The sequence below is a fragment of the Parasteatoda tepidariorum genome, chromosome 1 (genome assembly GCF_982258835.1).
Source record: "Parasteatoda tepidariorum strain Cologne lab strain chromosome 1, Ptep-v5.0, whole genome shotgun sequence".
Taxonomy (NCBI): domain Eukaryota; kingdom Metazoa; phylum Arthropoda; class Arachnida; order Araneae; family Theridiidae; genus Parasteatoda; species Parasteatoda tepidariorum.
The window spans coordinates 83,787,579-83,852,381 of NC_141755.1; the positions used below are offsets into that span (position 1 = coordinate 83,787,579).

Consider the following 64,803-nt stretch of genomic DNA (forward strand, 5'->3'; position numbering starts at 1 on the left):
AAAATAATCCAGTCTAGTAGTCACTAAAAAAAATATTAGATTGTCGGGATAATATTTGTTTTTAAATATGAAATCCAAAAAAACAGTTAAAATTAATTTTTTTCATTCGTATTCAACTATTTATAAATAACTATTTTTGTTAATTAAAGAAATTTCAATGATGAATAAATGTTTCTCTTAAATCCAAATAATTGTATATAAGAGCACATTTGAAAAGTTATTGTTTGTAAGAGAACCGTTTTCGGAACGTTTCACACGGAAAAAGACACCAGTGTTTCATGCTATATTTCATACCCTATACAGGCTATTAAAACCCTAAATATAATATTTTTCACTTATTTTGACCTAAATTTAAAGAAAACAATGTAAAAGTATAACAAATATGTTTGATAAAAATTCTGTGTCAGAGCGTTAACTCTTCTCTACTTTCTTCACGATCAAGCAGGTTTTCATGCTTTAAATCCCGTTTTCCTCAATAGTAACTTATTAGATTTCGATGTGTTTTGGCTCAGTAAATATATCATTTTACAAAACCTATAGTATACACTTTTTTTGTATTAAGAGAGGTCATAATAAAACACCCTATAGAACAGTATTATTATTAGAAAAAGTCATGTAATACACTTGAAAATTTTTTTTTATTTGTACACTGTTCGAAATTTTTCAGAAAAAATGGTTAAGTAACAATTTAGTTAATTGTTATTTTACCATACTCAAAGTAAGCAGTCAAATAACCATGAATAAGATTATTAACCGCTTTCACCTAATACGATTAAACAACCAGAATTTAATCGAAACAACTGGGACCATCTAATGAAGCCATCACTTAGTTCGTGCACATGGGTACATATTATAGCCGAAAGGGGTAATCTGTACATCTCATGACTGACAAAACAGAGGTTTGTGCTCTGATGTTGACACCATTCCGTTCAATCTTCCTTATTTCCTCCATTCCCTTCAACAAGAGTTTCCACAGTCCTGCTGTCCCCAATATGTGAATACGATACTCCCCTGGGATATTAGTATACGATACTCTCATTCAGGTATAGAAGGTAGCACCGTAAAGCTTCTGAACTATTGCCAATGCCCAGTTAAATTTCTTTTTCACAGTTTTTAAACCATGTTAGCAGTAAATAGTTAAGAAACCGTATAGTTTTGTATTCACGGTTTTTTAACCGTACTAGTTGTAAACGGTTTCAAATCCATAAACGTAAAAAATGTTCTTTATAGTAAATTTTACGGTAAAGTGGATCGACAGACGTCCACCGGTTATTTTTTATCAAAATTGAAGAATAAAAATTCTAACAGTATATGAAGAACAGGCAGTAAAACAGGCACTCAAGCTTTCAATTTTATTTATTCTTGTTAGTTTCACTCCCCAATCCTTATATTTGTTTCGCAGTTATCATTGTTTCACGTTGAAAACAAAAGTTCCATTTAAAAAAATTGACCTATTACTGAACCGTCAAAATGAGAGTTTTATTTCTGAGAGTGAGCAAGTACGTTAAATCAATATTACAGGGCATTTTAAGGATCGTTATGAAATGATTTTCGCTCTTTCTCGATTAAGCTACCTGGTTCTCTTGCATCCCATTGGTTCTCTGAAAAATGAAATTTTGCTTCATTAAATATAAAAAAAGATAACGACAAAAATCATAAAACAATAATCATGCATTAAAATCAAACTAGGAAAATTTCTGAAAAGAAACAATAGACACGAAAAAATGAAAATTTTTTATAAAATGAAAGAATAATAAAAATGTAATGAATCGCTCATTAAGTTCTTGGGGCTTAAACTATTTAACCAATTTTATTAAAATGGGTTTTGTCATTGAAAAACTGTGTACTCTGTGGAAGCGAAAAAATTATTATGTCCTACAACTTCAAATAGTTTCCATTTTTCATATGATAATATTAAAAATAATTATCAAAAAACATTTTGTATGAAACTATTTTAGGGTAAAACTATAAAAGGTTACAAAACAATTTGGATTCACGCTAATAGCAAAATACCATTAAGGAGCCGAATCTTCTTGAGTGTCTCCTTACTAAATTATTAGAACCATATTTTCTAACTTTGGTCAAAATTATGAACAATCGATTTTATGTTATTCAAGAGAAAGTATATTTTTTTACTTGTTTTGGTACTTGTTATTTGCTTTATAATTTAACGTTCGTTATTCGATGCTCTTCAAGAGTTAAAAAAAAAGACAAAAATAGTAGAGTTCATGAGTCTAGACCGGGGGTTTCCAACTTACATGAGGCCGGGGGCCGCCATTAAAACACCAGTCAAATGGCGGGTTGCAACTCGATAAAAATTTTATGTAGGACTCTTTTATGTTTGAAAGAACATTAAATATTACTGTCAGATTTTTATCAAGTTGTACAAAGCAAAAGTATTGCATTACAAATTAAAATAAGAAGTAGATTTTTAAAAATATTTAATTGCATATTAAAAAGTTCTGGCTACAATAACTTTAATGTGCACCGATGTATTAAACAATTAATGTGCAACAGATATCAAATTGTTTAGATATAAAACTGAAAAGTATTTAAAACCCATATAGATTTTTTACAAAAATTGTCCCCTAAAAAATGACAACTTGTATATTTTAGTTCATGAGCCACAGAAAAAGGCTTCACGGGCCGCCAGTTGGTAACCACTGGTCTAGACTTTTGTTGCTTTTGCTTTTGGCTATTACTTTTGTTAGTAATGTTAAGTAAAAATCTTACTAATTATTATTACAAAAATAATCATTAAATGTTTTTTTTAATTATTTAAAAGTGTAATACCAGTTAAATTTTAATCTGTTTAGCTCTATAAAATGAAACATGATGTGCAGTCAATGTTTTTCCACAAAGCCAAGTTTAACTCTATCTTACCTAAACAGTAAAGACTTTTGATGTTCCACATACCATCTCGTACGCATTCGACTCGACTTGCAGCACTAGGTGTGTGACCTGAGTCACAGAACAATGTAGCAGTCTTACGAGTCAGTTGGAGTCGTCCATATTCTATATACAGGTGAGGATCGACACAGATGGGAGCTGTTAATGAAAATATATCTGCTCTAAATAAGTGGAATTGGATTAAAGAAATTGTATTGTATTAAACAAACGTTGGTGGGAGCTGTCAATGAAAATGTATCTGTTCTAAATAAATGGAATAGGATTAAAGAAATTGTATTGTATTAAGCAAACGTTAGTGGGAACTGTCAATGAAAATGTATCTACTCTAAATAAGTGGAATTGGATTAAAGAAATTGTATTGTATTAAACAAACGTTGGTGGGAGCTGTCAATGAAAATGTATCTGTTCTAAATAAATGGAATAGGATTAAAGAAATTGTATTGTATTAAACAAACGTTGGTGGGAGCTGTCAATGAAAATGTATCTGTTCTAAATAAATGGAATAGGATTAAAGAAATTGTATTGTATTAAACAAACGTTAGTGGGAACTCTCAATGAAAATGTATCTGCTATAAATAAGTGGAATTGGATTAAAGAAATTGTATTGTATTAAACAAACGTTGGTGGGAGCTGTCAATGAAAATGTATCTGTTCTAAATAAATGGAATAGGATTAAAGAAATTGTATTGTATTAAACAAACGTTGGTGGGAGCCGTCAATGAAAATGTATCTGTTCTAAATAAATGGAATAGGATTAAAGAAATTGTATTGTATTAAGCAAACGTTAGTGGGAACTGTCAATGAAAATGTATCTGCTCTAAATAAGTGGAATTGGATTAAAGAAATTGTATTGTATTAAACAAACGTTGGTGGGAGCTGTCAATGAAAATGTATCTGTTCTAAATAAATGGAATAGGATTAAAGAAATTGTATTGTATTAAACAAACGTTGGTGGGAGCCGTCAATGAAAATGTATCTGTTCTAAATAAATGGAATAGGATTAAAGAAATTGTATTGTATTAAACAAACGTTAGTGGGAACTGTCAATGAAAATGTATCTGCTCTAAATAAGTGGAATTGGATTAAAGAAATTGTATTGTATTAAACAAACGTTGGTGGGAGCTGTCAATGAAAATGTATCTGTTCTAAATAAATGGAATAGGATTAAAGAAATTGTATATTGTATTAAACAAACGTTGGTGGGAGCCGTCAATGAAAATGTATCTGTTCTAAATAAATGGAATAGGATTAAAGAAATTGTATTGTATTAAGCAAACGTTAGTGGGAACTGTCAATGAAAATGTATCTGCTCTAAATAAGTGGAATTGGATTAAAGAAATTGTATTGTATTAAGCAAACGTTAGTGGGAACTGTCAATGAAAATGTATCTGCTCTAAATAAGTGGAATTGGATTAAAGAAATTGTATTGTATTAAACAAACGTTGGTGGGAGCTGTCAATGAAAATGTATCTGTTCTAAATAAATGGAATAGGATTAAAGAAATTGTATTGTATTAAACAAACGTTGGTGGGAGTTGTCAATGAAAATATATCTGCTCTAAATAAGTGGAACTGGATGAAAGAAATTGTATTGTATTAAGCAAACGTTAGTGGGAGCTGTCAATGAAAATGTATCTGCTCTAAATAAGAGGAATTGGATTAATGAAATCGTATTGTATTAAACAAGCGTCGGTGAGAGCTGTCAATGAAAATGTATCTGTTCTAAATAAATGGAATAGGATTAAAGAAATTGCATTGTATTAAACGAACGGTATTTTTTTAAATGGAACAGTGAAGGGGAGTCGGTGGGTCATATACAAATAATGCTGAAACTGACCTTTTTCGATGCATCTTTTCTCAGCATCTAAACAAGATATTGCTTCAGTTTTATTTTTTCAAAAAATATTTACATATACATATTTACGTTGTGATAACTCTTAATAAATATCTTCAGCAGATTTTTTTTTTTACAAATTATGAACTGAAAATTTTTAACTTTTAAGAAAGGTTCAACCAATTTTGAGAAAAAAAATCTTTCATAACTCAAAAAGTGTTCCTCTTGACGCTAGAAAAATTTCACAGCATACAACTGATACAATCTCAAATATCCTGGAAAGATTTCAAAGCGATATCTTGGGTAGTTTCATAAAAAAGGTACATTGAAAACGGTGAGATTCAGTGCTATTGATATATGCCTCGCCGACTCCCCTTAAACAAATAAGGCAGACCCTATTCTATTTACAGATGAAGATGGACACACGTGGGAGCTGTCAATGAAACTGCATCTACACTATATGAGTGGACTTGGATTAAACGAATGGTATTTACTCAATTGAAGAAGTTAATCGATTAAAGCCGATCATATTCGATGTAAGGGTGATGCTCGACGCACGTGGGAGCTGAATGTATCTGCACGATGTAAGGGGAATTGGATTGAACAAATGGCATTTACTCAATTGAAGAAGTTAATCGATTAAAGCCGATCATATTCGATGTAAGGGTGATGCTCGATGCACGTGGGAGCTGAATGTATCTGCACGATGTAAGGGGAATTGGATTGAACAAATGGCATTTACCCAATTGAAGTAGTTAATCGATTAAAGCCGATCATATTCTATGTAAGGGTGATGCTCGACGCACGTGGGAGCTGAATGTATCAGCACGATGTAAGGGGAATTGGATTGAACAAATGGCATTTACCCAATTGAAGTAGTTAATCGATTAAAGCCGATCATATTCTATGTAAGGGTGATGCTCGACGCACGTGGGAGCTGAATGTATCTGCACGATGTAAGGGGAATTGGATTGAACAAATGGCATTTACCCAATTGAAGTAGTTAATCGATTAAGGCCGATCATATTCTAAACCCACTTGAAGATACGATCAGCAAAAAAATGTATTTAACGCTCATCAATAGCATTTAGAACAAGTGAATGACATAGTATCGATTTGAGAAATTTCAGCTGTTAATCAGCTGTTTCCGACTTTATTCAATAGCAGTTGAGGATTAATACAATTTGGATCTGCAAATAAAATACATCAATATAATTTCAGAAGCATTAGAATGAGTCAACACTATTTGTTCAATTAAAGCTAAATCTATTAAAGTCTATCATTTAAAAAATAACGGTGAAAAATTTTAAATCAAAACTTCTGCAACTAATTTTAAATTGCTCTAATAGCAACAAAACTTGAGTCAAATTTTTTTTATTTTATTTTATAAAAATGTCCATATCTCCAAAAACATTTAAGCCAGGCTTGCGAAATTTTGTGCAATTATTACATATAATAACTGAAGTAATTGTTACAAGTTAAAAATTTATTGCCGCAATTTTTGGCATAGAGTGTTCAAAAACACTATTTTCCTTTTGTAACTTATTTTCGGTCCCTTAAGCCCTTTAAAAACCTTTAAAATTCATTGATAAGTATGAGAAATTTCATGACCTAAACACCTCTGAAATTTTAAATTAATTCTTTAAGTAATTCTTCAGAAATATTAAAAAGTGTAGTTGTATAGAATTGTTTCCATCATTTTGTTCAGCTCTTGTATATAACACAATAAAGACAAACAAAAAAAAAGAATAAAAGAAAAGAGAGATTAACGAAGAAAATTAAGAAGAGGAATGATAAGTTTTAGTTACTGTGCATAAGCTGCAAATACATAGAACCCATTAAAAATGTGAAATTACCGTGAATGCATGGAAAGAGATGAAGAAAAATTATTAATAAATAAAACAAATTTCCATGTCTTCATTTTATTTTTAATTCCTTTATTCGCTTTCCTAATATTTACTTTTTCTTGCAAAATAACATGTCTAGATGGTCTACTTTTCAAGAAAAAGGAAAAGAAAAAGAATATATTGGATTATTAGTTAAAGGAAGACGTAGTAATATTTTCCTAAGTTATTAGAGTTTGAAAATTTTCTTCTCAGAATGTTTTTTTAAAATTTTCTGAAGAGAGAGAGAGAGTAAACTTCAGCAATTTTTTTTCTAATTAATCTTATTTCTAATTTCTAATTTTTGAATTAAAATTATCTGCTGAAATAAATTCTTAGCCATTCCTTGCACCTTTCGCTATTAATATTAACAGCTAAATTTTTAAAGATTTACAAATTAGAGATTAATTAATTCAATATAAAATTCAGATTAATTAATTAGATTAATTAATTCAATATAAAATTCAACCCTTGTTAGCTAATATTAGCTAAATTTGAAATTAAGAATTTCCAATTCATAAGTTTTAAATTTTTTAGCAAACATCAGAAATAAATAAACTTCCATAACTTGATTTTATGGCTTTTTTACTGTAATTCGTACACCACTGAAATTTAAAAAGAGCTGCGTAAGCGATTCTGAAATTGGCGAGCATAATGCAGCGCCATTAAAATGTATAAATGTCGAAAGACTCATATGTTGATAAGAATATCTTTTTCTTGATGCATGCCAAAAACATAACATAAAATATATGCTTCGAAAACAGAATTATTTCCTAACACAAGCATTTAATACATAGTTACAAAAAATTTAAGCATCTTGATATACTTTGTCCCGTAATTATTACTTTTTAAACATATTTTTAGAATTATTAAATATTACTTTTGTATCTAGATAAACAGTTACAAACTAAGTATAAATGTAAATGAACATACTATTTATTCGTATATAATATTCTAGATATGCTGATTAAACCTCCGGGGTGGGGTGTATTTTTTGAAAAAAATGTCTCATATTAAAAATTTCAATTCTTGTGAACTATTCGACCGATTTCATTAAAATTTTATATTTTATAATTACTACTTTAAGATTATGTAAAAAAGGGAATGTTATACATTTCTAAATTTTTCGATTGTCATCGAATTAAATAATATAATGCAACAAGTAACTATTAAAAATTATTTTGTTTGTGGAGTTATCTTCGCATAAAGGAACTTAATACAAACATTTTTTTATCATTTCAAAACACGGGAAAATACCCAAGAAATAAAATTATTATTGAGAGACCCAAACTTTCGTCTGCTCTCCTAACTAAACTATATTTTCCATATTGCTGTTACCCCTTATATGATTTGATGAATCTGATTCCGTTTAATGCTTATTTGGAAAAAAGGTTAAAGTGGCAGTGTCAATTATATTTTGCTTTCTAAACGCTTATTTTGTTATTTTTCCATGCAATTAATTTTTTTCTTCTTCCAGGTGTATTTTTTTCCTATAAATATTTTTACGTTTTTATATAATAAGTATTTTTATATTATAACATTTTTTTATTTAAGAAAATCATATTTTATTTTTCATGAAAAATGAAACAGAAATATTTTTTCTCAAAATATTGGGTTCTGACTACCCAAATATTGAGGGATATGAACTTCTCAGACCCCCTCCCCCCCGATTGCGTCGTTCTTGCTTAAACCACAATACGGGGGAGTTTTGCTGCAACTTTACAAGGTTAAATAGAATCATGTTCCCGTTAACTCGAACCATAGAATTGTGTCATCAACTTTGTTGTTGTTTCTAATGACACTTGGGCGTACCAAGCTCTCCATCCATTGGTTTTTCACGAATTAAGTCAGAAAGGTGCGTCTTTCGTTTGACAAGAAAGCACCGTAAGGGTGAAGTGCGTCATATCTCAGAACTCCACAGATAGATGGAAGCACAACTCATACGTGATAACTGAAGGAGAAGGAAACTTTCCCCTGATCCATGTGCATCTGTACTCGACCACAATACTTTTGATTCCACAGATTTTACGAGCACGAATATTAGATGCAATGGGCTGCTCTTAGCGAAGTCAAAGATCGAACAACAGCCGGTTATTAAATTTAAGAAGTAAGATCATATGATGATTTGACTTAACTCCCTATTAAGTAAACGAACGATGTTACAATTGAACATGCCCCAAAATATCTTACAGCATAAGAAAAATTTGAGTTTAAATATACTTACAAGTCAAAACAAAGGCTTTAATTTCACATATTTGAAGAGGCTTTGAAGATAGCGATTTTATTTTTACACCTATGGCGTCTCTGTTGTTACGACAGGGACACACATGATATGCCCATCCTAAACGAGCTAAAAATTAAAGAAAAAAAGATTAATACTCCAATTTTGAAAATAAAATTGTGTATGAGATCATGAAAAAAAATCTCTTTACTAATACTATCCGTTTGAATTCCACAGCTAATTTCTGATCCATTTTTCCTTAAAAGTAGAACCTCATAAGCAACTTCTCCTAAAATTAATCAAACGTAAAAAGAGCACTTGAGAGGTATATAGAGAGAACTTAACCATAGACTTACTATATACTTAACTGTATACTTTATACAAATAGAGAGAATTTAATTTAAGAGTTTATTTAAAACTATTGACATTGCGTCCATTTTTGTTTTGCACTAAAGATTGCTTCAAATTAATTTTTAAACGGTTTAGAACTATATAGTTTTTTTTAACAAAATGTAGCACACGTTTAATGTTTAAAAACTTTGGACATTTTGAAAATAATATTGTTAAATATCGCTCTGAACTGTAAAGTTGTCAAAATAGCATACGCTACGAGAAACATGAGTTTATTTAAAAGTTTGAATAAAAATAATATCTGCTAAATAAGATTTAATAAAAAAAATCAACAATTAAGACTAAATAAAAAATTATGCTGCCCGATAAACAACTTTTTTTTAAATATTGTACTAAAAAACACAAAACGAAAAGAAAAATGGAATTGTTAAATATTTAATTGCATTAGTTGTAAATGATACAATACAAGTTGAGCTGGAAATTAATCAAAAAGTATGAACGTTGTTAAATTTTTTAGTGTTTATTCACTAGGTTTTCGCTTTATATATAAAAATAACCACTGCTCACTTCAAAAAGTTCGGAATTTTTTAAAAATGACAAAATAAAATAATTTTTAAAACATTAAAAACAGAGCAAATTTTCTACAGTTTCGCACGAAAAAAATATGAAGTTAAATTTTGAGTGTGATTTATAAGAGTCGAGTTCATATAACTTCGACTAATTTTTCAAATAATATATAGTTTGTTTTAAAATGCAAGACATTCTTGTAAAAAAATTTAAAATGATCAAAGGAAAAGTCGGTAGTTTATTTGGATTCATTATTATTTATTATTCATTAAACCACAGAATTTTACTTTGCTTTCTTTAAACATTTTACAGGAAAGTTTTGCAACAAATTTTAAGAGAGATTTTATACAAAATAAACATAAAACCTTTTAAAATTAGTCGAGGCTACATGAACTCGATTTTTATACGTTACATGAAATATGTCATTAATTGTTTTGTGTAGACCCATAGAAATAGTGATTATTTATAAAATTTTAAGTTTATTTAATTTCATACTTTTTCGTCTTAGGATTCATTAATTATTTGAAAAAAATTTCACCCTATTTTTTTCCAGCCTTCTAAAACCACTACTATAAGCAAAAAAATAAACACGTGGTTTCAGATAATTTAAGAAATACTAATTCGGTGATGTAGCACCGATCCATACGCCATTTACGTTGATGAATGAACTTGTAAAATGTAATTAAACATTTAAGAACGCGAGAAAAAATCATAAGCAGAATCGTCTATAATTTTATCCATAACAATGGCAAATGTTAAATTTTAATGCGAAAAAAAAATTCTTTTTTTCAAACATATCTCTCGAATGTTCGAATTTCTCGGATAGGAGGCTAAAGTGACTCGTCTTAGTCAATATCCGAATTTTGAGACCTTAACGACAACGGTTCTGGAGTTATAAGAGATTTAAAATAGCGTTCTGTGACAAGAACAGATAAAATACTCAGTAAACAAAGTAAAATTGGGAAATCAGCACAAGCTAAATTTGTTTTCTGTCAAAAGAAAGAAAAATTATAATAAAAGTAGCGCATCTACCTTGCGGCATAAATATCATGATTCTTATCAATTCTCCTGGATCCTTAAACATTCCTATCCAATAACTGTCATAACCATCAGTTGTAGATGAGCAAGTATTTCTATCATCATCCTTTGCAAAATGAGCCTCGTGTTCTTCTTTCGGTTCTGCAGTACTCGTCTGATTCACAAATGATATATCCGTAGGAAAATCTGAATTTTATGAAAAGATCATTTCATTTATTAAAATCTTTTTTTTTCCAAATGTGAGTAATATTTACTAAAAAATATGATATTCGGCCTGAAAAATTTGAGTAAGAAAATATAGTTTCTGTGGTTTTTTTTCTTGTTTAGCACTTAACTAGGCGTTTTTCTTCGTACCTCTTTTGGGACTGGGTTTGATTTATGAAAAGAAATCCCATTCTACTCATTACCTAAAATGAATTTGATTTTTAGAACCATTTTCTTATGGAAATGCGAGTTTTATGTTCAACCCGCTGGAAAGAATTGGCCGTATGCCTGAAATTCTGTGCTCAAAGGAATTATAAATAAACGGAATTATAAATTCTGTGTTTATAAAAATGTGTGTATAACTGTTTAATTTTATGTTAAAGAGCTAATAATGGTGTTAATTAATAAAGTAATGAATATTTCTTTTTAAATATCAAGAAAATATTCTGAATTAGGTCAATAATTTTGCAGGAAATGAATATTTGATTTTATAAAGTAGGTCTTTTTTTAAAAATCTATATTATATAAAACGCTAATACGTACGTATGTATGTATCAATAAAACCGATGATATTTCTTTTCTCGCGCTGGCAACAGTTTTCATTTTTAATTGATTGGATTCGGCGCGCAAGAGCACGTAGTGAGCATCATATGGCTAATCCATGTTATATAAAACGCTAATACGTTTTAATTGATAGGCTTTGGCGCTCAAGAGCACGTAGTGAGCATCATATGTCTATCTATCTCCAATTAACACCGAGAAAAAAACGGTTGGTTGGTTATGAGTACTGAAATAGTTCCTTTTCATTGGCAGAAATGAGAAGTGTTATGCTATTGCTATTTTATTTTGAATTGAGCGCTTTACTATTCCACGTTTTGTTATATTATCTTTACATCCGGCTTTCAGTGGCAGACTACTATTTCATATTGTTTTACAACACATGGCTTTAGCCCTTTTGTGGGAAAGACTTTAAAACAAAACTTACAACAGTTACTTTTCTCAACAACTGAAATTTAGAATAGTGTGATTAAGAAAAATATGTGAACTGTTTGCAATTTTAAATTAATATTGAATGCAAGGTTTAGAATTTTCTACAGTGAAAAGTTTTCGGAACTTCAGTGTTCAAAAAAGTATACAAAAGCTAGACGTTAAGAACGTATTCAATGAGCGAGTAAAGCGAGCATCGGATTGCGAAGCAATCCGAAATGAACTGCGAAAGCAGTTCCGGGGGTTGGAGAGCACCAGCGAGCAGGGGGCGAAGCCTCCTAGTAATTATTATTTTTCCTGTGTAATTAGGTCAAAAAGCATAGTTTTACCTGATCAATATTGTCTACTATTAGCGCCAGCGAGTAACTATTTACGGATAAAATCCGGCTGTTATGTTTTAAATTCGATCGTTATTTATGGTTTCCTGTTGGGTGACATTTGTCGTAAAGTAGGTGATTAGTTAATAATGGTTCAATAATGCAGGAAATAATGGCTCCTATGCTGCAAATTTGTTATTTCAACGCAAATACTGTCTTCCGAAAGTGTCTATAGAATTGAATACAAATTTTAAGCGAAAAGAAGAGAGAGAAAATTAATTAATTAATTTAATTTGGTTAAAAATCATACATCTGTAATCGATATTCTTGACAATTTTTGTTAGAATTTCAACGAAATTTGGCCGTTGTTTATCGCCATAACGAAATTTATTCCTACGCTTAGTAAATGCTGACATTTACTAAAATAAAAACACACGTTTAAATTATGTATGTCCAGAAATTCAACTTTAGCGAAGAAAACGTTTTTTAATTAAAATACCAAATCGTTTCTATAAACAAACAAAAAATTGTTCACTGGCATAGGAAAACTGGTGATGTTTATTTGAGGAATTCGTATCGAAAATAATAGTTTCTAAGGGCAAATCTTCTTAACCAGCTAAGCAAAAAATTCAATCTGTTCGAAATTTCTTTATTTTACTCTTTTAAAAGAAAACTGGAATGAAATTTCAATTCCCCAGTGTGTAGTGCTTTTTTTTAAAAATGGTATTTGCTTTTGATTAAAGTAAAGAAAGAAATCAAGTTTCTGTAGTGAAAGTATATATGTATATATATATATATATATATATATATATATATATATATATATATATATATATGTATATATATATACAGGGTGATTCTAAAAAGATGGGAAAAATTTTAGGAAGTGATAGTACACACCCAGACAAACAATTTTTATCAAAAAATGCATGGTCGAAAACAAAACCCAAAACCGCTAGAGGGCGTCAAAATTTTTGTTCTTACATGAGGCAAAAACACACAAAGAAGGATGAAGTTAAGTTATAAAAGCAAATTTAATGGCATATGATTACAATAAGTGTTCAAAACAGTGGCCGGCAGCGGCTATGCTGGTACAACGGTGAAGAAAAGATAGGCGAACTTTCCCTGCAGCAGCCGAAGGCCTGGCGACAAATAACGTAGCGCAGTAACTCGCAATAGAAATGGAGCTTTCTCGTTTGCATGAAAAAACTTTCCAAATGCGCCAGCACCTTTGCGTTTTCGACCGTGCATTCTTTGATAAAAATTGTTTGTCTGGGTGTGTACTATCACTTCCTAAAATTTTTCCCATCTTTTTAGAATCACCCTGTATATATATATATATATATATATATATATATATATATATATATATATATATATATATATATATATATATATATATATATATATATATATATATATATATATATATATATATATATATATATATATATATATATATATATATATATATATATATATATATATATATATATATATATATATATATATATAATAAATAAATAAATACAAGAAAACACTAAGAAAGTAAAGAAAAACAATAAGTAACATTTATTGCGCTGCTTAAGCTGCAAGTAAACAGCACTCATTAGATAAGTTCAAAATGAAGAATAAAACAAAGAAAAATTATAGACATATGAAAAAAAGGGGGTGGGAAATAATAAGTAAAAAAAAAAAAAAAACAACAAACAATATTTTATTTAAAAAAAAAAAAAAAAAAAAAAGAGTGAAATGTTAATTAAAAAACCGGAAAAAAAGATATAATCTTTTCTTCAGCCCACACGATTATATCCGCAAAACAGAGTGCTTTCTGATATTGTATCAATAAAGCCAAAGCAAAATATATTAATGATTATGATTATGATGAATTAATGGTTATGATGAATGATGGTTATGATGAATGATAATGATTATGATGAATTAATGATTATCTTAAATCGTTCAAATGTGATTTGGGACTATGCAAGAGAAGATAAAATTATTAATTTTTTTTAATGTTATATTTTTAAGTTTTCGACAATTTGCTGAAAGTCGGCATTATAAAAAGGATACTCTTAAATAAAATATATACCGCAAACTGGCGTGTCTCCAAACCAGTCTCCGTTTTCTTGGCATCTTCGGTAAAAATTCCCACTTATATGGGCATCACTATCACAATAATAGTAGATCATGTCTCCCACATTGTAAACTTCTTGTCTGGGACCATAACCACCCCATAGTGGATAGTCTGGCGGATAACATTCTGGTACTGAAATAAATATTATTTCATTCTTTCAATTCATTGATTCAAAATCCTTCTTTGTTAACTTAATTATCTCAGAATTATCTTGCTAATTTAATTTCACCGAAGAGCTATTACATTATGACCACCCTGCTAATAACATGTAGGACCACCTTTAGTTCTCAAAACTGCTATCACCCGCCGTGGCACAAGATGCTGATAGGTAGTCTGAAGTATCTGGTACCAAGCGCTCACCAACTGGTCCTGCAATTCCCTCACATTGCGAGGGGGTAGCGTGGCAGCACGAATTTGGTTTTCTAAGTAGGACCACAAATGCTCCATTGGATTAAGGTCAGGTGAATTTGGGGGCCAAGACATGACTTGAAAGTCACTGGAATGTTCCTCGACGATTCGACCCTTATGACATGGTGCATTATCCTGTTGGTAAACATCATCCCCCGCAGGAAAAACTGTTGCCATGAATGGGTGAACCCGGTCTGCAACTATGTTCAAGTAGCTTACAGACGTCAGGGATTGTTCTATGAGGATTATGGGTCCCAATGTGCCCCATGAAAACACTGTTCCTGGGAGAGAAACCATGAAAACCTGGGCGAGCCCATTGTTATAGATGGAGGGTGGTCATAATGTAATGGCTCTTCAGTGTATACCTCAAGTCTTGGTTAATTTAATAATTCAGAATTCAATTATCCTAGTTTTGTTACAAGAAAAAGTGAAAATGAAGTGAAGTACTTTTATTTGCATGTTGCGTAAAGTAAAAAATAAACCCCCCTGAATAACTTTTGATCTAATAATCGGATCTTCACGTTCCAGGGCTCAATCATAAAGTTTTGAGAAGGTGACCTCAAATATGCTAATTAATATCTGCAGATGATATAAATTACGAAATAAGACACGAAAACTTACTCTCCCTGAATAAAAATACCTTTTTTTGGTATGGTCTCAATTGTTTTAGCAAAAGAGTGGTCCAATATTTGGAGCTCTTAACGCTAATTTTACTTTATGCGTATTTCACCATATCTCGAGAACTTTTTAAGCGAATAGAAAAATTTGCTTATCCAAAGATAATTCCATGCAAAATATAACATTTAGAAAATATTTATTACATTTCATTATTTTATTTAATAATAGTCGGCCCCTACTGTCATATTTTAAAATATTTCAGTAAAAATGTCTACTTTTTATGTCGCATGAATAATTAACTGAGTTTTTTTTTACTTGAAATAACGGCGCTGAGACAGTGGATCATTGAAAGTACACTGAGAGGAAGCCTATTATTCCCATAGGATTAAATTTTTTTATTTATTAGATTCTGAATTACAAGACATAGAAAATTTTTACATTATTTTTAAAAAAAAGTAATTTAATACGGTAATGTATAAAATTATGTATAATGTATAAATCGAAAACGGTCAAATGGTTCCTTAGAAACCGAAATGTAAACATACGACTTTTTAAAAATTTGATTCCTCAGGAACTATTCGACCGATTACGTTCAAATTTTGTATTTTGCATTGCAAAATAGTGAAAAAATTTTACGCATTACAATTTAAAATTTTTTAGACTGTTACTAAACGAAGTAATAAATAATTATTAAAAATTACTTTTTTCGTGGAATTATCTTTAAATAAATGAATTTTATAATTGCGTACAAAAAACTTTAAATTTGATGAAAAAGTTCTCGAGATATGGCTAAATACGTAAAAAGTATAATTAACTTGCGACGGTCGAAATTTTCGACAACTCTTCTAGTGAAACAAATGAGACCATATTTTATTTTATAACCTTCGTTGAACAGCCGACCCAATTTTGGGTTTACGATTACTAATGTTCAACTCCGTAGCCTTGCAATTTTGAACCAATCCAGAAGACGAGGAGACTCCTGGATCAGTACCCCCAGAGATATGATTCGGGGATCGAACCCACGACCTGTTGGATATGAGCCCAGTGCATATATTTTTCAATGTTAATAAATGTTACACACAATCATGTTTATGTATTACAAATGCTGAATTGATATTTTGTTTGTATTATATTGATCTATTTTCATACAATATTTCAATTAAATCAGTCTAGTGGTCTTAGAGATAATACTGGGAAACATATATTTTTTTAAAATTTTCTGTTGCATTTGATTTTTTAACAGATCTTGGAAATTTTTGTATAGCTCATTTGAAATCTGCAATCAGTTTCTGTCTCTAAGCTACATTTTTTTTTACATGGCATTTTTAATTTATTTTTGATGAAATGTACAATTTCAAACCACAGTGTACAAAACACAATGAAATGTATAATTTTAAAAACGGTACATATAACAGAGAGTCGTATAAATGTTTTAACCAACGTCTAGGGGAATTAAGGTACAATATCAGGGTTAAAATTGAATAGGAATCCATGCCAGAAATGTTCTCATACACCGGTCGGGTAGATTAGCTATTTTTAATTGTTTCCTCGGGTGCTAAGCATTTACGTACATTTTTGGACATAGATTCCAATGCAATTTTAATTCTTATATTGTCCCCTAACTCCCATAGAAGTTTGTCGCAATATGTATGCGACCCCTTGTTATAGATAACGTTTTTAAGCTTGTACATTCAAGCAAAAAAAAAAAAATCTAAAAATGTCATTTAGAAAATCTTGTTGCCTTAAGATCAAAGTTAGTTTTAGATTTGAAATCCCACACTCGAATTAAGCAAGATAAAGTATTTTTATAAATGTAACAAAAAAATTGCTCCCTAGCGTAATCAACGAAATCCGAGAACTATTTACTTTTGAAATGCCGTATAATTATTTTGAACGATTGTTTTTAAATACATTTCTTCATTGTAAGGAACGAAATTTTAGTCATTGTTATTTTGAAAAGAAAATAAGAATTAACATAAAAACTTATTTTATGCAAAAAGTGCAATTTTGTTTCTTAATAAGCAACTAAGATTAGGACTAAAGAGCTATCTTGATTTAAATGTTACTGATAGTTTATTGATGATTTTTAAATAAATCATGAATCCATGAATTGATTCAATAAATAAATAATGCAATCGATAAATTCCTTCTGGAAAAGTTAGGATGACAATGGCTTTTCCGGGAGAAAAAAATATATTGTCAAAATAATGAATTTGTATTCGAAATAAATTAATACAAAAATACTCACCATCTATTGTCAAGGACATAGCAAATCCAACGAAATAAATGATTGAGCTACACAATAAATACTTTTGTTTCGTCATTTTTTCCCCAGTAAACAGATTTGTTGATCCTAGAAAACGAAGCTTGTTACTAACTTTAAAAAAACATGAAGTCAGATTACATGGTCTCCAGAATCTTCTTAAAGTGGATGTATTTTTCTCATCCCAAACGAAAAACATCAAGTTCTGAGATGATATAAATTTTTATCAGCGAATAAGATGTTTTTCCTGTTTCCTCTGTGACAATCATTATTTTTTACACAGAAACGTGGATTCCTATTTGTATTCTGAGGAAGAGAGGTATAAAAATAATCCAAACTATTTGATTGCTCTTTTAATATTAATATTCAAGTAGATGAACTGAAAACAGAATTCAATTTATTGTATTGTGTATTTTTTGTATAACACTTTGCTTTCATTGAGTATTTATTCATAGTAAAAAAGTAATTTTAAAAAGAGTATTTTTTTATTTACTATTTGTTATTTTATGTTGAATAATATTTGCATATAATTACAATTGCTTGTAAAATTATTTAAATATCAATATGGGCACTTTTTGTTTAAACGGTATTTTCAAGGAGAGTTTGTTTCTGTTAGCAGAATTTCTCATAGTAAAGTACAACTTTGCAATGTTTTTTATTTTAATTAATTCTTCGCTTTTATAGAGAATTTATTCAATGTACTCCAATTACAAAATAATAAATGATTAACCATAATTTTTAAATAAGTATTTTTTTGTATTGCGTACTACTTTTTTTTGTAAAATAGTTTTTGCATTTAGTTACTTGCGTCTGCAAAATAGAAAAAAAAAAGGAACCAAGACTTTTTTGTTTGTTTAAGGATACGTAATCGAAAATTTTAATTCTGATATCTGAATTTCTTGACTGAAAAACAAAACACCTTTAAAATGAAAAGACCTTTTATTCTAAATATTAAATATTCGACAGGCTGTTGGTTCATCTTTCAAACGTACCCACTCACCGGTGTCCCGATGTCTTTGGCAGTATCAGTTTGAGTTTTTGCAAATATATAGCTTTGACGTAAACGTAATTGACCTTTCAGGCTTTTTCTTGTATTCTCTTTGTAAATACACTCTATAACAAAAAAATCGACGCTCCAAGAAGGAGTTGTCCGATTGAAACGAAAATTGGTGGATAGGAAGACAATGCACAGAATAGTAAATGATTAAAATTTCAGAGCAATTGAATAATTTATTGCAGAGGTACAGTAACAAGTTCAATAAGGTATTAACTCGCCTCTAGCCTGGATAAAAGCTGCCACACGTCGTGGCATAGACCGATAAAAATTCCGGATGGTCTATTGCGGTATTTCCTGCCGAATTCGATCCAATTGTCGAACGAGGACATCAACATTCCGTGCCAGATGCAATCGCCTTCCCATCATATCCCAGACATGCTCGATGGGAGAGAGATCTGGTGATCTGGCAGGCCCAGGAAGAGTTTGACAAGCTTTCAGATAGTTCATAGCAACACGTGCCGTATGTGGTCTGGCAATGTCCTGCTGAAAAACCAGCCCAGGGTGCTGCAAAAGGAACGGTAGCAAAACAGGTCTTAGGATGTCGTCGACGTACCGCTGTGCAGTAAGTGTACCTCTAATGACGACCAAAGGGGTCCGGCTGTCAAAGGAAATGGCACCCCAGACCATAATGCCCAGTTGAGGGCTGGTGTGGCGTGCAATAGTAAAGGCAGGATCCCCCCCCCCACTGCCCCGTGAGTCTCCAAACACGTCTTCGATGATCGTCAGGACACAGCTGGAAGCGGGATTCGTCGCTAAAGACTATACGTCCCCAGTCGGCATCATTCCAGCCTGATCGAGCGTCGATTTTGCGTGTCTTAGTGCGTTCTTGGTGCGTCGATTTTTTTGTTATAGAGTGTAAAATTGGCGTCTTATGGTTGCGTGATTTTTCCACTGTCTACACTTTTCTATTCTCCGTTACTATGGTTTGGGTAAGTATTGCTTTTTCCCCATGCAAGTATATTTCATTTTCTTACATGAAAAAGGTGGGAATACCGAAACCGGGGTAAAGTGGGGAAAAGAGTGAAGGGTGGGAAAATCGCGTAACCTGGAAGCATATATTCTTTTTACAAATAATAATGAACATTCTTCAATTGGTTAGTACCCTTAGTATAGAGAATCAGTCAAAATATAATTCATTTAGTTCAAATGGAGTTGCAGTGTCACTGAGTTCTGTCGTGAGGGACTGAGGTTCATTTCTCGGAGACAGTTTGAAGTCCGCTTAGCTTCAGATCGTTGGGTAAAATCTTCTCTGGGTAGTTAAGTTGGCCGGTGAGCTATGTTAACGTATTGGTATCATCTTTATTTCAAACTCAAAGTGAAATTTTGAAATGCAATTTTGTGAGAAATTGCAGAGAGGGAGAATGGAAACGTATATTGACTATCACTTAAAAAGGATCTGTTTTTAATTTTTTTGGATTTGCCTTTTCATTCATACGTGGTAATTAGGAAACAGATATTCCCTGTCAACACGAAATGCATAAATTTAGCTGTAATACAACTGTACTTCCAATGCATCTATAGCTTAGTTCCATACTACAGTTAAATATAGTTAATAACTGTATTAATTTCATTAACTATATTTTTGAAACGAATTTGAAAATAAAATTTTACTCGTAAAAAGGAGATTCCCTAATTAAAAAAGTCAAAGTGCTGTTATGTAATCCGAAATGTTTTTTTTTTTAATTTTTTTGAAAAGAAAAAAAAAGATTTTGTGCGAATTCTACTTCAGTTCCTAATAATAAAATATAAATGAATAATAAAATAAAAATTTGCTTGATATCTGATTATTGCAAGAGAGAAAAGTATAATATCATTCCAAAAGCAACTGTCTCTTCATTTCCGAATGCAAAGACTACGGAAACATTTCTATTTTTTAATAAAAAAAGGTGGTTAAAAATTAACTTTTTTAAATACAAGTATCTATTTTCCAATCAAAAGCAGCCATTTCACACATAATGTGGAAGCCTATTATTACTGAGCATTATTTGATATATATATACTCTTGGCTTTTCGAATGTAACAAACAAAATACATTTCTTGAAGGAAATAAATATAGCAAAGCAATAAAGATTCTTTATTAATATTTGACTAGATAAGAGATCTGCTCTGAATTATATAGTAGTATCAGGAATCTGTATGCAATATATTTTTCTACGAGAAATCGTCTTATTTAGGGATTTGAAGTTGCTAAGTCTGAAGTTGAGTTGCTGTATGGTCTGTGAGGACAATAATGTACTTTTACTTTTTAATGTGTATTTATTTTGAACAATCCAAAATGTTCCAAAATGTTCAACAGTTTGAAAAATCAATTGAAACAATGTAACAAGTTAGAAATGTAGGTTTTCTACATTATGTTTAACAAAGTAGAAAATCTATTAATACAAAATTAAAAAATAAGTTATAAAGCTAGACAATAGATGGCGCTGCTGACTAGGGAAAACTATACAGCAATCTTCTGTTGAGTGTCAGACCAATAAAATTGATTTCCACCTGTGTATGTTAATTTTGCAGTCAGACTGCAATTGGTGCTATTTCGAATTCATTGTTTTATAACTTTTCCTAGTCCATAGCGTCATCTGTAATTGTACTTCGTAACTAATTTTGAACTTGGAGAAAATAAATTATCTAGTATCCTGAGCAGAACGCAGTAAGCCATATATTCATCTTCTGTTTTTTTAATCTATTTACTTTCTTAACCTTCGATTATTTTTGGAATAATAGATGCCCCGACTTGATTAAAAAAGTGCATTAAAACATAATGATGTTGCTTTAGTTTTTTTTAATTATAGCGAGATTATCTTTTTTTAAAAAGCAAAAATTTAAATTTAAATTTTAAGTTAAAATATCCAATTTGTTTTTTTTTCCATACTTATATAACCTAAACGAGAATGTTTGTCTTATTCAGATTTATATTTAAAAAAACGTTGCAAAAAAACTTTTAAAACATTAAAATGATCCCTAAAACACGGCACGTAAATTTTAAACTTTTAATTGTAGATCTTAGTAAAGATAATATGAGTCATGTTTAATGAGTTTACGCAATCATAAAGTAACCTCCCTTAATGCGTATTTTTATAATCTTTGCAAATTCTAAATAATTTTGTCAAAAATTAAGGTAAAAAAGTATGCACATTATTCGTCGCAAATTGATGTTAACGAGATGAAAATAAAGCTCCTATCAAAATATGACACCACGCGTGCAAAACACAGGAACACAAAATTCGTCGCCTATTGAAACTTGGATGTATTTTAAATCAGATTTTTTATTCCCAAAACATGTTTCCACAGTTCAAATTAAAGAAGCAATGGAGAGGACATTTTATGAGTTTTTTTTATGTTTTTTTTTTAATCAGTGAAACTGATTTCATGTTAAAACTTGTGTGTCAAATTTTCTCAAAAGGCCCATATTTGTACAAAAGTGCTCAAAGAATGTCTGTAAATGAGAATTGTTTTTCACAAAACATGATATTTCCACTGACGAAGCAATAAAGCCAACACTATGCGAATTTTGTTAAATTTTTGAAAAGAGCGAATCTTTTATTACTGGTTTCATGTTAAAATATGTGTGCCAATTTCTCTGAAAGTGAATATATTTATCCAAGAATGCTGAAAAAAATTCTTTAAGTGATATATTGTTTCACCAAAACATGTGATTTCTACAGTGCATATTAAAGAAGCAAAAGGGCGGACAATTAGCGAATTTTTTAAAATTTTTTGAAAAGGGCGAATCTTTTATAACTGGTTTCATGTTAAAATATGGCCGCTTTGTTTTCTGAAATAGGACATATCTGTCCAAATTAGCACAAAAAATGCATTTTATTCAATGAGATTTTTATTTCCAAAACGTATTTCCACAGCCCATATTAAGGAAGCAATAGAGCGGACACTTTGTGAATTTTTTAAAATTTTTCGAACAGAGTGAATATCTTAAAACTAGTTTCATCTTAAAATATGAGTGCCAAATTTTCAGAAAATGCCCATATTTGTTCAAAAGTGCTCAAAGAATGTCTGTAAATGAGATTTGTTTTTCATAAAACATGATATTTCCACTGAAGAAGCAAAAGAGTGGACACTTTGGGAATTTTTTTAAATTTCTTGAAAAGAGTTAATATCTTAAAGCTAGTTTCATCTTAAAATATGAGTGTCAAAGTTTCAGAAAAAAACCATATTTGTTCAAAAGTGCACAAAGAACGTCTGTAAATGAGATTTGTTTTTCATAAAACATGATATTTCCACTGAAGAAGAAACAGAGCGGTGAATTTTTTTTTAAATTTTTTGAAAAGAGTGAATATCTTAAAACTAGTTTCATCTTAAAATATGAGTGCCAAATTTTCAGAAAATGCCCATATTTGTTCAAAAGTGCTCAAAGAATGTCTGTTCTGTAAATGAGACTTGTTTTTCACAAAACATGATATTTCCACTGACGAAGCAATAAAGCCGACACTATGCGAATTTTTTTAAATTTTTGAAAAGAGAATCTTTTATAACTGGTTTCATGTTAAAATATGTGTGCCAATTTCTCTGAAAGTGAATATATTTATCCAAGAATGCTGAAAAAAATTCTTTAAGTGATATATTGTTTCACCAAAACATGTGATTTCTACAGAGCATGTTAAAGAAGCAAAAGAGCGGACAATTAGCGAATTTTTTAAAATTTTTCGAAAAGGGTGAATCTTTTATAACTGGTTTCATGTTAAAATATGGTCGTTTTATTTTCTGAAATAGGACATATCTGTCCAGATTTGCACAAAAATGCATTTTATTCAATGAGATTTTTATTTCCAAAACGTATTTCCACAGCCCATATTAAGGAAGCAATAGAGCGGACACTTTGTGAATTTTTTAAAATTTTTTGAACTGAGTGAATCTCTTAAACCATGTTTCATGTTAAAATATGAGTGTCAGATTTTCAGAAAATGCCCATATTTGTTCAAAAGTGCTCAAAGAATGTCTGTAAATGAGATTTGTTTTTCATAAAACATGATATTTCCACTGAAGAAGCAACAGAGCGAACACTTTGTGAATTTTTTTAAATTTCTTGAAAAGAGTTAATATCTTAAAGCTAGTTTCATCTTAAAATATGAGTGTCAAAGTTTCAGAAAATACCCATATTGTATTATAATTTTTTGAACAGAGTGAATCTCTTAAACCATGTTTCATGTTAAAATATGAGTGTCAGATTTTCAGAAAATGCCCATATTTGTTCAAAAGTGCTCAAAGAATGTCTGTAAATGAGATTTGTTTTTCATAAAACATGATATTTCCACTGAAGAAGAAACAGAGCGGTGAATTGTTTTTAATTTTTTGAAAAGAGTGAATATTTTAAAACTAGTTTCATCTTAAAATATGAGTGTCAAATCTTCAGAAAATGCCCATATTTGTTCAAAAGTGCTCAAAAAAATGTCTGTAAATGAGATTTGTTTTTCATAAAACATGATATTTTCATTGAAGAAGCAACAGAGCGGACACTTTGTGAATTTTTTTAAATTTTTTGAAAAGAGTGAATATCTTAAAACTAGCTTCATCTTAAAATATGAGTGTCAAATTTTCAAAAAGTGCCCATATTTGTTCAAAAGTGCTCAAAGAATGTCTGTAAATGAGATTTGTTTTTAATAAAACATGATATTTACGTTGAAGGAGCAACAGAGCGGAAACTTTGTGAATTTTTTTACATTTTTTGAACAGAGTGAATCTTTTAAACCATATTTCATGTTAAAATATGAGTGTCAAATTTTCAGAAAATGCCCATATTTGTTAAAAAGTGCTCAAAGAATGTCTGTAAATGAGATTTGTTTTTCATAAAACATGATGTTTCCACTGAAGGAGCAACAGAGCGGACACTTTGTGAATTTTTTTAAATTTTTTGAACAGAGTGAATATCTTAAAACTAGCTTCATCTTAAAATATGAGTGTCAAAGTCTCAGAAAATGTCCATATTTGCTCAAAAGTGCACAAGAAAGTCTTTAGATTAGATTCCCCCCCCCCGCAAAGCATGATATTTCCACAGTCCATAATAAATTGTCATCTTTCACCACCGCTGTATTTTGTTCGGCAATCAAACAAAATAGAAGCTTTTGGTCTAATATATTTGCTACGATCCATAGAAACTTTGATCCAATATATTAACTTCATACAGTTCGCTTCTTTATTTATTTAAAATATTATTGATATTCTTACATTTTGAAAGGTGATATTGATTTTTTTAGTACTTAGGTCCGTCTACCATGTCCTTAAATATTAACTTCATTTTTTTAAAAATAATTTTTTGTTTTAATTCTTTCTAAGCATATGCACTGTCTAGATATATGAAACCGCAATTTGGTATGAATTTGGTGAATTCGCACCATTTTTCCTGGTTGGTGATACTTTACTTTAACACCGAATTTTTTTTTAAATTTAATTTTCTTCACTTATTTTTGAAGCAAAGCGATTTGTTCACCCAATTTCCCTTCATATTTCAGCGAATACGTTTTTTTAAAAGTTTTATTAATACTTTATATTTTACTAGGTAAAATTAATATTAATTTAAAAACAATTCCTTATTACATAAAAGCTTTAGGTGACATTTTTATTTACAGGTACATTAGTTTCAAACTCTAGGATGAGTTTCTACGGCTTCCCATGGAGGAGCTGAAAAATAAGATATATAATCATTAAAAATAATTCATTCAAAAATTAATTTACGAAATTTAATCAGCAATTATAAATATATTATTGCATCAGAATGAAAATTTGACTGTTCGTTTGTCAAACCTTCAGTTCTTTACTGATTTGCGTCTAATAAGTTTCTAAGCATTGTGAAAAATATCACAAATAAATATAATTATAAATTATTTCAACAGAAAAAAATGACAAGAAAAAGATCGGAATTTTTACATTTCGAAAATTTTTTTATTTAATTTATTTTAATTATTTTGTTTAAACAACAAGTCAAAAGGTGTATAATATTTCACTAAGTGTTCACGGAATTAAAGAATAAAAGAGTGGTTAAAAGTTTATACCACTTTCACTCAAATAAAAGAAGAAGAAAATAAATTTGAGTATATGGGTAAATAGTTCTTTTAAAAAATCCTTAATTATTCAAATGCTTATCTTACAAGACATGTTAGTTTAACTACTATGATTAGTATATAAATATATCCACAATTTGTATTTATTAAATTTTCTATATTAAATCACTAACATTTTCAACAACTGAGATTTCGTTTTCTAGACGAATTCGGCGGAAATTACGTGATGTTGTGGTTCCGAGTAATTTACTTTTCATTTTTTAAAATCAATAATTACTATTGGTGAGTTTTATGGATTAAAACATAAGTAGGAACTGTTGTTAATTGATTTTTTTTGCTTATTTTAAAAATTTTTATAAGTTTTTAGGATAAAGATAAAAGTAATTTATAATTATAAATTATAAACTGCTGTTTGTAGAAAATGCAACACCATGAAAGAATCATCAGAATCAAATGAAATTTAATGCAGAAACGACTTGTACTGATACAAATAAATGATGAAATTTTCAAAACAAAAGAAACAAATTAAGCGTCCGAAATCAGTATTTGGTGCAGCCACCACGCACTGCAATAAGTGCTGCTATACGACGTGGCATGGAGTCAAACAGATGTTGAATATCTGCTTGAGGAAGAGAATTCCATATCGCTTGTATGCGCAACCAAAGTTCGTCTTTGGAAACTGCAGGACGCGGATCACGAGTGAGACGCCGACCAACCATATCCCACACGTGCTCAATAGGCGACATATCCGGCGAATAAGCAGGCCAAGGAAGAAGTTGCATGCGTTGTGCTGAACAGAAGTCTCTAACAGTCCGCGCAACATGTGGGCGTGCATTATCCTGCTGAAAGATAGCTCCAGGGATGCCTTGAAGGAAAGGAACGACTTCGGGCTGTAGCACTTCACGGACGTATCTGTTGCTATTGAGATTACCCTCAATTCGTATCAAATTGGATCGTCCATGATACGAAATCGCACCCCAGACCATAACTCCGGGTGTTCGACCACTATGTCGTTCAATAATACACTCAGGAAGGCAGCGTTGACCGGCATAACGTCTAACACGAACACGGCCATCATGGGTCCACAAATTGAAGCGTGATTCATCTGAAAAGACAACTTGGTGCCAATCAGCTCGCCAGTCTCTGTGCTCAAGAGCCCACTGCCGACGCAGCCGTCGATGATCCGCCGTGAGGGGAATCCTGTATAATGGCACCCTTGCACGCAATCCACGGCGCAGCAGACGACGACGAATTGACGAAGCCGACAATTGTACACCTGTAGCAGTAGACCAATGTGCTGCCAGCTGCCTGGAGGAAGCTGTGCGATCATTCACCGCCATGCGGAGCAGGTGTCGATCATCCCGCTCTGACGTCACCTTCTGTCGTCCAGTGCCTGTTTTTCGAGTTGTTCGGTGCTCGTCGGTCCACTGCTTCCAAACTCGCATCACTGTGGAACTGTTCCGCTGCATACGAGCTGCTATTGCGCGATAGGAAAATCCTCCTTCTCGAAGGCCGATTATCCTTCCCGTTCAAACTCCGTAAGTTGCTTGAATTTCTTATTCTTCCGTCGTGGAGGCATACTCAGGTCTCACTAAACGTTTGCCACTAACAAATAATCATAGACTATTTTCAACGTCCCGCTACAGCACTTTATTTATACGCTTTCAGCATCAATTCAGAGGGCGCTGCGCGCGCCACGCACGCGCGATGGCTCTGAAACTTTATTAATTTGCATAATATCCTATAATTGACATTTGCTGCGAATTTCATTTGATTCTGATGATTCCTTCATGGTGTTGCATTTTCTACAAACAGCAGTTTATTTAAATATCATGAGTGTTTAAATATATTTTTTCATTTGTCGAAAAGAAAAAAAGTTAAAAAATATAACGATCGTTTCCTTAAAAGTTTAAGGACATAATTTCTGTTCTGAAACAAAACAATTTGATGACGATGGTCTGCTTGTCGGTCCACATTAAGAGTTAAGACATAAAAATTTAAAAATCTTTTATATAGAAAGCAAAGCATATACAAATTGTAGGAAATTAACAGTAATTCATTATTTAATGGATTCCATGCTAAATTTCCGACAGTTTTCTAAGCATGAAAGAGTGAGTTAGAATAGAATTAGGACTATTTAGTCATATATAGTGTCATGTGATACTTATTACGACAAATTTAAAATTAGATGTTAAAATTATATGTTAATTATATGTTAGAATTAGGATGTTTTAGTCATATATAGTGTCATGTGATACTTATTGCGACAAATTTAAAATTAGATGTTAAAATTATATGTTAATTATATGTTAGAATTAGGACGTTTTAGTCATATATAGTGTCATGTGATACTTATTGCGACAAATTAGAAATTATATGTTAAAATTATATGTTAATTATATGTTAGAATTAGGAAGTTTTAGTCATATATAGTGTCATGTGATACTTATTGCGACAAATTTAAAATTAGATGTTAAAATTATATGTTAATTATATGTTAGAATTAGGAAGTTTTAGTCATATATAGTGTCATGTGATACTTATTGCGACAAATTTAAAATTATATGTTAAAATTATATGTTAATTATATGTTAGAATTAGGACGTTTTAGTCATATATAGTGTCATGTGATACTTATTGCGACAAATTAGAAATTATATGTTAATTATATGTTAGAATTAGGAAGTTTTAGTCATATATAGTGTCATGTGATACTTATTGCGACAAATTTAAAATTATATGTTAAAATTATATGTTAATTATATGTTAGAATTAGGACGTTTTAGTCATATATAGTGTCATGTGATACTTATTGCGACAAATTTAAAATTATATGTTAAGGGTTGTTATTAAGAAACATTTTTCTTTATTAAAAATATATAAAAAAAAGATACGTCAATAAATATTCTTTTTGCGAAGCTGCCAGTTAAACTCAGTGGTCGGAACTACCTTCCTACAAATAACGAAACTACTGTAGATGCTATTTCTTTTTGTTTTTTGTAGTGTAATACGCTACTTTTTTTCTGCAAAGAAGAAAGGTAGTAGGTTGTGTGATAAAAAAAATGTCTTTAGTTCGTAACAATTCGCTGGCAACTAAATGTAACTTTAGTGTAGTGTAGAAACAAGGTACTAAAGCAACTAATTTTTCAAATCTGATTAGTGAAAACTTTATGCAGCATTGTCAGCGAAACCTGTTTGGCTCTATAATTCTCAACGACTTCTTAGAGGAAATAAAAAAAGTTTCAGACACTTAAGAATCGCAAGCACTTGATAATTTTCTTGTATTTTTTTTAAAATTAAATATCCGCTAAAAAGAAAGGCAGAAAAAAGCATCAGAATTTGAATGTTGAGTGAAAAAACTTTCAAAACATGGTAGTATAGAACAACAAATTCGCTCATACAAACAAGAATTAGATATTCCCCTTGTTTAAATAAGCCAATTATTACTCCACACCATTTTTACGGATTTTTTTTTCAATTTTTAGTACTTTATATGCGTGTAATATGCACTTAATATGCGTGTAAATGGATTCTTTTGACAAAATCTGTCTCCGGAAACTATTTAAGAAGTTTGTAATTGCTGCATTTGTTTTTGACAAACAGTTGTAGTTAACTATATTAGAAACAAAGACAACAGCTACATTAGTAACTATAAAAATGTAATTTCTCTGACAGTTAGTATAAAACTGAAGTATGTTTTAAGTTAATGATCGAATTAAGTAAAGAAAAACGTATTGCTTACGTATGCAGAAGAGGCTTTTTTTATTCCATACACCATTACGCACGCATTCCAATCGAGTTGCCGGACTTTCTGTGTAACCTGGCTTACAACGCAGTGAAGCAGTTTTTCGGGTCAGCTGGATTAGACCATCGTCTATACGCAGGTGTGGGTCAACGCAAGTTGGGGCTGAAAAAAATAAAATTTTGTGAAATTTTGTAAGATAACGATGCTTTTATTAGAAGAAATAGTTAGAGTGCCAGAATGTGTGCTAGAATAAGAAATTACATAAAAAGTTAGATTGAAATGTGTGTTTGAAATAACTAGAATAAGAAAATTACATAAAAAGTTGGATTAAAATACGTGCCAGAAATAACTGACAAAAGGAAAAAAAAATTCTTTGATAAATTTACATTGATTTTGGGACAGTCAATATGTAAAAAAAAATTTTTTTTTAATTTAATTATTTCTATTTTATAACCGTCTTTGAACAGCCGACACCATTTTGAGTTTACGGCTACCAATGTTCAACTCCACAGCCTTGTAATTTTGAACGGAATCCGGAAGACAAGGGGACTCCCGGTTCAAGTATTGAGAGAAATTTGGATTTGTGGATGACTTTTTTATAGAATTAACATTCACGTTACATGGAAAGCATAACTTCACACGGCTATCATGACAACAAAGGAACTTTAACCCATGATCCGTCTACCACTAAGGATAATCTTAAAAATTTGCTGTTGTGAACACAGAGTATATAAAAAAAAATCTATATAAAAGTGTTGATTGTTTTTTTTTAATTTCACTTGATTCATACATAATTTTTCCTTAGCATTCATCCATGAGGATATGAAAAACTTTAATTCTCTCGATTTCTATTTTATTTGCTAACTTCATTTAGTTTACCTGTATTTTCTTTCTCACGTAGTTTATTTTATTTTATTTTGTTTTATTTTATTTTATTTTATTTTATTTTATTTTATTTTATTTTATTTTATTTTATTTTATTTTATTTTATTTTATTTTATTTTATTTTATTTTATTTTATTTTATAACCGGCTTTGAACAGTCGACCCAAATTTGGGCTTACGACTCCTAATGTTCAACTCCATAGCCTTGTAATTTTGAATCCAATGCAGAAGACAAGAGAACTCCTGGTTCAAATTTCGAGAGAAATGGAATGGAACTAACCCACCTTTGAGTTACATGGATAGGAACACATCGAAAACCTCCCCCTGTTAGCCTGATGGTAAGGGGACTCCAACCCAGGATCCGTCTACCACGGAGGATATTTTTCGTCAGCACTTTGTGCGAGCTTGTGGTGTGGAATTCATATCAACCAGTCATCGCTGGGATTCAAACCCGGGTTACCTCATTAAAAGGCCATTTCTCTATCCACTGAGCCACCCCAGCTCAATGTTAAAACGTAGAATGAAATAATAGTTCTGGGGTATCGATGGGACAAGGTATGAATTCTGAGATATAATGCTTGAAGTTTGAAGACTCACGTCTCTCAAAGGAGAGGTTTGAATCTTTTAGCTCGTTAATATTTCGTTTTACGCAATCTAAAAGTCTAGAAAAAAGTGAGCATGCAAAATGCGTTTTTTGGCTGATATCTTGGAAAATTATTAAAATTTGAAAAATGCATGCGTAATAACAAAAAAAAAACGGTGTCTTAAGCTGGAAAATATATATATAATAATTTTCTGAAATAAAATGTCTAATAAGATAAATATGTTTTAACTTTTTGACACACTGGAAAAAGAGACGTTATTTAGCTTGCCTATATTTTGCTAGTCCTCTAGTACGAGATGCATCTAGAAAGTAAGTTTCCCGAATTTTTTTGAAAAAAGAACTCTTACTTTCAGGAACATATTTATTGGCAACAAGTACAGCAATGCTTCAGCTATTTTTTGACATAGCCACCACCAGAATTGAGACACTTGTAGTATCGTGGCATCAACTTTTGTATCCCTCTGTCGTAGAACTCTGCCGCCTATGAATGGAACCAGCGTGTGACAGACGTCTACTGTTACTATAAAACACTGCGAGAATTGAGACTTGCCGTTCTGAACAAGAGCCGTGGAATGCTTACTGCAGCTGTTGCGCTCCTCCATGACAATGGTTGTCCACATACGGTACGGCGCACAGCAGCTGTTATTGACAGAATTTGGATGGGAGTTGTTTGATCATAAATCCTACAGCCCTGATATTGCTCCTATCGATTTTCACGTTTTATTGCACCTCAAGAAATTCCTGTCCTCCGGTGAGCGTTTTGGCAACGACGAAAAGCTGAGGACGTCTGTCACTCGCTGGTTTCATTCACAGGCGGCAGAGTTCTATGACAGAGGGATACGAAAGTTGATCCCGCGATACGACAAGTGTCTCAATTCTGGTGGTGGCTATGTTGAAAAAGAGCTGAAACATTGCTGTACTTGTTACCAATAAATATGTTCCTGAAAGTGTGAGTTCGTTTTTTTTCGTTGATAAATTAGGGAAATTTACTTTTTAGATGCGCCTCGTATGTTAGAAAGATATTAAAAACGCATTAAATAATTCCATCCCCCCCATCGGGGAATATTAGTTCCACCCAACGCTATTTCTCCAAAACGTTATTTCTTCGCTACCTCCGAAAAAAATTTTCACAAATTATTTTAACTAAATGTTTTACAAAGTATCTTCTAGAAAATGCAAAGTAAAAAAAGTCATTTTTTTAAAAGTTCAAGTTTGTGTTTTAATTTAAATTATTGAATAATGCTTTAATTATTTAAATAATGTTTTAATTATTTAAATTAGAAAAAGTTTGAGGAGATTTAGACAAATCTTGGTTGATTCTATAACATTTGAGTCACCGATTTGAAAACAAGGAAAACGTGTTTAAAAGTTAAGAGAAAAAAAATTAAAGCATGGCAAACAAATATTTATTTTATAATTAAAAGTTAAAAAAATTAAAAACGAACAATTGTGTTGCTTCGTACCCCTTAGAAAGTTAGAAGCTTATCTTTTTATAAGATAAATGTCTTTTGAAATCGAAAGGTATGTGAAGAGCCCTGTCTGACAATCTTTAAAAAAAATTAAAGCGGGAAAACGGATTAGATTAAAAATTTAAATTTTGAAATATATTTATGTAACAAGGCATAAGTTTTCTTGCAGAGTTTCTGTATGTCATTCAAAAAAGGTTTTGAAGATGGCTCTGCAAGTAACAAGACTCTAAATCAGGGGAAAAAAACAAAAAATTGCATAAAATTTATCGGAATCTTCCAAGGAATGAAATTCGCTTTACAACACTTTACTCATGTCCATCATCAGACAGAACCCAAGGAACAAAATTTTCATGAACCAGAGCGTAACAGGTAAAATGTTTCACAGCGCCATCTGCTGTTACATATTTTACTAAATTTCGGAACTTTTTTACACTCGATTAAGAAATTAAAATTCCAATAAATAAAGTAAATAAAGTTCATAAAAATAAGGGATGTAGACATTATACTTACATGTCATAACGTGGGCTGCAATTTCACAAATTTGAAGTGGTTTGGGAGAGAGTGATATTATTTTTATTCCCATCGCATCTTTGTTGTGGGGTCCAGGGCAGTTATGAAATTCCCATCCTAAATGACCTGGAATTATATTTTAAAAAAACTTAATATTGAGTTGATAAAAATCTTTATGACTTCAAAGAAATACTCACACAAAGTTAGGAAACGATAGGTCCCGAAAGTTAGGAAACGGTCAGATATTTCGAAAAAAATAAGCATAGGATTAAAAATTTATAACTACTTAGGCAAAATATTTTTTTAAAAAATTGCCTTAAATGGTATCAAACGTGATCTTTCATTCTCCCTGTAAATAAGTGGGATGGGAGGTAACATAAAAATATTAAAGATGGACACTAATTTTCTATTGCAAAGTTCACAAGAATTTTAGGTTTTCCAGATTCTAGAACCCATTTTGACTTATAAATTTTACTGTTTTCTTTCGCAATTGCAGAAGTAATCATAAAATAAAAATGAGTTAGAAATTGTTTAATATGGAAGTATTTCTATGAATACATAACAGATCAAGAAAACAAAATAATACGCACTTGATGTTACGAAAATACATCTTGTCTTATGTCACCACACTTGACCCTTAGGTTGTGGCGGAGCTTAGTTTTGTACCATTAGATAGGATTTTTGAAATATCAAACAAGTGTATTTTTGTTCTTTTTTTCATAACTGAGATGTGCTTATTAAAACCCCTCCATTTTAAGCAATTTTGCAACCCCATTTTCATTTTGTGATTACAGCTCCATCTGTGAACTAAAGTGCAAACAACAGCAGGTCGAACTGGGATACTTTTTTTTCCCCAGAGAATCCAAGTCTGCAGTTAAATCCAGTTCAAAATTTCGAATTTGACCCGCACATTACCACTTGGGTAACGGTTTATTAGATTTTTCATTCAATATGTATTAATCGCGATCTTTTACCGTTTCTACACTTTTTGGACTTATTGTATTTGTGCTATTACCATTTCTGCCTCTTTTTTCTCCACAGCTTAAAACTGATCCATTACGCTTCAAAAGAAGAACCTCATAGGAAACATCTCCTGAAATAAGATAAAATCATGAACGTCCGACATGAAATTAAATATATAAATATTTAAAAAATAATACAAGTCATAAAAACATTATTTTAAAAAAAAATTGTTATGATACTTCTCAAATTATTATGTTACTTCTTCTAATTAATTTTAGTTTTGACAACTTTTGAACAACTTTAGTTGAACAACTTTTTATTTAATTTTTATTTGCAAAACTAAGAAATATAATATTTTACATTAAAAATAAAAAATAAAAAAACAGTGGGAAATTAAGTTTGAGAATCATAAAAGAAGAACGTTCTCACCTTTAGGCATGAAAACCATGACTCGAATTAATTCTCCAGGATCCTTAAATATTCCCATCCAATATTGGCGCTGACCAGCAGCTGTGGATGTACACGTAGTTCGATCTTCATCTGTTGCAAGATCAGCATCATTCTCTTCTTCTGGTTCTGCAGTGCTCGTTTGGTTTACAAAGGTTATACTCGCTACTTCATCTAAATTTAAAATCATTGCTTCAATCAATATGTTATACCTTCATCAAATCATATATGTTTAAGCGCATTCAGCACAAAATTAAGTGACTTTTATGAACTTATATTGGCTCAAAATTTTATTTTATTTTTTTTTAATCACTAATTTTTATTATTTTTATTTTTTGTTAGATCCTTTGAAATATATGACAAAATGATAAAAAAATGACTGCTTATCCACTGAAAAAGCAAAAAAAAAAAAAAAAAAATAATAATAATAATAACCAGCATTTAATGTATTATAAAACTAATAAGTAGCCCCCCTATAGCTACGTTTCAAATTGCCATGATATCTTTTGTTGTATCAACTATCGTGACAAAAACTATTACACTTAATCAACTATACGACATTTTTGATCATTGCCGCTCTGAAAAACAATATACAGTCAAGAAAAAGGTTTATCCATGTTGTTTGGTTCATTGTATGGTTGTTTGGTTCATATTTTAAGATCATAGTTTTCGAAAGCAAGAATTTACCTCCTACAGTTATTACTACCAGCATGCATCTTTAGTAAAATGAAGATTTTGTAATAAATATCTTAGAAACGTTTCATAAAGTAATTCATATTAATCCACCTTGGACAAAAAGTGAGAAATCATACTAACTTACATAGCTTACTCATTTAAAGAGGAGTATACACCATAAAGAGATTATTTATATTTATGAAAAGCAAAATTAGTTATTTTATTATTACCAAAACAATGAAGTATTTTGCTTGTTTCGCTTTCGTTTCTTTGTTTCATATGTCCATAGTGTCCCTCAAGCCATTCATTTTCCAAAATAATAGCAGAAATATGATTTTCCAAGTCTACAGCAGTCGATATGATCGGTGATTTCTTTTTCAGTGGACAATTTTTCCTTTTTTATTCACAAAAATATTTGATACATCACTTCCATTTTAGATAGCACAAATACACTTGAACAGGGAAAATAAAAATATTAAATTGATGAGACAATCTAATATGCCTTAAATGAACTCACTGGATGAACCGATAGTTATGCGTTGCCAACATATTTGGTATATATTCTCATTACATTCCGGGAATTCACGAATACTTGAGAGAAAAGCAAGCGATCGGACAAAAGGATTAAATAGCGCTAATCGTGTGTGGGGCACGTACGGTAATACGCAGGGTGCCATGTTTTACTTAGTCAGTGAAGCCAAACATTAGGTCAAATCGGTATGAAGACAAATCAGGGTGGCAGACGTCGAATAAGTTTACGGACCGTGCAATACTGATTTTGTCGATTGGGCTTCGAGAGTCGTGGTCCAAATCGTTGTTAAATTATTGTGCCCAGTTCACAAGCACTTTTGTGAAACCACTTGTCATAAATATCTGATTTTCCATCTGAATATACGCAAATAAATGAAATTGCTTCTTTTGGAAAGAAAAAAAAATTCAAATATTGACGGAGAGATGTCGCTATAATCATTATAAGATGCTTAAAAAAAACGATATCTGTAAAAGATATCTTCCCAAGGTGAACCCGATTCTTCTATGGTAGAGTCATAACCACATCCTCATGCGCAGAATAACAGAAACTGCATGTTTCCCGCCCTTTTTAGCCCAAGTGTAGTATGCGGTGTGCTGCTACGTTTTTTAATTAACATCTTAAAAAATTAGAATTTATTTAGAAGTTCGTCTGCCATTATCAGTGCTCTCTATTGGCTGAACAATCTTTCCGCAAAACAATCCTTTAGAAAAGACAATTTTAATCATTATTACCCTGTATATGTGGATCTCTAAAAACATGCGTTTCTGTGGATGTCTGGTTACTCCTGAAATCTGAAAAATATTGCAACACAGATTGATAAATATTGATTGAAATGAAATAGTTACCGCACACTGGCGTGTCCCCAAACCACTCTCCGCTGTCTTCGCATCTTCGATAATAGTTACCACCTATGTAGGTGTCAGTATTGCAAAAGTAATGGATGCTGTCTCCCACATCATAGTCACTTTGTATGGGTCCATAACCTCCCCACATCGGGAAGTCTGGAGGACTACATTTTGGTACTGAAATATATATTAACAACGTTACAGGGAAACTATACAATAAAAATTGAACTATAATAATCAAAATAAGTTATATTTATCGTTTGAAATAAAAGCAACGCAGAATTAAAAGTTGAGTTTGTTAAGCGTTCTGAAAATGCATATTCCTCCGATGATTTGTAAATTGTTTTTTATTTTATTTTTAAATCTAGTCTTTCTTGACTTTTAAATCTTAGTTTCATTACAATAAAAGAAAATTTCACTTTTTGTTAGTATAGTTCAGCATCAATAGTTGGTTGTTTAAAAATCATTTTGTGTACAGAAAATGACATCAAATGTAATTGTACTCAGGATTTAACTTTAGAATGCCTTACATTGTGGGATATAGTAGGTATAAATAAGTAGAAATAATAAATGTATTAAAATAAAAAATAAATAGACCTTTTGACTTTCAAATTTGGAAATGAGAATATATAGATTAAATACTTCCACTAAAATAAGTCTAATAAAATTAAACTTTAGAAAGCCAATAAATGGTTATACAAAGAAATGCAAAAAACAAACTTTAATTATTTAAAATAAACTTTTTGGAATAAACTTTTAAAAAGGAAAAAAAAAGGAAGAAATGATGTGAAAATGTAGTTTGGTTATTAAAGTGGAAGGGTCGATTAGTAGTGGGTCGAAAGTGGATGGGTCGAAAGTGGTCCAAAAAATAATATAGTATGTCCAAGAATATTTCGATTCTTGGACACATTATTTATTATTATTATTATTATTTGTACTTTTTTTCGCAAAACTAATGCTGTTTTAGTAGAAATGAACAGTTTGGTTCTCAATTTTTATAAGACATAAGTACTAAATGCAAAAATATTTAATAAATATATGATGTATCCAATATAGTTTCATTCAATTTCAAAGCCTTTGTTTCGCAATCACGAGAAATATCGCTTTTTTAAACTCAATGGTTGTAGATTCTAAGGCTACATAGATTTATTAAAAGTTATTTCGAGAATTCTTTAATTCCCAAAATGAATATTTTTATACAAAATCATCCAAATGTATGATATATTAATAAACAGTTGAGAACAAATTCATAAAATATGATGACTAAATTTAGCCTTTATTCCAATTGCTTAGTTTTTACAAACGGATTGTTTTTAAGATAATTTTTATGATTCACCAAAGCTTAAAACACTGAAGAAAAAAGTATAGTCAAAATTGCCAGATATGGTAATTAGCTTGTTTTCTGGCTCTTTGATAACAACAAAAAGCAAGGTACCGTAAGAGCTTTGGTAGAGACTTTTTCTAAATTACAAATAAAATATGATTTTACAACAATGCTGTTAGGTAGAAAATTTATTAAAGTCATGCATTTTTATTTAAAGTTGCATAAAAATTAAATAAAAGTGTTCAGTTTGATAACCTCTGCTTTAATTAATGAATACTTAACATTTTTGGCTGGTTTTTTTTCATTTGTATAAGCTATAGACCAACCAACCTTTAAAACCATAAGATATGCGCATTTGAAAATTTACTAATACCTAAACAAGGCTGAACTAAATCAATATCAGGCCGTAGCAAAATCCTTAAGAGCAAGAGTTGGACAGCGAGCTATAAACAAGCCACAACACTGGATGTATCTTCATATTGTCATTTTGAACATAATGCAATAGATTCTTAAGCAAATATATATAACAGATTTTTAAGCCACTCTTTGTATTTACAAACAAAACCGTATGTGTAGGTGAAAAATAAATCATTAATATCTCTATACCCACAAAATATGCATAAAACAATTACCATAATTTAATCTATTTCTGTTTAGTATCTTTACTTCAATTAAACACTTAAAAGTATCACATAAGCATCTTTTATAATTTCGTTTTTTAAAATACATAGGAAAATAAAAATAACTGTGCAATCATAGCGAAAAAAAATTATTGTAAAATTACCGTACTTGCATGATAATGAAATTTCTGGTTAGAAAAATCATAATTCTAGTAATAAAAACCAAAACATACAGTACTTAAACCATTCATTCGGTGATTTTCCGTTTGTATGGTAACAGCTTTTCGGTGATCTTAGTTTTCAAAATTATAGTTCTTATAATATCACACATTCAGTAAAAATACAAAACTGAAAAGTAAATTTTACCGAATAAGTAGCTTCTCGCCCTGTTTAAAAGTATCATTATAAAATTTCGAAATTTCACCAGCATAGTAATAAAACCATATATTAATAGTGATTTTTAAAAAAAGTCAGTACAAACGCGACTTGGTAAAAATTGCCATGCTTTTGGGAGTTTCGATAGAGCTAGGAACACGCTAAATTTTACTATATTTTGGTAGTTTTAATCATGCTATTTTTCTCAGTGATTTCATATAATTGATATATTAATTTAATGTATTTGTAATAATTCAACCTTCTGTGTTATAGTTGAGAAATATATTAGAAAAGTAAATAATTAACCGTCATCTAACTCTTAGGAACCATTATAACAAGCTGCTATTTCAAATAAACCGTAGCAGGATAAACAAATTATTACCATTACTATTACATACAAACTATTACCATTCTTTTTGGTAAGAGGCAAAGACATCAAAATATTAAAATTATCAAATGTATGGTATTAAATATAGGACGTTGTGAAGGCAATCTGCTAATTTTATAGTGCTTCTAAAACCTTCAAATTTATTTTTCATTGATGCATTTTTGCTAAATAAGTGATATTAGGTATTATAATTTTTAAAGCCAGATCTTCATGTAAACTATTACTATAAAGAAGGAAAAAATTGACAAATAAATGAGTTAAATGCAATAAAATTTTGGTATAATGACCAGAATTCTTTTTTTTTTGTTCTTTTTACTTTTATTTTATTTTTAGTTCTTTTTTAATCAGAAATTTCCTTACAAATGTAATTTTCTTCTGTTAGAATTACTTGTAAATTTTCATTGGATGAGTATATTTAAAAAAAATACATAAGAAAAAAATAAAGTTTATTCCGTAAAACACATCATGATAGTAAGCTGACCAACGTTTTCCAGAAACTACAAAACTGGTGACGAAACTTCTAAACAAACAATCGATAACTCACCTTTTCATATCTTCAACTATTTGAAAAAAATGAAAATCAATCAAGATCTTAATTTTTCTGAAATTTTTGAAATTATTATTGCGTAATTAAAATGGTAAGAATTAACGTATCATTCAGCAAATTGTTTAAAAAAATCATTAACCAAAATATTAAATGTAAACTTTTAAATTTTGCTGAAATTATTTTTTAGGACTATTCATGATTATTAAACACTTAAAATTTTTGATCTCTAAACTAATAATGAATAAAAGCGCTATTTATGAAAAAAATTCTATCTTAACATGAAATGGATAAAATAATCTCTTACTGCATACAATTCAAATAATTTACAAAAATATACTAACCTTCTATAGTAAAAGACGCAGTCAATCCTGCGAAACAAATAATTGTGCAATGCCACAAAAATGATATTTTCACTATTTTTGTCATACTTATACCTCTGATGTAAAAATAGATGAAACTAAGCTTGTTATTTCCCCTGAAAAACACAAAACGAGTTTATACAAACATCGCCACCATAATTTAATATAAGTGGGCGTATTTTTTTCTACACATACACCATATTAGTATAACTTACCTATTATAGAGAAAGCTGTTTTTCCTGTTTCCCCTCTAGCATCCATCAATCTATTTACAAATATATATCTATACGATACGTTTTGTTGATAATGACAATGACATTAATAGAGCAATTAGTTATTTGCTTTTTTTTTTGTCTGGCAATAGAGACATGAAATTGCTAAAAGTATTTTAGATACTTATCAACTCTTCTTTCATAAGTAATAATCAAAAGAAATAATGAAGTTCATTGTATTATGAAATGTTCCAACGATAGATTTCCGCCCCCGTGAGGCAGGCCTCAGCGACAAGTGGTGTCGTTAAAAAAATAAAAATTCGCGACACTGCCTATTTTGATTTTTTACAGTCAATTTTGTAAACGTAAAGATTTCTTTGATACAGTTTTTTGAAAACGTTAAAAGTGTTAAGGTTTCTTATGGTAAAATATGTTTGTCAAAAATCCGAGGAAAATTCCACTGAATTTTAAAGCTAAGGGCTCGATTTAAAATTCAATTTTGCAGCTTTGCGTGAAGAAACTTGATGTAAACAAGTATCAATGATTTCTGCAAAAGCCATTTTTCTTTTTGAAAATTGCTATCCCAGTTTTTTGAAAGCAGTAAAAGAGTTATGAATACCTATAGTAAAATATGTTTGTCAAAAATCCGAGTTTTAAAGTAAAATTTGACTGAATTTTAAAGTTAAAGGCTCGATTTCGAATTCAATTTCACAAATTTGTATCAGGAAACTTGTTATTTTTGGGCATTAGTGATTTCTACAAAAGCCATTTTAAAGGGTTTTTAAATTTTCGTAGTATAAATATTTTTTTTAAAATTTCGATTACATAGTGCAACAATCCAATTATTAAAAAAATTATTCTATTTATTTAAAAATAATTCTGACGATGAAAAGTTTGTCCCAATTAATAAAAAATTGATTTAATTATTAAAAGATTTTTCTAACTCATAAAAGATTGTTCCTATTATTAAAAATATGGAATATCCCTTTCTAAAATAAGGGAAGAAATTGATGTTTTGGCATATGCTCCGCTGGCCCCATCCTTACAAAGGCTCTGTATTTAACTTAGTCTGAAAATCATCGGGGAAACTTCAAATTTTAGGTTAAAATACGAATAAGTTTTTACAATACAATAAGGATTTTAAAGGTTAATTTCTCCCATTTCCTTATCGATATATAAATTTTCAATATATGCTTTTTACGAGGATAACTTTTAATCGATAACATCTCAAATTTCCTTCTCGAACATTTAATTTTTATTCAATTTTTTTTCATAAATCATTTGTTAAAATATTCCATTACCTTTTGAGCTTACTAAAAACTTACATTAAAGTTCTGTTTTAACTAAAACATTGTATTGAACTTTATTTTAGGGATAGCATTAAAAAAAATTTAAATAATAATTGAAAAATAAGTACTCACTTTTTTTTAGGTCTTAAATATATTCTATTCATATGGGGTAAAACGTTCACCTTCTAATTAAGTAACTCAAGTTCGATTTCCAGCGGTGACTAGCTGATTAGACACCGGTGACTCCCGGCTTGTGCCGACCACAGTTCTGACGTAAAGTATGGTCAGTGGAAGTTTTATCATGGTTTAGAAACCCCTTGGCCCCAGATTAACCACGGGAGATTTTCGTGGTTTTCGTCTCTATGTAACTCAAATGCGGGTTAGTTCCATAGAAAAAGTCCCTCAATAAGGCTAGTTTGTCCCAGTACTTGATACAGAAGTTCTTTTGTTTTCTGGGTTGAGTTCAAAATTACAAGGTTACATATGTGGAAAAAATATGCCTCATTCGTAAACGCAAGTGATTACATTTAAAGATGATTACGCTAAAGTCGATTACGTTACATTTTTTGCAATGAAATAATTTCACATATGTAAATGTAATATTAGATGTAAATGTAATATTGTGTAATTAAATTAAAAGTTCATACTTTAAATAATTTATTATTTTGTATATTACAAATTATAGCTATTCTAAACTTGAAGAACGTTAAACTTGAGTAAGTATTACTATGAAAAAATTAGCTATTCTTCGCAACTCTTTGTCTTATGGGTCATTAGCAGGTGGTTGATGCTGTACTCTTTCTCTCTCTATGTCCTCTGTCCATTGTCGCTCTGAAAGTGAAAAATGAATATGAAATAAAAGCAAAATTAAGAAACGCCATAAAAAATACAAAGGATCGATTTCCTCTCATCATTTTTGTTCCAAATTTGTAGCATTTACTGGAAGACGATTTTTAAAGATATGATAGTAGTTATTTTTGAACATTCACATGTTATTTAAATATCTATTCTAAATTATTCAATTTTTTTCCTAACCAATATTGAGTCGACAGGCTGTGGAGGTCTGGCTAGAGTGAAACATTATTTTATGTTAAAAGACGACGTATTGGTTAATGTACTGAGCTGACATTGTAAAGGAAAAGGGTTCTAATTTACAATCAAGCAGGCTTTAATGACTCATTCTCTTTTTTGGAGATTTTTCTCTTAGTTGTACTAGGTTTCAATCATAATGCTGACTTTTATTTCTTTAAAAATTTGTTAACTGGACTAAAAAAGTATTCAATAATTAATTTTTCCTTCATTTAAGGAAATGCCAAACAGGAGAGCGGGTAGTTAAATATTGCTGGATTGAAAAATCATGACCGGGGATATATTTCTGCTAGTAGCTTGAAGCACATCAAACTTCCGTAAAACTGGTATGGGATGACGTAAAATATCCTAAGTGGTAGATGGATCATGGATTAAAGTCCCCTTTTGTCAGGCCAACCGTATGAAGTTTTCGAGGTTTTCCTCTTCATGTAGAGCTAATGCGGGTTAGTTCCATCAAAGAAAGTCCTCTACGAAGGCAAATTTTTCCCAATACTAGATCCAGGAGTTCCCTTGTCTTCTGGATTAGGTTCAGGATTATAAGGCTACGGGGTCGAACATTGGCAGTCGCAAAACCAAAATTGGGTCGGCTGTTCAACGACGATTATAATAAAAAATAAAACTGGTCTGGGATGTATATTTTATATTTTATTTTATAAACTGCTGTTGATGACTACCGATATTCAACGCTGTAGTGTTGTAATTTTTGAACCCAATCCAGAAGACAAAGGAACTCCTGGATCAATCATTGGGACAAGCTAGCCTTCGTGGAGAACTTTTTGATGGAACTAACCTGTAACTGTGTTACATGGAGAAGAAAACTACGAAAATCCTCCAAATTTTGCCTGATGGCAAGGAAATTCTAACTCACGATCCGTCTTCCACTGATATTTCACTTCAGCACTGTGGTCGATGCGAGCAGGGAGCAGAATTTGTTTCAACCAGCCACCACTAAGATTTGAACCTGGCTCACCTCATTGGTAGCTGAATACTCTATCTCCAGAGCCACCACGATTCGGTATAGGAAGTATAGGAAGCTGGTGCGCAATTTTAATTACATTACCTCAAACGCACAGATCGCTAACGTCATACAGTTGCTTCGCTGACATTGCCTCGCCAACAACATGCTATTCCAGGTGGCTTTATGTTTTATTTTATGTTCAAGTTCATTATCAACTATTGCATGCCTTTTCTTATAATTATATTTATGAATGAACTTTTACAGCCATAAATTATTGCAAATGCGACAGATATGCAAAATGAAAATTTAATAAAGAATGCGAAGATAAAATCGAGAACATCTTAATGAACGTTTATCAACGGTAAAACGAGTGAAATAATTGTTTTATCTAAGCATTTTAAAAAATGAAACCTGCTGCAAAAAATAAAAACTGAATTTGTAGTTATCTTACCTAAACAATAGAGACGTTTTCTGTTCCAGACGCCGTCGCGCACGCATTCTATTTTGCTGTCAGGACTTCGCGTGAAACCTTTATTACAAACTAAAGAAGCCGTTTGCCGAGTAAGCTGAATCTGACCATCATCAACGTGTAAGTGAGGATCAACGCATGTTGGTGCTGTAAATTAGAATACGTAAAATTATTAAAGATTATAAAAGCAGTTTTTTTTGGCGTATTTAATATTTTAATATTCACTTACTTACTACTAAATATATTTATTTATCTTGCTCAGAACTCCCATTTCTACATTTAGACTTATAATTAAAAGTTTAAATTTTTGTTTTATATTCAGAGTCAAGAACACAAGTTAAAGAAGAGAATACTTATTGAGCAAATTTTGTGGATACATAGATTCTAAACGGCAGCCCTTACTGTTCGACAATTCATTCTAATATTATTGTAAAATTTCTAGGAGCAGTCTATTATATTAAATAAATTTTTTAATTAATCAATTAATCAAATAAAAATTAAATAAATATTTGAATAAATAGTTAATTAATTAAACAATTTATTAAACGTTTAAATAATTACTTATCTAATTAAATAATTAATTAAATAATTAATTAATTAAATAATTCCATAATTAATTAAATAATTAAATAATTACTTAAATAATTAAATATTTAATTTTTTGAGTGAATAATTAAGTGAATAATTAATTGAATAATTAATTAAATAACTAATTAAATAGTTAATTTATAATTAATTACAAATTTTAACCATTTTTACGAAAAGTTTCTAACAGTATCTTCTGCTCAACAACTTAGTAACTGAACAAACATTATGGGCAAGGCTCGCCTATCTGTGTCCTAAACTTACTTTCTAAGCAATCAATTAATTCAAAAGTCAGATCCAATATATTTCCTCTCATATCGGTTTGAGTGAAAAGACATTGCTATTCTTTTCCTAAGCCTACTTCTTTAGAGATTTCCCAATCAGACATGTTCGTTCACAGTCAGATAAAAATCATTTTAGCGGAACAATATATAACAGAACTAGTAGAACTCAAACTTTATTTATTAGTGTAAATCAAATAAAACGAACAGCAACTCACTCTACCTCAAATTCATCACGAAAGTAACACATCCGTATCTAGAAATTATATCTAATGTATTATCCTTATATCTACTGCAAAAAGAAAATACACAGCTTTTATAAAGCTTTGAAGACAGTTGTAGCTTCTCATTGGTTTGAAACATAATTTGTCGGAATATGACGTCATTCACGTCATATTCCAATACCACATCGAAACTACACACGTTGCCACCGACTGTTTGGAAGAAATGCAAAATAAAACAGAACAATATATACTTTGCACTTAAAGATAGGTTTTTTCCTGAGTGCAAGAAAAAACTTAAAGATCCCTGGAATGGCCTTCCAGTGCATGACTGGTACTCGAACAATCACTTTAGGGGTGTCCTACTTTTTAGAGTTTATAGGAAGCAAGCAAACTTAAGTGTCACATTTTTCCAGTGAGCACTTAAGGCGTCTCTTTTATGAACAGGAGCAAAACGATTTTTAAAGCAAACACCAAGTGTTACAGCCGATTGTCCAGAATGACAAGAAGTGACAAAGAGGCGAAAGGAGATGGCGAGTGGACGATTTTGTTTATATAGAGGGAATCAAGAACTGAATTTTTGCTGAAATACAATTATGAAAAGAAAAATTGAAGAATCGTTTTTTTTTTATTTCGAATATATTTTATTTTATGAAATTGTGTAATAATTATCGAAAATAATATATTTAGTCGAAAGTTTGTCACAATATTCTGCAACTTGTAACTTGTAAAGACGCCAGCGTGTTTCATAAGCATAGAATTACACTCTTAAACTGAAACTCTCATTTTTGATGATTCAGAAATGAGATTTGTTATTTTTTAAAATCATTTTACGAAACCACGAATCGTGTATCGTTTCAACTTGTTCTCCGAGTTCTCCCAAATTTTTATGCTATTTTAGATTCATATGAACAAGTATCACAGGTTTGAATCTTTATGTGATGACTAAGAATTCATTCACTCCTGTAATTTGTGTTACAATTGTGTTAATCGATGTGTTGTATCAAGCCGAATGAAATACGAATTTTCTATAAAGCTAAGTTAGCAATTTCCTCAATTTTAAAAATATTTACTTGGATCTTTCCCCAGAAAACGGAATCAAACTTCTTAATCTATGAATCTCGACCCCGCTCCTATGTTTTGGGATCAAAATACATACGATTCTTAACTTTCTAACTTTTTTTACCACTGATTTGCTTGTAAGTAAACAAACAATATGGTGTTCTGAAGACTCATTTTATCAAATTTGAAACGTCATTGATAATCAAATTAATTGACAATAATTAAAAAACTATTAAATCGACAAAGCGAGTAATTGTGATAATCAAAAGCAATATTTCCTTATTCAACATGAAATTTTTTTTAAATAATAATCAGCCACCACTATTATGCTAACTACGGAAACACCCACAATTACGAAGAAATGCGCAATCAAAATATTGAAGAATACGCAGTTTATACTAAGCAATCAATTAATGCATCGTATAATGGGTAAAAACGTACAATTCTCAATCAACGTTACTAAATTTTACTAGTGTAATTCGCAATTTTCCGTGTTTCAGCCCTCTTACTCAAAACCTCAGATATACCAAATTTTATGATGATTACATCATTAATTTAGTCATTAGCTAGATCAGAAATTGAATTCCGTATAATTAGTTTTAATTCTATATTTTTCTTTACGTCTTCCGAAACAAAGCACAAAAAATTTTCTCAAGTATGAAATTAATTAATCCAATTATACCTTTTTTCGAAAATGTTTTCATAGATTTATTATGAATTATTATCAGTAATCCAACTAATTTTCGAAAGAAAAAATAATAAATGGCCAATTATGTATTATTCTACTAATTATTCAGGTTTTTTTTCCCAACAAACTTGCACAATATCTTTTTTTCTATGTATCTCTTATAAATTCTTTCTTTATATGATCCTAAACATTAAAATTAAGTTTCTACAAATTTTCTTCTATTAAATAACTTAAGAATTATTTAATTCAGTAGATCAAATAAAAATTAAGGAAGAAAATGGCTAGAACTAAGAACATAAAAATTTAAATAATTTGCGCATCCATCAAGTAATTATACTGTGTTCTATAAAAATAATGATCAAATGATTTAAAAACGTATTTATTAGTAAAATAACTTAAATTATTATGTTTTTAAAATAATAGGCTTTTAAAAATATTTTTTTATAAAATGTACTATATTTTCTTAGATTTTTATTTTTTTATTATTAATTTTTGATAAAATTAAAATATGCTTCAATTGGATACCAGCAAGTGACACCATCTAAGGTAAATAGTATCATTTATCTATTCAGAAGAATATTAGGCTTAACACTCACGCTTGACGTTGCCAACAGGTATCCAATTAAATCTGATTTAAATAACATGTGATCTGGCTTAATCACTTCACTTCTTCTCGAGTTGCAAGAATTTAATTTTATCAATACAGTAAATTAAGTTCAGTATATTTTTTTAGGTTTCGTAAACTCGCTAACAAGCTAAAGAGTGCAATAAATGAAAGTTACTTTAGAATCTTAATATGTTAAAGATAAAAGTAATAAATAAAATTCTATTTATCGCTCTTGTGTTTTTTTCATTAAATTTCTATCTGTGCTTTAGGGTAAATCATAATAATCTACATTATAATAGTCAATAAAAATAAACATTATCTTTTCATGAATAAATTTGACTACAAATTCCCTCCGAGGTTTCGAAGCTTTATAGTAAAAAAAACGAAGACGAATATATCAAAAAAGAACATATGAAATTATTCCTAAAGTATTCAAGTTTTAATTTAAGCAGTTGCCGGTAGATGGCAGTAACACGTACCACTGAAACCAGTTGTAGTAAAGAAAAATGGCGATTACAGGCTGAGGGAATTATGAATAACCCTGTATTTATTATTTTGTAAGACTAAATGGAATTTGTAAATATTTTTATGTGATATGATACCCTATAGGCAGAGGTAATATCTGCTTCTGATTATGCTGATTAGGTTTAATTCAATAATTTTCACGCCAGTAGCAGTTTGACAGCAGAATAAATTGAAAACAAAGTATTATTAGGACTGAGATAAGAGCTTAAATAATAATTATTTTAACTAACATATCAAGACGTGAGCTGCAATTTCACAAATTTCAAGTGGTTTAGGAGACAAGGATACAATTTTAACTCCAATAGCATCTCTATTGTTTGGGCCAGGGCAGTTATGAAATTCCCATCCTAAGCGGCCTAAAATAATTAAAAATAGAATATGTTAGAGTTTTTATAACAAAAGTGCAATTGTTTATTTAAAAAAACTGCTTATTCTTTATTACCATTTGCATCTCTTTTGCTTCCACAACTTAGAACTGATCCATCGTTCTTCAAAAGAAGAACTTCATAAGCAACTTCTCCTGAAATTATATAAAAAAAAAACAACATAAGCATCGTTTTTCAAATGAAGAACTTCTTAAAAAGCAACTTCACCTGAAATCATGTTGAAAACATATACATGCATGCTATGCAAAACAATTTGCTTTTCCTGTAACGAAATTTTAATGATGACAAACATTTATTACATTTAATACACACGTTGCCGATCGGCCTGTGTAGGGGGCAGGGAACTGTCATTACATCAGAAAGGTCCTGGGTTCGAATCCCGGGCAAGGCATGCATGTTTCTTTCTCTCTCTCTGTGTTCTATGTCCTTTCTCCTTTGTGTGTGAATGTGACCCGCCCTATAAACGGGTTGCGGTTGTGTGAATGGCGTGGCAGAAGTCGAATTCCTGACCATAGATGGCGCCACTGAAAAACAGGAACAATCGCACCCCCACTGCCTAAACAGGCATACGCCAAAAAAAAATACACACGTTAACACAAAAAAAACGTTAGAGTATTATACTGTATAATATGCAAGTTATTATATCATAAACAAACATGCTATATGCATTCTATGTAATATATGCTATATGTAATTTTATTTTGCAATGCTAGAATTATTTTGATTTTATGTAAGATCTTCAAGGAATAACCATCTTTAATTAATAAATATAATTTTTTCCCTTTAGCTCTGTGGGGAACAGGAAGATAGATAGGACTCAAGAAATTTAAACTGATGTAAAAGATTAGTTTCATCACTTGCCAATTTGTAATTTTAAAAATATTGCTGTCGTAGTTTACCCTTAAATAAATTTAAGCAAAATCTAAATAAAAATAATGATCTTTCATGCGAAAGCAAATCAGTGATAAATATATTTTCTGAATGTCGTAGTATTCATTACCTTGCGGCATGAAGACCATGACTCGAATCAATTCTCCGGGATCCTTAAATATTGCCATCCAATACTGGTCATGACCACCATCTGTTAATGAACATGTACTTCGAATACCATCAAGTGCAAGAGAGGCGTTGTTGTCCACTTCGGGCTGGGCAGTAGTAGTTTGGTTCACAAGCTGTATGTTTGTTGAGCCATCTAAATTTAATATAAACGTTGCGTAGTACATGCATTCTCACACATTTTAAATTATATACAAAGGAAAAAATTCATTTTTATGAACTTTATGGAGAATTCTTAATGGTTCGAGAGATAGACCTTAAATATACTAATTTATTTGAGCAGACGATTGATCAGGCTTCAAAAACCTACTTTTTTCGAACAAAATGCCTTTTCCTTTCCATTTTTATTCTTGATTCTCAAGTATACCCTGTAAAAATGGTGGTGTAATAATCTCTTCGAGTTTGATGCTGAACAACCCTAAAAATTGTCCGCAACAACACTTGTTTATTTTTTTCTTCAAGTTAGCACCAAGTCGAGTTTTCATATACAATTTGAATGGTGCATGAAAGCGCTAAACACCTGAAATACAAAAATTTTACACCAAGATCATGTGCTATTACCGTATGCGTAAAATAATTTCGTTTCCAAGAACCTCAATGTTGGAGTATTTTGGACATCGTGTGCAATTTTTTACAATCGATGACGAAATCAGCTTGGTAACTTGATAAAACTTGGAATTGTTGTCATAATTACAAATCTGATCCTTTTAAATCCTTTTTGCTTTTTCAAGCAATTAAACAGGTTTCGGTAGTTTCTACCTCGCCTTTATCAGTAGTGATTCGTTAGGTTTCGATGCAATATTAATTCGTATTTGCTTTTTCCTGGCTTCAATATCAATTTTCAAACCCGTCAGTGTATAGTTTTAATACTTTATTTTTTAAAAGGATTGTAAGAAAGCGGTCGATAGAAAGCATCACGTATATTACGTGCCTAATTCGTAACATTAAATATATTTTTCTACTCAGGGTTCCGGAACTTTTTACCTTGAAATCCATTTTTACCGGAACATGTTATGGGGAAAAAATCTGATATACCGTAATTTTTACAGTAATAATTTTTCTAAAATCACTAAATTACTCTAACTATATAAATATTACTGTAAAAATTACGCTTAAATGTTTTACGGTAAGATGTAATGTTCTTCATCAAAATGAAATTTTCCATGTATCGGTACTTTCTACCTTAATTCGTACCAGAATCTTTTGCAATGTGCATACATTTTGAAAAAGCTAATTTTTGTTTCTAAAAATATTTAGCATCATAGAGGAGAATAACAAGTTCATACCATGTCGTATTCGATTGTAAACAATATAATAGCGTAAACCAAAGTATCCCAAAATTGGTGCTTTTGGAAATGAAACGATTTACAAATGATGTGAATACGCGTTGCTTGGTTTACGATTTCTCCTTTATTGGTGTTTAGATTTGTCTACTCTTTTTAAAGTGTACACAAATTTCGTGTTGACTTGAAATTAAATATTCTTTAACACAATCCTTCGTATTGTTCAACTCCAAATTTGAAGAGATAGTACACCACAGTTTTTACCATACAGCACTTACCACAAACGGGTGTGTCACCAGTCCAATCTCCATTATCCTCGCACCTTCTGTAATAGTTGCCCCCAATATACGCATCGTTTTCACAAAAGTAGTGGATGCTGTCACCTACGACGTAATATTCCTGTATTGGACCATAACCTCCCCTTGAAGGAAAAGCCGGTGGATCACATTCTGGTACTGAAATGAAATACCTTTTTATGAACATATTGAAATAAATTACGTATTATTGTTAAAAAATATTAGCCTGAGGAGATCGAGCTTGTTAATTACAAAACTTCGAGCTTTTCGAAAATGTTAAGTACAAAAACTAATAATGTATGCTGCGAGAAATTGTATCATATCATTGAAAAAGGACATTAAACTACACTATAAAAAATTCTGCATCAAAGTACGGTAAAAAGTACCAGCACTCTATGTACCGGTACTTTTTTTTAATCGTAAGATTCATTTTACCAGAACGGCTTTCTGAGCTCATGTCTGCGGGTTCGATTCCTGGCCCAGACACCGGATTTTCGGGATGCAGAAAATCCTCAGCGGCCATGTCGTATGATTATGCGGCATGATCCCTGGAGTGCCTTATTGGCTATTGGCATTTCCGACAAAATTAAATTCCTAGTGCACTTTAGCATCCAAATAGAGTTTCGGTGCTGCCATCTAGTGTAACAGAAACTAGACGTCCAAATTAACATGACCAACGGTATCTCACCCATTGTGGTGGTCCTGAAAGAGTGGATATCACCTCTGGAGAACACACTAGATCTGCTCATCGGCAAGACCGATTGTGCAGCTCATTGGAAATAAAAAATATAAATTTTTTTTACCAGAACATGATACGGAAAATCTGACTTAACGTAATTTTTTCAGTAATAATTACCGTAAAATCACTCTAGTTAAATAAATAGCACTGTAAAAATTGCGCCAAAATTCTTTTGAATAAAAATGGATTTTACGGGAGATGCGCCCAATGTGCTTTATATTGAAATTTAATCCAAAATTTTTTACAGTGTAATGCATTTTTTATTTATTTTTTTGTGAATCGAACTCCTAGCATTCTTTCGCCAAACTAGGCTGTTGTTCAACTGAAAGGAACAAAGTACGTAAATGGAACTTTCGAATAATCGAATCGCTTCTTTTTATAAGAATTGCATGGCTAGTGAGCCCTATTATTTTAAGGGATAAACATCCTAATCCCCTTCTGTACCAAGTCTCATCTCGAAAGAAATTTCCCTAGTCGGTTCTTTTACTCGTAAGAATTGAAAGGGAAATTCTGACTGGGACGTTTCCACTGCTTAATAAATATGACGAAAAATTTATCGTTTGGAAAATATCAAATAATTTCATCAAATTTATAACAATCGCCTAGCAACGGTGAGAAATTTCTTCTTTCTTTTTCAAGAAAGTTAGCGTTTTTAAACACATTTAAATTTAAAAGATATTGTTTGTCGATAAAATTGCAAAGCAGCAATCAAAAAGCACGTCTTTGTGTGTGTTATTATTTTTCTTTCTTTTTTTATCTGTTGCGTATTCTGTACATTCCATTTTGCATTCTTAATTTACTTTATTTTGAAGTCTATCTTGTACATTTTGAATTCTTAATTAGGCATTTTGTATTCTTTATTATCTGAATTATTTTTTATTAAAATTCTTTTATTATCTGATTTTTATTTGTGATTGATTGGATCTTCATTGTGCTAATACCATTTTACTTTTAAACAAAGAATTTAGAAAGATATTGATTAATATCTTTAGTTGACTTTTTGTTCTGTGTTGATTTTTGCAAAGTGTTTTTAATCTGCTGAATAATAATAAATGTAACTGAATATTTTTGATAAATTTATTACATCTTATTTTCGTCCTAACACTTTTCTCACAAAAAAATATATAAAAAGGAAATCAACTTCCAGCATTTTAATACGGAAAATACTTTTAAAAAAACTGTACTTGTCTTTGTTTACTTTTTTAACAATTTACCTTAATTTATACACTTTTAATTATATCTTGCTTTCTGCCATTTTAATAATGCGATATAACATACTCATGTTGATGAAAGTACAATTTGAATGAAAGTTTCTGTATTAAATTTATATTCTTCCTAGAGCTTCAGATTATTAACGGTTCATGTCAAAGAGAAGATCTTTAGATTAGATCTACAACTCAGTTTAATGAATTCTATTCTCCAATGCATAACACGTCCACCCAGTCTCCGTCGGTCAAAAACCTTAGAATACAACCCACATTATGTGCGAATACACGTAGTGGGAACGTTGCCATGCACTTGAAATTAAATTGCGGTATCACAAATTCCCGATAGACGATGAATATGTTAGAAACTGTGAAAATGCTTTGGTAACAAAATGAGTTAGGGAGTTAATTTCGATTTAATTATTTACATGTAAATAGCGGGAGTCATTTATTTTAAGTTTATATATTAGAAAAAAGGATATTTACGTTATGTTTATAGGGAGAAAAAAAGTTCTGGTAAAATTACCATACTGTAACAATTTCTTTGTTTGTGAACAATTTCTTTGTTTGTGAACAATTTCTTTTGTTTCAGATAATGATATTTCTGGTAAGGAAAATCATAATTCAGGTTAATAAATTTCAAATATACGGTATTTAAACCATTCATTTGGTAATGTTTTTCATTCGTATAATTACGGTTATACTGTCTATGGGCTGAGAAGATTTATTTAATCTAGGTTTCTTTCTAGAAAAACAAAGTTCTTAATCTATAAATTTCTTGTCCGGCCAGTCTTGACACACGTTTCTTAGGCTTGGACAATGACAAAACAGGAGGAAAATTGTATCGCAACATTTGAGAGAAAGGTTTTGCGGAGTATACTTGGTGGTGTAAATGAAAACAATAACTGGAGAAGAAGATTTAACTTTGAACTGTACAAGATTTTTAAACAACCTGATATTATTAAATGCATAAAAATAAATAGAATGAATTAGATGGCTCACGTGATTCGAATGAGTGATGACAATACAATAAAAACGATACTGCTTTTTAGACTCACTGGAATAAGAAAGCGGGGAAGGCCGCGGTTGAGATGGGCTGACTCAGTGGAGTCTGATTTTCTCGCAATTAATGAAAAGAATTAGAGATCAAAGGTGAATCAGAAGTCGTCATGGAGAAATTTTCAGAGGAAGGCATTGGCTCACATCGGGCTGTCTGGCCAACTATGATGATGATAATTATGGTTTACCGAGAATTAAAGTTTTCAAAATTATAATTCTTATTACCACACATTTAGTCAAAATTACAAAACTAAAAAGTAAATTTCACCGAATAAATGGTTTTTATGCCATGCTCTAAAGTATCATGAATTAACTACCAAATTTTCTCACATTTACCAAATTTTAATACAGTTTATAAAATGTTATTTTACTGTTAATTTTATCAAAATCGTTACCAAAGCGCCTTGGTAAAAATTTGCAAGCTCTATGGAGTTCCCATAGAGCCAGAAACACGGTGAATTTTATCACGTTCTGGTAGTTTCGACCGTACTTTTTTTGTGTATATAGCTTCCTTAAATTCAATCAATTTTAAAAATATAATTAAATTAGTTTAAGAATTATAAAATGCATTTGATAAGATTATATTTTTTGTGGCAAGTAATTCAAAAATCGTGATCTATTTCAACGATCAATTTATTTATCTTTAAAAAAATAATTTAAAAAAGTGTTTGTTTTTTTAAAAAATTAAGGAACAATTAAGCTTTAAAATTTTAAAGCACTTTTTCTTTTATATATTGTGTTGCTTTAGTAACTCATAGAAATTAAACTAATCGATACTTGTATTTATCTCTTCTTTAGATAAAACCACATGCTGCGAGAATACTAAACTTAACTACAATACAATTTCAAAAAGAGAACGAAATATCATTTATCATGCTTTTCTTAAAAACCAGAGCTATAAGGAGTAAAATTGAAATGAAAATTAAGACTGTATAAGTATTAGCAAGAGTAATATAGACATTGTACATGACGTCGACACGTCTGTATTTGAAATGCGACTTCAAAAAGCAACTAGCATATAACCTGGGCAAAGCAAGTTAAATTGATAAAAAATATTTGCAAGTGACAAGTCTTTAACATTACATTTATTTTAGGAGATTTTATTTGTGACAGTTGTTAAAATTGTAACTCTTATAAGTTATGTGGTTACAAGAAAAAAATGCAAAAAATAGTACTTCAAGATTGTTTATTTTAAGCTGGTATTTTATAATGATTTATAATGATTTTTTTTAAACTGTTTAAATGTAACTATTATAAGTGTTGTAATAGAATTATTTTTAGTCTTAACAAATTTGAAATGATATATATATATACATATATATATATATATATATATATATATATATATATATATATATATATATATATATATATATATATATATATATATATATATATATATATATATATATATATATATATATATATATATATATATATATATATATATATATATATATATATATATATATATATATATATATATATATATATTGAAATTTAGAGAAAGGAAAAAATTACAGAACAATTAAAAAAAGAGGGGGGAGGAAGAAAAATAATAAAAATAAAAATAGCAGGAAACCGGAAAAAAACTCTGAAGAAAAGTAAAAAAAATGATGAAAAACAGGAAAATAAAAGATACATCCTCAAAAAGGAGTGCTTCCTAATATTGTATCAAATTACAATGTTAGAAAAATAATAATGATACAATATTAGAAAGCACTCGTTTTTGCAGATATAATCGTGTGAGCTGATGAAAAGTTTATATCTCTTATTTTCAAGTTTTTTTATAATAAAAAAAATTCCTTCTTTTCGGATTTTTTTTCTCCGGTTTCTTGTTATTTTTATTTTTATTATTATTTTTCTCCCCCCCCCCCCTTTTTTTTCTCATTGTTCTGTAATTTTTTCCATGTTTTGAACTTATTTCATGTTTTGAACTAATTTTGAACTTATTTTAAGAGCTCAATTTACCTGCAGCTTATACGCAGTAAATAAAACTTATTGTTTTTCTTCATTTTCCTCGTGTCTTTTTTTCCCTTTGTATTTAGTTATTATGTATTTTTTTAAAAATATTAAAGGTGTTATTAACAAAAATGCTTGCAAAATGAGAACCATTCAAATGATTGATTATAAAATTATAGCTTTTTTTCATTTTATACAACGTAATTTATCATGCTTCAAAAAGTTTTCAAGGATTATTTAATTTATGGATAAAAAGTACTGAGTAGATAATAAAATTGTTTTTGCGTAAGACCGTCTTCATTCAAAAAGATTTTTATAATTATGCGCATACATCTTTTTATAGTTTGCTCCAGTAGTTTCAAATTGAATAAATATTTTTACCTCAGGTTATTTTCCGAATCACTTGCCATTAGAGAAACTTGCGCTTCCATAAAAAAAAACAATGTTTACTATTTCATTGTACCAACTTTCATTCGTGCTTAATTTTTAAAATAAACCTGTCATTTATTCTAACAATAAGATTATTCTCTGTTCTGGTTTGTCATTTAAGCGATATCACTTTCTTTTTTATCCCAACATTTCCGAATTTTAATTATTTAAAAAGTAATAATGGAAACTTATTTTAATTTAGTTATTTACTTTTTTAGCAGTGGAGTGATAAACTTGTTCTTATATAGCTAAACAGTTTCAAAATTTCTATAGATATTATAAAAAGGTTCCACAAGTTCTTCTGTAAGCTCGGTTGCTTTTCAACTAAAAATGTTCGTCTGCAACTCTCTACGTTCAGATCTAGTCTGATATAAAGAGAAAACGATGTTCAATTGATTAATTACTCTGCTCTAGAATTCTAATGTAATAAAAGAATTACGATGCACGCACTTTCAGTAATAAAACTCCCACTTTTGACAATTCAGTAATTCTTGAGCAGTATTTCGTTAATTTTGATAATTATTTCGTCACGAAATCACGTTATTTGTGACGAAACGCGAACTCTCAATTATATGAAGAAAATCTTTCCTCAACTCGAATCATAATTGTAATGCATTGTGGGAGATTGTTAGCTAGACGCATAATATAGACTAAACAATTGAAATTAAAGTTACTAAAGAAGCTGACCAGTCTGCAAGGTGGTCAAGGGGTTGGCTTCTCAGCAGGAAGATCCGGGGTTCGAATCCCCTTTTGGGCATTGGTGTAATTTATCTTTACGTTATATCTGTCATTGTTGTGTTGTGACACCTATAAGTTACCCAAATTAAAGTGATTATTAGAAAAGTTAGTTACTTGAGGCACGGCGAGGGTTTTTCATTTGTTTATTTTAGAAAAAATAGAATGACGAAATATGTCTTTAATTTTGATGAAATTCGTTTCCTCGAAGAAGTGACGAAAGTTATGTCGTCACTTTGATAAAATATTTGCTCGGATCATATACCAGAAAACGGTTTCGTTAAAAACTATGAATAGTATAAGTATTATAAGTAGTAGTCCCACACACACACATTTATAATATCATGTTTATTAATGTTTCAGTAAAGTAAATATTATATTAAAAAAAAGTTCGATGGTTTTTGTTTTCTTTCTCTTGTTGCTGGTTTTGTTTTAGCACATCTGTTTTTTTTCGTAAAGGTGAAAAAAGAATAATGATTAGCAAAAAAGCATTTTTTTTAAATAAAGGCATTTTAATTTTGCTTAAAAATAAAAATCTAAACAAAGCGGTATAGAGTTTCTATAATCACCTTTTAGTATATATTGTTCTGAACAATTTATGACCAAATCATTTTTAATTACAGAAAAAAAATTTTTTTTTAATTATTTTTAATTACAAAAATAAAATTTATCAAATTTTATTTGGCATCTCGTTAAGAAAACACAGGCTCTCATTCCCTTTTTCAATCACAAATTTTAACATCATCCGTTTAAGATAAACAAAACACAATTCTTGAGAAAAAAGTACATTACAATTTGGCATATAAAAGCATGTTATGCTTTAACAATTTTAATCTTGTACAATTTTAATTAAATTGCCTACAAGTAACGTAAACTAAGCAAATCGTATTTCAATATAATTTTTTCACGTGGAAAAATTTATGCTTTCTCCGAAACCTTTCGCTGTTAGCCTGATTTTGATCCATGATCTGTCAACCACTGAGTATATTTCACAACAGCACTGTGGAAGGTGCTAGCCGGAAGCAGAATTTGGATCGAGCAGTGATTCGAATCCTCGTCACCTACGTGGAAAGCGAACTCTCTATCCCCTGTGCCAACGTGGTCCAAAATATACGTATAATCAGAAATTTATTTAAAAAATGGCAAACAGTAACTAAGTAAATTTCAAAAAGTAAATAACTTAAAGTATAAACCGGTTCTTTTTAAGTTTTTACATCATATCATCCATTTAGTTTTAATATATTTCTGTAGTGACTGATGGGCTAGAGTTCACAAATAACACTTACACCAGACCACCAAGTACTCCAAATCAGTTCTTTTTAGTGTGTTTTATGGTTTATCCTTTTTCAACTCAGCAATAAAACCAATTAGAGATAGAGCAAAATACTCTATTAATGTTTCAAGCGGTATGTGATGCCTAAGTTCCTCATACTTCATAATAGTGAGAATAGTACGTTACTTTTCAGTAAAATTAAATTTAAAAAGAAATATTTTAAATACTTTTCGGCTTACGATGATTTTTTAAGCAAATGAGATATGTAGATTTTCAACAAAAGAAGAAAAGCAGCAAATTATTAAGACAATATAAAATAAGTTGACATATCCATCCCACGAATTTCATCTTTCATGACCTAATATATTTATTTTGTAGATAAAATCAATTAGAAAAAGAAAGAGTTTAATAATGCGCTTAAAATAGTTTAATGTAATCGTTTTTATTTTTTTTTATAAATTGATTATCAATATAGAATCACGCACTTAAAAATATTAAGCATTTTTTTTGGGAATAAAAACAACTTAATTCTCAGAAGAAAACTCTTCATTTGTGAAAAGACACAAGTACTATATTTGAAAATGAATCACACGATTTAAAATGTCTTTCCAATTTTATTAAATATTATCTCTATTTCATGAAATTTTCACAGTATAAGCATGAAAACAGGAAAATTTAATTAATTACATTCATTAGGCATTTAATAAAAATGATATACCATTGAGATCATACTACTTATCGTCTAAAATATAAGATCAAATTTTTAATTAAATGAACTGAATTTTAAGTGTGAATTAAAATATATAAGTAACTCCGAGGTGTGATGATATATAATTTTTTAATCTTCAAGGGGGTAAATAATATCTTATATTCATCAACAGACAAATTACTTTTAATAAATTAACTTTAAGTAATTATCAACTGAAATTCCTCATGTATCAATTTAAATTTAATTAAAATGTGAAATTTATCGAAATAATGGGGATTTAATTTTTATGCTATGTATTTTTATTATTCTAAAATTACCAAATTATTTTATTAACTTTCCATCCATTTAAGAAATAAAAATAACAATTGTGTTTTCAAGTTCATTAAACGTCAAACAAATTAGTAGAACTAATGACTGTTTGCATATAAATAATAAATTATAATTAATAAATTATAATTAAGTACTCATCTTCGATAGTCAACGTCGCAATAAATCCAGCAAAACAAATAATAAAACAACACAACAAATATGTTTCTTGTTTGTCATTTTTGCCACTTCACTCATATTTTTATTGCAAATGCAAAAGAAAATTAAGCTTGTTTCTATCTGTATGAGAAATATTAAATTGATCAAATTAAGGCAGATTTATTATTAACCTTATTGAATTACCATAATGGCTTTGTTTTCATAATTTTCTGACCATTCTATGAATAAAAATGATAATTGTGTTTTCAAATGCATCTCCCGAATTAGCTGAATTAATGACTATTTGCATCTAATGAATAAATTATAATTACATACTCACCTTCAACAGTTAAAGACGCTATAAATCCAAATAAACAAACAATAAAACTAAACAAGAAATATGCCTTTTTTGTCATTTTGTCATTTAACTTATGTTTTTATTGTAAAAGTAAAAGAAGCTGAAGCTTGTATCATCTAACTGTGAGAAATATAAAACGAGTTTGTATCGTCATCATTACCTTTTTGTGTGAGCATTTCTTGCCCCCACCCCCAAACAAAAACTTATATTTCATAATGGCACGACTTACCTTTTGAAATGAAAGCTGTTTTTCCTGTTTCCTTTAAGACACTCGTTAATCGGTAATTCCGCTATACTCATCTGTACAAGAGAATAAGTAAAAAAACAAATAGTTTTAATTAAACGGAATATTTTTAAATTTAGTGTCCAAAGAAAACTTATATTAGTGAAATCTTTAGTGATCTTTTTATTCAATTTAATGCAGAGCTGCCTAATCATCTTATCGCTGGGGATCGGTCAGCGTTTGATAATTTTACAGCGACCAGTGGAAGGAAGGAGGAGACGTTTATAGACGAATTATTTCGATTTCATGATTTAAATTTAATTGTATTCAAACATGACTACAAAATAAAATGGAATTCATGAGCTGTATTGGTATGGCTTAAGGTTAAATTACCGAACTGTATGATAATGACATTTTGTGGTAGAAAAAAAACAACATAATTCTAGTTAATAAAACTAAAATATACGGTATTTAAACCATTCATTCTGTAATTTTTCTATTCATTTGGTATCGGTTTACCGGATATTCTGGTTTTCAAAATTATAGTTCTTTAATTCGTGTTAACAAATATTTAGAAAAAAATACAAAAATGAAAAGTGACCAAATGACTGTGATTGGTGCAAGCCGGGAGCAGAATTTGCATCAACCAGCCACAGCTGGAATTCGAGCCCGGGTTACCTCATTGGGAGGCGAATGCTCTATCACCTGAGCCACAGCGACATTCATACTCATATTTTTAATTCTTGATTATATACGAGAAGGAAAATAACCTCAGCATAAGATACGACCCCGCTATAAAAGGGGGATAGCAGAAATGATAAATAAAAATATATTTACCTTTAATCTATTTTAGATGCGAAAATGTTTTGAGTTTAAGTCTGAAAATTTACCTCATATCACCTACATGCAAAGCATAAGAACTAGTACGAGCTTATTTATTCCTTTCTCGACATGAAGCCTTTTAGTGTATAATTTAATAATATTTATAAAAGTGACGACTACACTAAACATTTTTCCGATGAATTCTGAAAATATAGAGGCTAAAGGAAAATATAGTATACATCTTTAATAATCTTAACATTTATCAGGAAACATATACAATGCAAATTTAGCATGCTTTGTAATTAAATTGCTAATTTACGTTAACATGGACCAAGGGACAGGAAACAGATGAAAAATTTAGAATGAAGTTGTTAGTTCAGTTCGTTTCGTTAGTTCTGGTGTTTCTGCATATTAAAATAATTAATTAAGTAAATTGGAAGGTTTTAATAGTTCGATCTCCTAAAAAAAAGGAAAATCTTCGTAAGATAAATAAATTGAATAAAGGCAAAAGCACAAGTGTGACTCTTTCTGTATTGAGAAAAAAAAAGGTATGGTCAAACTACCAGAATATAGTTAACTTTACCGTGTTTCTACCTCTAAAGGAACACCAAAAAAATAGGTATTTTTACCAAAGCGCTTTGGTAGAGATTTTGGTAGAATCAAAAATAATCCATGGTCTTATAATATGTGATAAAATTTGATAACCGTGGTACAATTCGGTAATTTTATCATGATAACTTGTAACGTGACATAAAACTAATTTATTCGGTTAAATTTACTTTTCAGTTTAGTATTTTTTATTAAACGTATAGCAGGGCTCGAAAAACAGCCCGTCCGCCCGTCCTCGGCGGTCAAAAATTCCCCGCGGACAACGAATTTCTCGAATCCGACGTCCGCGCGGACGGCCTCTTTCCCGTCTTGGCCTTTGTCATTTAAATTATTTCATAAAAGAAATATTAGGTTACTATTAGTAACCTAGTATTTCTTTTATTACTGTATAATGTAATCCTAGTATTTGTAATCATGGTAACTAATTCATTGTGCAATTTATATAAGTGTTTGTAATAAATAAGAGAAAATTATATTTTTATATATTCTACGGGTTAGTTTCAAAGGAGGACGGGTACATTGTTGGACAAGCCGTCCTCGGGGACGGGTAAAATTTCTGAGGTTTTTCGAGCCCTGACGTATAGTAATAATTACGAACGAAAACCAGAATTTTCGTTTTTTTTTTTAACACAGATGTCATTATCATACAGTACGGTAATTTTAACGGATCTTTTTTTATCCGTGTGAGGATAAACATACTTAAAACTAATAAAAATAAAAATTAATTCATTCGGTTAAATTCACTTTTCAGCTTAGTATTTTTTATTAAACGTATAATAATAATTATGAACAAAAACCAGAATTTTCGTTTTATTTTTGTTCTCCCCCCCCCCCCCCAACATAAATGTCATTATCATACAGTACGGTAATTTTAACGGATCTTTTCTTATCCGCGTAAGGATTAACCAATATAGTTTTGGCTGAATTTAACGACTCCAAATTTATTTATTATTGAATTTCTCAAAAATGTCCTCAAAGCCAGGCACTGAGTAAATATATATTTTTTGTTTGTTAAATGTTAATCTGAACTCAGCTGTTAAAATAATAGTGAAACTAATTTATAATTTATAAATGCTGTAATGAAGAGGTAAAGTTATATTCGTTCTTTTACTTTATATGTAAGTCTTATTGACAGGAACACCAAATACCAGGCGTGCTCAAAATATACTCGTCTGATTATGCCTGCATATTTGTCTGAATAATTCGGAGAAGGAATCTTTAATCATTCTTTGATGAATCATTTCTCCTTGTTTACCCCTTTCTCACTAAAACTCTAGTTCTTATGTTTTAATCAAACGACACAATAACATTAAAAATTTATTTGCATGTTTATTCAATTTTCTATACACTCAATATAAAAATAAATTGATAAATTCATTTTCTCTATTCATATAGACAGCCAAACTGTACTATGACATTTATTAAAAATATGACGTAATAACAATAAATTTATTTATTCGAAATTAGAATAAGATACAAAAATTTCTAGAAATAAAATGAAATAAAATTCAATAAATTTTAAATTAAATTGAAACTTCTTTTTAAATATTAGAGATTTAAGATATGAAACTGTTGTTATTAAAATCGAAACTCATTCTTCAATTAAGGCTGAAAATAAATAACGCTTCTCCCAGATGTGAAACGACAAAATTTCTTAACTTGTTATTTAAATATATTTCCATAATAATGATTTCGAATACTGTCTAATACTGTTATTGTTATATAATATTAATCATATTTTACGATGAAACTAAATTATCTTGAATTAATGCTACGGCTATAATATTCGCTAATTGCTTAAAAAAGTTACAGTAATCTATTTCATTCATATTGCATATAAAATTAAAATATCATAATAAATTGTCTTTTTTTTAATCTGCTCATTTATTATAATGTATTTAGAATGAATTAATAATAAGTTCTTTTATAAAAAATGTGTTAGTTTTTTCTAATCTCGCAAATATTTGATGAATAAATAGGACTTGTTTTAAGGAATAAAATGCATTTAATATGAGGCTAGATAGTAATTATGTCAATTACACTGGGGAACATTTTTTTAAAATTTATACAAATACTGAGCCTTGTCTAAATCGGGAGTAGGGGCTTCAAATCTGAAACTAGTTTAGCTCTTAAAGCTAAAGTTTTTTTAAATAACATTTTTAGTCCATTTTTGTCAAAATGTACAAGCTAAAAAACGTTATATATAGCAAGGAGACGCATAAATGTTGCTATAAATTTCTAGGGGAGTTAAGGCACAACAGGATTAAAATAGTATAGGAAATCATGCCCTGAAAAGTCGTCGTTCGCGGCTAGAGGCGCTTAGTCATCGGCGCGGCTAGAGGACCTGCTCAAAAGCACAAAGAATCAATTAATAATGAAAAAGCGCCTGTAGCGGTGCATGATGACATTTCAGTGCATGGGTTCGTATGCAATTTTAATCCTGATGATGTGCCTTAACTCTTCTTGAAGTTTGTTGCAACATTTACGTGACCCTCTGTTGCATACAAAGTTTTAAAATTTGTACATTTGTACAAAAAAAAGGACCAAAACGTCTTTCAAAAAAAAAAAAAAACTTTACCATGGAATGAGAAACTGAGCGCAGATTTAAAATGAAGAATGCAAAAATACTCAAGATCCATTAAAAAATCTTGGGCAACAGGAAAGAAAAAAAGTATTTCTTTAGTGTAATTATCAGGTCTCCTATTATAAAATTTGTAGAAAAAAAAGAGTAAGTAGGTTAATACCTTACACATACTATAAGGAGCTATTTCATTCATCTGAAAATGAATTCATACCTTCTATATTCTTTTACCATGTAAGCAATAGGTTGTTTAGGTGAGTGGGAAAAAAAACAACAGACGAGAGTTAATGAATACCAGGAAGGTCACTTTAATAGAATTTTTGGAATTAAATTGCTGTCATATTGAAAAGTTGCCCAAATTTAGGATGATTTAGGACAAACTTAGGAAGCTTCCTAAATTGGAAGACCGAATTTAGGAAACCGCTGCTGACTTAGGTAGGCAGTGGCGACTACCTAGTCTAATGTATGGAATATGATGAAAAACTCTGTGGCGCGTCAGCCCATGAAGGGGCAAGACCTACTGGGCCCTTCTTAGT

The 64,803-nt window shown here is 30.2% G+C and overlaps 3 protein-coding genes across 4 annotated transcripts; all 3 read right to left on the reverse strand.

Moving 5' to 3' along the window:
* Window positions 1-1,340: 1,340 nt before the first annotated feature.
* Window positions 1,341-17,827, reverse strand: LOC107444244 (uncharacterized). Its single transcript, XM_087167881.1, has 7 exons — window positions 17,723-17,827; window positions 14,404-14,580; window positions 10,798-10,989; window positions 9,059-9,136; window positions 8,851-8,976; window positions 2,884-3,048; window positions 1,341-1,601 (listed from the first exon to the last, which is right to left on the reverse strand). Exons 1-7 carry the CDS (start codon window positions 17,796-17,798, stop codon window positions 1,528-1,530), a joined length of 888 nt encoding a protein of 295 aa, XP_087024007.1. The 5' UTR covers window positions 17,799-17,827; the 3' UTR covers window positions 1,341-1,527.
* A 7,434-nt stretch (window positions 17,828-25,261) lies between these two features.
* On the reverse strand, window positions 25,262-40,578 carry LOC107451671 (uncharacterized). Of its 2 annotated transcripts, XM_087167886.1 has the most exons (8): window positions 40,307-40,578; window positions 40,074-40,207; window positions 36,479-36,655; window positions 34,409-34,600; window positions 34,032-34,109; window positions 33,017-33,142; window positions 29,547-29,711; window positions 25,262-25,424 (listed from the first exon to the last, which is right to left on the reverse strand). In XM_087167886.1, the coding sequence occupies exons 2-8, from the start codon at window positions 40,156-40,158 to the stop codon at window positions 25,384-25,386; spliced, it is 864 nt and encodes a 287-aa protein (XP_087024012.1). In that variant the 5' UTR covers window positions 40,159-40,207; window positions 40,307-40,578; the 3' UTR covers window positions 25,262-25,383. The 2 variants fall into 2 exon arrangements, with proteins under 2 accessions (XP_087024012.1, XP_042896799.3); XM_043040865.3 differs by lacking the exon at window positions 40,307-40,578 and having other exon boundaries at window positions 40,074-40,259.
* A 1,654-nt stretch (window positions 40,579-42,232) lies between these two features.
* Window positions 42,233-60,198, reverse strand: LOC107454002 (uncharacterized). The gene is made up of 7 exons (XM_087167883.1): window positions 60,015-60,198; window positions 51,081-51,257; window positions 49,464-49,655; window positions 48,520-48,597; window positions 48,308-48,433; window positions 44,091-44,255; window positions 42,233-42,423 (listed from the first exon to the last, which is right to left on the reverse strand). The coding sequence occupies exons 1-7, from the start codon at window positions 60,088-60,090 to the stop codon at window positions 42,356-42,358; spliced, it is 882 nt and encodes a 293-aa protein (XP_087024009.1). The 5' UTR covers window positions 60,091-60,198; the 3' UTR covers window positions 42,233-42,355.
* Between the last annotated feature and the right edge of the window lie 4,605 nt (window positions 60,199-64,803).

Excerpts from the sequence above, each read along its gene's own strand:
- LOC107444244 (XM_087167881.1), bottom strand. The coding sequence starts at position 17,798 with ATGACGAAACAAAAGTATTTATTGTGTAGCTCAATCATTTATTTCGTT. Across the intron at positions 10,990-14,403 it reads TGGAGACACGCCAGTTTGCG|ATTTTCCTACGGATATATCA; the intron begins GTATATATTTTA and ends CATAAAATTCAG. Across the intron at positions 8,977-9,058 it reads AATTCAAACGGATAGTATTA|CTCGTTTAGGATGGGCATAT; the intron begins GTAAAGAGATTT and ends TTTAATTTTTAG.
- LOC107454002 (XM_087167883.1), bottom strand. The coding sequence starts at position 60,090 with ATGACAAAAAAGGCATATTTCTTGTTTAGTTTTATTGTTTGTTTATTT. Across the intron at positions 49,656-51,080 it reads TGGTGACACACCCGTTTGTG|ATGGCTCAACAAACATACAG; the intron begins GTAAGTGCTGTA and ends TATTAAATTTAG. Across the intron at positions 44,256-48,307 it reads TGCAGCTCACGTCTTGATAT|CACCAACATGCGTTGATCCT; the intron begins GTTAGTTAAAAT and ends TCTAATTTACAG.
- LOC107451671 (XM_087167886.1), bottom strand. The coding sequence starts at position 40,158 with ATGACAAAAATAGTGAAAATATCATTTTTGTGGCATTGCACAATTATT. Across the intron at positions 36,656-40,073 it reads TGCGTCTTTTACTATAGAAG|TACCAAAATGTAGTCCTCCA; the intron begins GTTAGTATATTT and ends TATATATTTCAG. Across the intron at positions 25,425-29,546 it reads AAAAAGCCTCTTCTGCATAC|CTCCTCCATGGGAAGCCGTA; the intron begins GTAAGCAATACG and ends CTTATTTTTCAG.